Source organism: Triticum aestivum, chromosome 4A (genome assembly GCF_018294505.1).
Source record: "Triticum aestivum cultivar Chinese Spring chromosome 4A, IWGSC CS RefSeq v2.1, whole genome shotgun sequence".
Classification (NCBI taxonomy): Eukaryota; Viridiplantae; Streptophyta; class Magnoliopsida; order Poales; family Poaceae; genus Triticum; species Triticum aestivum.
This window is the reverse complement of record NC_057803.1, coordinates 172370617-172442705: the sequence shown is the minus strand read 5'-3', so window position 1 is coordinate 172442705 and position 72089 is coordinate 172370617. Positions and strand designations below refer to the sequence as shown.

Here is a 72089-nt window from a genome sequence, read left to right as displayed (position 1 = left end):
AAAAAAGGTTGATGCACAAGCAGTGAGTGTTGGATGTCCATCCAACGGCTGTCGTGCTTCTTCAATCTCTGCTCTTCCTGCTCCAGCCGCTCAAACAAGCGCCGGCGGGACTGCCTGCTCCCTCCTCCCCGTGGCCGGCTGTGCTGCCGCGCATGCCTCATCGCCCCACCGTACACCCATCGCTGGCCTAGCCATCCCTCTACTCACCGACACCTGTTGTTATTCTCCGGCGATGGCAGAAGAACCAGTAAACCCTCGTACAGTCGTACTCCCCTGTCACACCCTAGCTAGTTCATGCATTAGAGTGATTGCATCATGTTTAAATTTCCCAAAAAGATGAAATGGGCATGATAGAACCCCCAGCACCCCCCAGGAACAACTAGGGTTTACTAAAAACTTTTTCAATGAACCTGAAATGCCCTTCTAAAAAGTCCACCCTTTTTGTTTTGGGTTAAAACCTTTGACAAAAATGGTGCACATTTTTCTAGGACATCTTAAGGTCATTGGCTTAATCCATATAGTATTTGCATTTGGGCATTTAAATGCTATAAAATATTTTAAATGCTCAAATAATTCTGGAAATAAGTGTGGGCTATTGGAAATAATCTATACAGAGCCTATGATTATTTTCAGGATTTTTGTAAGTGCCTAACTATTTTTAATAAAGCCCTAAAGTTACAGAAATAATAGAAAATATATAAAAACAGTAAAACATGGAGAGATAGAAAAACACCTGGGCCTTCTTACCTGGCTGGCCCAGCTGGTCGCCTAACCCACGAGGGCCCATGCCAGTCATCCTCTACCTCTGCCAGTAGGCAGAGGAGGGAGACAGCGCACGCGCGCGCCGTGGCGACACGCCACCTCCCTGCCTGCCTGCGTCCCTCGCCATCGCGACGCCTGAACCGCCCTCCCCGTCCTCCCCTCGACCCCCTGGACACCACACTTTTTCCTCCCCAGCTCCTCTCCCTCGCTCTACTGCACCATGGCCGACGCCGCCGCAGCCGCACCGTCGTCGTAGTCGCGCTCTACGTCGTCCCCGTGCCGCGCCACTGTGTCCGTTCGCTCCGCCGTCATCGACTACGTCGAGCAGGCCGAGCCCCGAGTGCTCGCACGCCCTGCACCGCCTCCACCGATCCCGTCTTCGTCGACCACCGCCGGAGATCCCCTTCGCCGTCACCATCGCAACAGGTCGTCCCTGACCACGCCGTCAGCTCCGTTGCAACCACCGTGAGCCTGGCCACCTCCCTATCCTCTCCGTCCTCCCTCTCGAGCCCCGTAGCGACTACGTGCAGCTCACCCACACGCGCCGCCGCGGAGCTCGTCGCCGACGATGCTTCGGCCACCCACTGGCCACACCACTGTGTCCAACGTGCTCACCGCATCCCCTGGAGCCCAACACACCACCCCACATGCCTCGCCATGCCCCGTAGCCTCGGGTTCATCTTCACCCGACTCCGGCAGCCGCACAGCTCGTCGGCGACGTTTCCAGCAACCCCGAGCCCAACCACTGCCACCAAACGCTGCGGCTTGCTGTCAGCAACGCGTAGATGCTCTCCGCCGCCCACTTGGTTGCTGGAACGCGTAGATGCACTTCCACCGCCGCGTCTCGCCTCGCCGGCAGGTTTGACCCGTTGACTTTGACTAGGTGGACCCAGGTTGACTCCCCCTGAGTCTATGACAAGTGGGGCCCCCCTCTGCTAATTAACCTAGGGTTAGCACTAACTAATTTTAGTTAGTTTAGTTAATACTGACATGCAGGGCCCATAGGTCAGTTTGACCTGGACCAGCCCCGTTGACCGCTGACATCACAGTGACGCAGTGCTGACGCAGTTATTTATTTCCGGGATTTATTCTTATATAGGAAATTCCAGAAAATAGCCAAAACTTCTAAAAATCATAGAAAATCAACCATCGCTCCAAATCAAGCAAATTATATATGAAAAATGATCAGAAAAATTCCATCTTTCCATTTGTAATGGTTTCATGCATGACAAAACACTTTAACCTTGCTATTTAGGTGAAACAAGCTAATACACTTATAATGCATAAGAACTTGAGCTTCCATTTGAATCTATGATTCAAATGGACCCATTTCAACTTGTTTCACATTGCATTAGGCAGGACACCTCATTTTGCCATGTCATAGCATGGATCATATTGTTGCATATTGCCATGTATTGATTATATTCTGTGGTGTCTTTCATGGTAGGTTCTGCCTCCGAGGATATCTCCGAGTATCCAACTGAAGGGCAGTACCCTACTACCACTCCATCAGGCAAGCAGCCCCATTGATCATATCGATACAATCCCATGTTCTCGCCTTTGCTCTCACTTACTACATTAAGACAACAACGTTTCTAACTGCTGTGTGCTACGGTAGTTGAACCCTTGTCCACTGCATGACCTGTCATTGCCACAGTAACTATATGAAACCCACTAGCATGTGTAGGAGTTGATTGAGCCATGTATGTGTTTCCTACCTTGCTATGCCTGCTATGCTTAAAGTTGTGTCAGGTCTGGTTCATCTGGGCGATGGGCTAGAGTGAAATGATTATGTCGGTAATGTGAGAGATGTGTTGAACATGATTTGGTAAAGGTATTGATGAGAGGCCATGTAGGAGTACATGGTGGGTTGTTTCATTGAGGCCGTCCCTAAGCACTGAGATCTGTATGTGTGATTTAAGAATCAGCTACTACCATGCATTGGGATTCTTAATTGACCGTCTCAGCTTCTTAATCACCCTAGTACTCTGTCCAGGAGTTGCAATTAGTTTCTGGTGTTTGTAGGTTATGTGTTGGCGGCCGTGCGTAGCACTGACCCTAGGGGTGGGCTATGTTGCGGTAGATACACCGTGGCCGGGTATGCCGGGCGCCCGTTTGGCGTCTCGGGACCCTGTTCACATCGTTCGGGGCCGTATGTGGAAACCTCGGCCGGACTCCCTGCGGATGGAACCTGGATAGGCGATAAACCTGGACTAGAGACTTGAGTGTTTAGGTAGGCCGTGGCCGACACCCTCATTGGGATTCCCCTTGAAGGTTGCCGAGTACATGTCATGTAAACGACGGTAAGTGGTTAGAGCGTGTATGAAGAAGTACACCCCTACAGGGATAACATCATCTATTCGAATAGCCGCGTCCGCTGGAAAGGACTACTTGGTTGCCTATACAGTTCATAGACAAGTTAATGGTTACTACTAACAGACTCAAGATAAGTGTGAGTACCAAGGATGGCCCTCCCGTAGGATGACGAAGGAGGATCCCCGGTGGAGTATTGTGTTGATGATTAGTGAACTCGTGTGTGAAAACTATTTTACTAGTGGTGTCTCGTAGGATAGCTTAGCCAAGAGTCAAAGCTGGCTTGCTGCAATAACTCCACCACCTTCTTGAGAATGAGCATGTATAGTAGGTTCTGTTGTAAGACTTGCTGAGTACCTTTGTACTCATATTTTCTTTAATTACTGCTTCAGACGACAACACCGCCCCCTCCGATGGGTTTTATGTAGACCTCGACGTCGATGAGTAACTTGCCACCCAGGTGGTGATTCTGGCCATGGAGGGCCCTATGTAGATAGACAGGCTTCGACAAGCCTTCTTTCTTTCTAGTGTGTGTACTCAGACTATTTGCTTCCCCATGTGCTTGGATGCTTGTATGACTTGAGTGTCGGGTCATGTGACCCATACCTGTATGAACATGTTATGTATGGCTCTCTGGAGCCTTTAAATAAAGTACTTGAGTTGTAGAGTTTTGTTGTGATGCCATGTTGTATTTGCACATATCGAGCATATTGTCTATATGATTGAAATGCTTGGTATGTGTGGGATCCGACAATCTGGTTGTTTATCCTTGGCAGCCTCTCTTATGGGGAAATGTAGTCTAGTGCTCCTTGAGCCATAGTAGTCCGCTACAGCCCGGTTCACCGGAGTCCTGCTAGCCCAGCACTACTGCTTAGGACACTTGACTGGCCGGCATGTGTTTCACTTCGTTCCTATGTCTGTCCCTTCGGGGAAATGTCACGCGGTGACTTCCGGAGTCCTGCCTAGCCTGCTACAGCCTGGGTTCCCCAGATTCCTGATAGTCCAGTGCTATAGCCCGGATTCACTCGCTGATGACTGACATGTTCGATATGATTCATGTATGCCTGTCCCCATAGGTCTGTGCCGCTTTGGGTTCATGACTAGCAATGTCGGCCCGGGTTCTCTATCATATGGATGCTAGCGACACTATCATATACGTGAGCCAAAAGGCGCAAACGGTCCCGGGCCATTGTAAGGCGACACCCGTGGGGATACCGTGTGTGAGGCCGCAATGTGATATGAGGTGTTACCGGCTAGATCGATGTGACTTGGAATCGGGGTCCTGGCAGCGTTGGCATCAGAGCCGGACTGCCTGTAGGTTCGTTGAGCCAAACTAGTCGATGTCGAGTCTACAAATGCTTTAGTTATATGTAGGGGAATTGATTGTGGGAGGGAACGTAAGGCTCTTTTACCCCTTTACCCTATGCCCTCTGATATGAGTCATTCTCTTCTCATTCTACGTGGGTTAAGGACTAGGCTCTCTCCTTCTACCAGGTTCACATGTTACTAATCTGTAGTATCTTATAGGATTGTTGTTACCAGCTACAGTATAGTTTCTACTACTTTTAGTATGTTGTCAGTTGAATCGGAACCTTGATATGATGTTGTTCAGTGGTATTGCAAACTGTTGTTGATGTCTCAAATCTTTTTCTGAGCATTTACAGCCGTTATGTTGTCCGATTTCCCCTAGAAAATTCTAATGGCTTGCATTATTCTGTGCTTTCAGATGACCACCCGTTCCCAGAACCAAGTGGTTCGTCTGACCCGGTGCCTCGATGTGCCCGGCCACATGGCCATGTTGGTTCGAGTGATGGCCGAGTCAGGCTATCGGTGGTATCCCGAATATACCGTCGAGGAGCAGTTCCGAGACTTCAACCAAAGCCAGTACCTTTGTACCGTCAGGATATATCCCTCTTATCCTGGAGCCACTGAACCCCTTCACTGTTCCTATGGACTTGGGGTCACTATTGAGATGTCTGTGCAGGATGCAGCCTATTCAATGATGACTATCATTCGAGCCAGGACCGCCTTGCTTTAGAACACTGACTTCCGTTACATGCCAGCCTCACTTCCTGGAGCACAGGGGTACTATCAGGCTTTGTACTATGACTCTACACATGAGGAGTCACTACTCCGCACCACTGCCGAGATGCTCGAGGATAAGGACCACGGAAATCGGGCCTTGCATATGGAGCTTTTCAACTCTCGTGCTGATCACTGGGCCACTTTGACTCGGTTTGCACCTGCGGTACAGGCAGGATACATGGACCTGAGGGACCTATACCCTGTGCGGTCTGGATTGCCAGATTGTATGGAGTGGCGCAATGTAGGAGGCATGACCCCTCCTCGTGGTCCCCGTCTGCCACCGCCTATGGGACTAAGGCCACATCCGAGTCCCTATGGTCCGCAGGCTCTGCAGGACCGTCTGTTCCCAGATGATCATGTTCCATTTCCAGGCTTTGGTGGTGACTTTTATGAGGATCACTACGGAGCCGTCTGAGCTAGTAGTAGTTTCACTAGTATTGTAATAGTTGTATTCTCCAAAGTCCTGCGTGACCGTGGGATACGACTTGGTGTGTATCACGCTCCGGAGGTGTAGAAAAATAATGTATAGGAGCTTGGAATGCCTCCGATGAGATGTAATGTCTTTCACCGTAGTTGTACTCTAGCATGGGCTTGTACTAAACTATGTACGGTGTGTATGACCAATGGTATATATATGGCAGTTTCTATATTACCATGTCGTGCAATGAACATCTCAGCATTTCATGTTATCCATTACATTCTGCACTTCCTTGCTAAGTTTGTGCCATCCTTGTCTAAACCGTTGTCTTGTTTTTCCTAGGATGGTCAACACCCGCAGCAACCCTGCTGCCCCGGAGCAGGGGGAAGACAGTGCAGCTAGGGGTGACAATCTGCCTCACCCGCCTTCTCTGGCCGAAGTTATGCTAGAGGCGGAAAGAAACAAGCGTGAGACTAACCGCTTGCTGGAGCGGATTGAGGAGAACACTGCACGCCATCAGCAAAATGACTTGGTGTCAATCAATGACTTTATCAAGTTGTACCCACTAAAGTTTAATCATTCCATCGAGCCCCTCGACGCGGATGACTGGCTCCGCAGCATCACACACAAGCTATGTTCTGCCAACGTAGCCGAAGCTGATAAGGTTACCTATGCTCTGTATCACCTCGAAGGCCCTGCTAGCCTTTGGTGGTAAAACTTTGAGGCTATGCGCCCGGTCGGCCAAATCACTACTTGGGCTGAAATTAGTGAGGCTTTCTGTGAGCATCACATCCCGGAAGGTCTCATAGATCGCAAGAGGGAAGAGTTCTGCAATTTCACCCAAGGAAGACTAACTATGGATGCATATAGTCGTGAGTTTTGGAATCTGGCACCATATGCTCCTGAAGAGGTATCCACCGACCCTAAGAAGCAGGCAAGGTTCCACAAGGGACTTAGCCCCGAGCTTCAGCATGATCTTCGTCTGCACGAGTGCACCTCCTTTCAAAAGTTGGTCAATAAAGCCATCAGTGCTGAGATAGGCCAGTCTGACTATGACGCTTCACGCAAGCACTCTCGTGATTTTGGTTCTTCATCCGGGTCGGGATCTCAGAAGCGCCGGGTGTGGATTCCAAGCACGGCACTGCCCCCCATGTTCATTCCGAGGCCATCCTTTGAGGCGCCTCGCCCCAACCACCAGTTTGCACCATCTAAGACCTATGGTGGCCCCACTGCTAATGCTGATCCACGCGCCAATGTTGTGACATGTTTCAAGTGTGGAGAGCCAGGCCACTACAGTCGAGAGTGTCCCCAGAACAACAACCCCAATCAGTCTGGAAAGTCCGTTGGCCGTGGTAAGCCAGCGGGAAAGACATTCTACGCCAAGCCAGCCACCACTGCACGTGGCCATGTCAACTATGTCTCAGGTGAGGAGGCTCATGTGGATCCTAACGTCGTCGTTGGTACGCTCCTTGTTAATTGCCATCCGGCATCTGTTCTTTTCGATACTAGAGCATCTCATTCATTCATATCTGAGAGCTATGCTCGATTGCGTAACACGACATTCTATGACATGCCCACTACCATGGAAATTGAAACCCCTGGCTCTAGATGGCAAACCTCTAGAGTAAGCCATGGGAATGAAATTCTTGTCGATAGACTTGTCTTCCTTGCATCCTTAATAGCTCTCAAGTCCTCGGACATAAACATCATCTTGGGTATGGACTGGATGTCAGATCATTATGCTAAGATTGATTGTGCCACTATAACCGTTCAACTTACTCACCCATCGGGCAAGACAGTCAATGTCTTAACCCGAGTGGCCAAGCGCCAGCTTTACTCCCTAAATGCCAACCCCCTTCCAGACCTTGAAGATATTCCGGTAGTCCGGGACTTTCTGGATGTCTTTCCAGAAGAACTGCCAGGTGCTCCACCTGACAGGGACGTCGAGTTTGTGATCGACCTTGTTCCAGGAACCATTCCAATTTCTAGAAGACCCTATAAGATGGCACCCTTAGAACTAGCCGAGCTTAAGAACCAACTCGATGAGTCCTTGAAAAAGGGTTTCATCAGTCCTAGTTCCTCCCCTTGGGCTTGCCCCGTACTCTTCGTGAAGAAGAAGGATGGAACGGATCGGATGGTTGTAGATTACCGACCTGTCAACTTGGTCACTATCAAGAACAAGTATCCGCTTCCCAGGATCTATGATCTATATGATCAGCTCACTGGATCCTCAGTCTTTTCCAAGATGGATTTGAGGTTGGGCTACCATCAAATCAAAATCAAAAATGGGGACATTCCCAAAACGGCCTTTGTTACTCGTTATGGCCAATACGAGTACACCGTTATGTCCTTCGGTTTAACCAATGCCCCAGCCACATTCTCTTGGTTAATGAACTCGGTCTTCATGGAGTATTTGGATAAATTCGTCGTAGTATACCTCGATGATATACTCATCTACTCCAAGAATGAAGAGGAACATGCCGAACATCTATGGACGGTATTGACGAAACTTCGAGAGCATCGCCTTTATGCCAAATTCTCCAACTGTGAATTTTGGTTGCCAGAAGTGACCTATTTAGGCCATGTAATCTCTCGTAAGGGTATTGCTGTCAATCCCAAGCGAGTTCAAGCCGTCCTTGATTGGACTCCACCTGTAACGGTCAAGCAGGTTCGGAGGTTCCTTGGCTTAGCGAGCTATTGTTGTCGTTTCGTCGAGAATTTCTCCAAGGTTGCTAAACCTTTAACTGGACTTCTCAAGAAAGATAAAGAGTTCGAGTGGACCCCACAGTGCGAGTTCAGCTTTCAGGAACTGAAAAGACGCCTGACATCTGCTCCCGTACTGGTACCTCCAGATTTCTCCAAGGACTTTATTATCTATTGCGACGCCTCGCGACAAGGACTAGGTTGCATACTCATGCAAGATCGTTAGGTAATTGCCTACGCTTCACCGCAATTACACCCACGTGAGGAAAATTATCCCACACATGATCTAGAGCTTGCAGCTGTAGTCCGTGCACTCAAAACTTGGCGACATTACCTTCTCGGTAATCGTTGCGAGATCTTTACCGATCACCAAAGTTTGAAATATATCTTCACCCAACCGGATTTGAATCTCAGGCAAAGACGTTGGGTCGAGTTGATCTCGGATTATGACTTAGGAATAACTTACACCCCGGGCAAAGCCAATGTCATGGCTGATGCGCTAAGTCGTAAATCTTATTGTAACAACCTGATGTTACAACAAAGTCAACCACTTCTCCATGAGGAATTTCGTAAGCTTAACCTTCACATAGTTCCTCGAGGATTCCTATCCACCCTGGTGGCGAAGCCTAACCTTATGGATCAGATCATAACCTCCCAGCGGTATGATAATGGCATATCTCAGATCAAGGAAAACATCGCTAGAGGAGTTGCTAAATGTTTTTCCATGGATGATCGAGGTGTTGTATTCTTCGAGAACCCCTTGGTGGTTCCCAAGAAACAACATCTACGTAAGTTGATTCTTGAGGAAGCTCATGAATCCCCTCTCACCATTCATCCCGGTAGTACTAAAATGTATCAAGACCTATGCCAGAGGTTTTGGTGGACTAGGATGAAGAGAGAAATTGCTCAATACATTGCTAGTTGTGACGTCTATCATCGTGTTAAAGCAGAGCATCAATGGCCTGCTGGCACCCTTCAACCTTTGGCTATTCCTGAGTGGAAATGGGATAAAATCAGTATGGATTTCATTACTGGGTTTCCCAGGACCAAGAGAGGGAATAATGCCATCTTCGTCGTGATCGACCGTCTTTCCAAAGTAGCCCACCTGTTCGTGAGAGTATCACCGCTAGCCAGCTAGCTGACCTGTACATCTCCCGAATAGTGTCTCTTCATGGTGTCCCATTGGAAATTAACTCAGACCGTGGGCGTCTCTTCACCTCTTGATGTTGGGAAAGTTTCCAAAATGCTATGGGAACTCATCTCTCTTTTAGCACCGCCTTCCACCCCCAATCAAGTGGTTTAGTAGAGCGAGTAAATAAAATTCTGGAAGATATGCTCCGAGCTTTTGTCATCTCATTTGGAATGGATTGGGAGAAATGCCTTCGATTCGCGGAGTTTGCTTATATCAATAGTTATCAAGCTAGCTTGGGCAAAGCTCCTTTCGAAGTTCTCTACGAATGAAAATGTCCAACGCCTCTTAACTGGTCAGAAACCGGGGAAAGACAACTCTTTGGCCCGGATATGATTCAGGAAGCAGAAGAGGAGGTTCACGTTATTCGTGAGAAATTGAAAACAGCCCAATCTCGTCAAAAGAGCCAATATGATCGTAAACATAAGCTCATGACTTATGAAGTCGGCGAGAAGGCTTACCTTCGGGTTACTCCGTTAAAAGGAACCCATCGTTTCGGTATCAAAGGCAAATTGGCTCCTCGTTACATTGGACCCTTTCACATTCTTGCCAAACGAGGAGAAGTTGCCTACCAATTGGAACTACCTCCGCATCTTTCCAGAGTCCATGATGTCTTCCACGTTTCTCAACTCAGGCGTTGCTTCGCGGATCCTATCCGTGGAGTGGACCACGAAACGCTTGATCTACAAGATAATATCTCATATCGGGAATATCTCGTTCGTATCCTTGATCAAGCCGAGCGTACCACTCGACGCCATAACATCAAGTTTCTCAAGGTTCAATGGTCACACAATTCTGAAAAGGAAGCCACTTGGGAAAGGGAGGATCGTCTTCGACTCAAGTATCCCACCTTCTTCCCAACAGATCCTAAATCTCGGGACGAGATTCTTTTGAGTAGGGGTGAGTTGTCCCACCCTAGCTAGTTCATGCATTAGAGTGATTGCATCATGTTTAAATTTCCCAGAAAGATGAAATGGGGATGATAGAACCCCCAGCACCCCCCTTGAACAACTAGGGTTTACTAAAAACTTTTTCAATGAACCTGAAATGCCCTTCTAAAAAGTCCACCCTTTTTGTTTTGGGTTAAAACCTTTGACAAAAATGGTGCACATTTTTCTAGGACATCTTAAGGTCATTGGCTTAATCCATATAGTATTTGCATTTGGGCATTTAAATGCTATAAAATATTTTAAATTCTCAAATAATTCTGGAAATAATTTTGGGTTGCTGGAAATAATCTAAACAGAGCCTATGATTATTTTCAGGATTTTTGTAAGTGCCTAACTATTTTTAATAAAGCCGTAAAGTTACAGAAATAATAGAAAATATATAAAAGCAGTAAAACAGAGAGAGACAGAGAGAGAAACCCACCTGGGCCTTCTTACCTGGTTGGCCCAGCTGGTGGCCTAACCCACCAGGGCCCATGCCAGTCATCCTCTACCTCTGCCAGTAGGCAGAGGAGGGTGACACCGCACGCACGCGCCGTGGCGACACGCCACCTCCTTGCCTGCCTGCGTCCCTCGCCACCGTGACGCCTGAACCGCCCTCCCCGGCCTCCCCTCGACCCCCTAGACACCACACTTTTTCCTCCCTAGCTCCTCTCCCTCGCTCTCCCGCACCATGGCCGACACCGTCGCAGCCGCACCGCCGTCGTAGTCGTGCTCTACGTCGTCCCCGTGCCGCGCCACCGTGTCCGTTCGCTCCGCCGTTGTCGACTATGTCGAGCAGGCTGAGCCCCGAGCGCTCGCACGCCCTGGACCGCCTCCACCAACCCCGTCTTCATCGACCACCGCTGGAGATCCCCTTTGCTGTCACCGTCGCAACAGGCCGTCCCCGACCTCGCCGTCAGCTCCGTTGCAACCACCGTGAGCCTGGCCACCTCCCTATCCTCTCCGTCCTCCCTCTCGAGCCCCGTAGCGACTGCATGTAGCTCACCCACACGCACCGCCGCAGAGCTCGTTGCCGACGATGCTCCGGCCACCCACTGGCCACACCACTGTGTCAACCGTGCTCACCGCATCCCCAGGAGCCGAACACCCCACCCCACATGCCTCGCCGTGCCCCGTAGCCTCGGGTTCATCTTCACCCGACTCCGGCAGCCGCACAGTTCGTAGCCGGCGATGTTTCCGGCAACCCCGAGCCCAACCACTGCCACCAGATGCTGCGGCTTACTCCCAGCAATGCGTAGATGCTCTCCGCCGCCCATTTGGTCGCCGGAACACGTAGATGCACTTCCACTGCCGCATCTGGCCTCGCCGGTTGCTAAACGCCGGCGGGTTTGACCCGTTGACTTTGACTGGGTGGGCCCAGGTTGACTCCCCCTGAGTCTATGACAAGTGGGGCCCCCCTCTACTAATTAACCTAGGGTTAGCACTAACTAATATTAGTTAGTTTAGTTAATACTGACACGCAGGGCCCATGGGTCAGTTTGACCTGGACCATCCCCGTTGACCGCTGATGTCACAGTGACGCAATGCTGACGCAGTTATTTATTTACTGTATTTATTCTTATATAGGAAATTCTAGAAAATAGCCAAAATTTCTAAAAATCATAGAAAATCAACCATAGCTCCAAGTCAAGCAAATTATATATGAAAAATGATCAGAAAAATTCAATCTTTCCGTCTGTAATGGTTACATGCATGACAAAGCACTTTAACCTTGTTGTTTAGGTGAAACAAGCTAATACACTTATAATGTATAAGAACTTGAGCTTGCATTTGAATCTTTGATTCAAATGGACCCATTTCAACTTATTTCACAATGCATTAGGCAGGACACCTCATTTTGCCATGTCATAGCATGCATTATATTGTTGCATATTGCCATGTGCTGATTATATTCTGTGGTGTCTTTCGTGGTAGGTTCTGCCTCCAAGGATATCTCCGAGTATCCAACTGAAGGGCAGTACCCTACTACCACTCCATCAGGCAAGCAGCCCCATTGATCATATCGATACAATACCATGTTCTCGCCTCTGCTCTCATTTACCGCATTAAGACAACTACGTTTCAAACTGCTGTGTGCTATGGTAGTTGAACCCTTATCCACTACATGACCTGTCATTGCCACAGTAAGTAGATGAAACCCACTAGCATGTGTAGGAGTTGATTGAGCCATGTATGTGTTTCCTACCTTGCTATGCCTGCTGTGCTTAGAGTTGTGTCAGGTCTGGTTCATCTAGGCGATGGGCTAGAGTGAAATGATATGTCGGTAATGTGAGAGATGTGTTGAACATGATTTGGTAAAGGTATCGATGAGAGGCCATGTAGGAGTACATGGTGGGTTGTTTCATTGAGGCCGTCCCTAAGAACTGAGATCTGTATGTGTGGTTTAAGAATCAACTACTACCATGCAATGGGATTCTTAATTGACCCTCTCGGCTTCTTAATCACCCTAGTACTCTGTCCAGGAATTGCAATTAGTTTCTGGTGCTTGTAGGTTATGTGTTGGCGGCCGTGCATAGCGCTGACCCTAGGGGTGGGATATGTTGCGGTTGATACACCGTGGCCAGGTATGCCGGGCGCCCGTTTGGCATCTCGGGACCCTGTTCACATCGTTCGGGGCCGTATGTGGAAACCTTGGCCGGACTCCCTGCGGATGGAACCTGGATAGGCGATAAACCTGGACTAGAGACTTGAGTGTTTAGGTAGGTCGTGGCCGACACCCTCGTTGGGCTTTCGCTTGAAGGTTGCCGAGTACATGTCGTGTAAACGACGGTAAGTTGTTAGAGCGTGTATGAATAAGTACACCCCTACGGGGATAACATCATTTATTCGAATAGTCGCGTCTGTAGTAAAGGACTACTTGGTTGCCTATACAGTTCATAGACAAGTTAATGGTTACTACTAAAAGACTCAAGATAAGTGTGAGTACCAAGGATGGCCCTCTCTTAGGATGACGAGGGAGGATCCCCGGTGGAGTACTATGTTGGTTATTAGTGAACTCGTGTGCGAAAACTATTTTACTAGTGGTGTCTCGTAGGATAGCTTAGCCAAGAGTCTAAGCTGGCTTGCTGCAATAACTCCACCACCTTCTTGAGAATGAGCATGTATAGTGGGTTCTGTTGTAAGACTTGCTGAGTACCTTTGTACTCATGTTTGCTTTAAGTACTGTTTCAGACGACAACACCGCCCCCTCCGATGGGTTTTACGTAGACCTCGACGTCGATGAGTAACTTTCCACCCAGGTGGTGATTCTGGCCATGGAGGGCCCTATGTAGATGGACAGGCTTCGACAAGCCTTCTTTCTTTCTATTGTCTGTACTCAGACTATTTGCTTCCGCATGTGCTTGGATGCTTGTATGACTTGAGTGTCGGGTCATGTGACCCCTACCTGTATGAACATGTTATGTATGGCTCTCTGGAGCCTTTAAATAAAGTTCTTGAGTCGTAGAGTTTTGTTGTGATGCCATGTTGTATTTGCACATATCGAGCATATTGTGTGTCTGATTGAAATGCTTGGTATGTGTGGGATCCGACAATCTGGTTGTTTATCCTTGGCAGCCTCTCTTATGGGGAAATGTAGTCTAGTGCTCCTTGAGCCATAGTAGTCCGCTACAGCCCGGTTCACCGGAGTCCTGCTAGCCCAGCACTACTGCTCAGGACACTTGGCTGGCCGGCATGTGTTTCACTTCGTTCCTATGTCCGTCCCTTCGGTGAAATGTCACGCGGTGACTTCCGGAGTCCTGCCTAGCCTGCTACAGCCTGGGTTCCCCGGATTCCTGTTAGTCCAGTGCTACAGCCCGGATTCACTCGCTGATGACCGACATGCTCGATATGATTCATGTATGCCTGTCCCCATAGGTCTGTGCCGCTTTGGGTTCACGACTAGCCATGTCGGCCCGGGTTCTCTGTCATATGGATGCTAGCGACACTATCATATACGTGAGCCAAAAGGCGCAAACGGTCCCGGGCCATGGTAAGGCGACACCCGTGGGGATACCATGCGTGAGGCCGCAATGTGATATCAGGTGTTACCGGCTAGATCGATGTGACTTGGAATTGGGGTCCTGGCAGCGTTGGCATCAGAGCCGGACTGCCTGTAGGTTCATTGAGCCAAACTGGTCAATGTCGAGTCTACAAATGCTTTAGTTATATGTAGGGGAATTGATTGTGGGAGGGAACGTAAGGCTCTTTTACCCCTTTACCTTATGCCCTCTGATCTGAGTCATTCTCTTCTCATTCTACGTGGGTTAAGGACTAGGCTCTCTCCTTCTACCAGGTTCACATGTTACTAATCCGTAGTAGGTTATAGGATTGTTGTTACCAGCTACAGTACAGTTTCTACTTTTAGTATGTTGTCAGTTGAATCAGAACCTTTATATGATGTTGTTGAGTGGTATTGCAAACTATTGTGGATGTCTCAAATCTTTTTCTAAGCATTTACAGCCGTTATGCTGTCCGATTTCCCCTAGAAAATTCTAATGGCTTGCGTTATTCTGTGCTTTCAGATGGCCACCCGTTCCCAAAACCAAGTGGTTCGTCTGACCCGGTGCCTCGATGTGCCCGGCCACATGGCCATGTTGGTTCGAGTGATGGCCGAGTCAGGCTATCGGTGGTATCCCGAATATATCGTCGAGGAGCAGTTCCGAGACTTCAACCAGAGCCAGTACCTTTGTACCGTCAGGATATATCCCTCTTATCCTGGAGCCACTGAACCCCTACACTGTTCCTATGGACTTGGGGTCACTATTGAGATGTCTGTGCAGGATGCAGCCTATTCAATGATGACTATGATTCGAGCCAGGACCGCCTTGCTTCAGAACACCGACTTCCATTACATGCCAGCCTCACTTCCTGTAGCACAGGGGTACTATCAGGCTTTGTACTATGACTCTACACATGAGGAGTCACTACTCCGTACCACTGCCGGGATGCTCGAGGATAAGGACCACGAAAATCGGGCCTTGCGTATGGAGCATTTCAACTCTCGTGCTGATCACTGGGCCAGTTTGACTCGGTTTGCACCTGCGATACAGGAAGGATACATGGACCTGAGGGACCTGTACCCTGTGCGGTCTGGATTGCCAGATTGTATGGAGTGGCGCGATGTAGGAGGCATGACCCCTCCTTGTGGTCCCCGTCTGCCACCGCCTATGGGACCAAGGCCTCTGCAGGCTTCGCAGGACCGTCTGTTCCCAGATGATCATGTTCCACTTCCAGGCTTTCGTGGTGACTTTTATGAGGATCACTACGGAGCCGTCTGAGCTAGTAGTAGTTTCACTAGTATTGTAATAGGTGCATTCTGCACAGTCCTGCGTGACCGTGGGATATGACTTGGTGTGTATCACGCTCCGGAGGTGTAGAAAAATAATGTATAGGAGCTTGGAATGCCTCCGATGAGATGTAATGTCTTTCACCGTAGTTGTACTCTAGCATGGGCTTGTACTAAACTATGTACGGTGTGTATGACCAATGGTATATATATGGCAGTTTCTATATTACCATGTCGTGCAATGAACATCTCAGCATTCCATGTTATCCATTACATTCTGCACTTCCTTGCTAAGTTTATGCCATTCTTGTCTAAACCGTTGTCTTGTTTTTCCTAGGATGGTCAACACCCGCAGCAACCCTGCTGCCCCAGAGCAGGGGGGAGCCAGTGCAGCTAGGGGTGACAATCTGCCTCACCCGCCTTCTCTGGCCAAAGTTATGCTAGAGGCGTAAAGAAACAATTGTGAGACTAACCGCTTGCTGGAGCGGATTGAGGAGAACACTGCACGCCATCAGCGAAATGACTTGGTGTCAATCAATGACTTTATCAAGTTGTACCCACCAAAGTTTAATCATTCCATCGAGCACCTCGACGCGGATGACTGGCTCCGCAGCATCACACACAAGCTATGTTCTGCGAACGTAGCCGAAGCTGATAAGGTTACCTATGCTCCATATCACCACGAAGGCCCTGCTAGCCTTTGGTGGTAAAACTTTGAGGCTATGTGCCCGGTCGGCCAAATCACTACTTGGGCTGAAATTAGTGAGGCTTTCCGTGAGCATCACATCCCGGAAGGTCTCATAGATCTCAAGAGGGAAGAGTTCTGCAATTTCACCCAAGGAAAACTGACTATGGATGCATATAGTTGTGAGTTTGGGAATCTGGCACCATATGCTCCTGAAGAGGTATACACCGACGCTAAGAAGCAGGCAAGGTTCCGCAAGGGACTTAGCCCTGAGCTTCGCCGCGATCTTCGTCTGCACGAGTGCACCTCCTTTCAGAAGTTGGTCAATAAAGCCATTAGTGCTGAGACAGGCCAGTCTGACTATGATGCTTCACGCCAGCACTCTCGTGATTTTGGTTCTTCATCCGGCTCGGGATCTCAGAAGCGCCTGGTGTGGATTCCAAGAATGGCACTGCCACCCAGGTTCATTCTGAGGCCATCCTTTGAGGCGCCTCGCCCCAACCAGTAGTTTTCACCGTCTGAGCCCTATGGTGGCCCCACTGCTAATGCTGCTCCACGCGCCAATGTTGTGACATGTTTCAAGTGTGGAGAGCCAGGTCACTACAGTCGAGAGTGTCCCCAGAACAACAACCCCAATCAGTCTGGAAAGTCCGTTGGCCATGGTAAGCCAGCGGGAAAGACATTCTATGCCAAGCCAGCCACCACTACACGTGGCCATGTCAACTATGTCTCAGCTGAGGAGGCTCATGTGGATCCTAACGTCGTCGTTGGTATGCTCCTTGTTAATTGCCATCTGGCATCTGTTCTTTTCGATACTAGAGCATCTCATTCATTCATATCTGAGAGCTATGCTCGATTGTGTAACACGACATTCTATGACATGCCCACTACCATGGAAATTGAAACCCCTAGCTCTAGATGGCAAACCTCTCGAGTAAGCCATGGGAATGAAATTCTTGTCGATAGACTTGTCTTCCTTGCATCCTTAATAACTCTCAAGTCCTCGGACATAAACATCATCTTGGGTATGGACTGGATGTCATATCATTATGCTAAGATTGATTGTGCCACTATAACTGTTCAACTTACTCACCCATCGGGCAAGACAGTCAATGTCTTAACCCGAGTGGCCAAGCGCCAGCTTTACTCCCTAAATGGCAACCCCCTTCCAGACCTTGAAGATATTCCGGTAGTCCGGGACTTTCCGGATGTCTTTCCAGAAGAACTGCCAGGTGTTCCACCTGACAGGGATGTCGAGTTTGTGATCGACCTTGTTCCAGGAACCGTTCCAATTTCTAGAAGACCCTATAAGATGGCACCCTTAGAACTAGCCGAGATTAAGAACCAACTCGATGAGTTCTTGAAAAAGGGTTTCATCCGTCCTAGTTCCTCCGCTTGGGCTTGCCCCGTCCTCTTCGTGAAGAAGAAGGATGGAACGGATCGGATGGTTGTAGATTACCAACCTGTCAACTTGGTCACTATCAAGAACAAGTATCCGCTTCCCAGGATCAACGATCTGTATGATCAGCTCGCTGGATCCTCAGTCTTTTCCAAGATGGATTTGAGGTTGGGCTACCATCAAATCAAAATCAGAAATGGGGACATTCCCAAAACAGCCTTCGTTACTTGTTATGGTCAATACGAGTACACCGTTATGTCATTCGGTTTAACCAATACCCCAGCCACCTTCTCTCGGTTAATGAACTTGGTCTTCATGGAGTATTTGGATAAATTCGCCGTAGTATACCTCGATGATATACTCATCTACTCCAAGAATGAAGAGGAACATGCCGAACATCTAAGGCTAGTATTGACGAAACTTCGAGAGCATCGCCTTTATGCCAAATTCTCCAAGTGTGAATTTTGGTTGCCAGAAGTGACCTATCTAGGCCATGTAATCTCTGGTAAGGGTATTGCTGTCAATCCCGAGCGAGTTCAAGCCGTCCTTGATTGGACTCCACCTGTAACGGTCAAGCAAGTTCGGAGCTTCCTTGGCTTAGCGAGCTATTGCCGTCGCTTCGTCGACAATTTATCCAAGGTTGCTAAACCTCTAACTGAACTCCTCAAGAAAGATAAAAAGTTCGAGTGGACCCCACAATGCGAGTTCAGCTTTCAGGAACTGAAAAGACGCCTGACATCTGCTCCCGTACTGGTACCACCAGATTTCTCCAAGGACTTTATTATCTATTGCGACGCCTCGCGACAAGGACTAGGTTGCATACTCATGCAAGATCGTCAGGTAATTGCCTATGCTTCACCGCAATTACACCCACATGAGGAAAATTACCCCACACATGATCTAGAGCTTGCAGCTGTAGTCCATGAACTCAAAACTTGGCGACATTACCTTCTCGGTAATCGTTGCAGATCTTCACCAAAGTTTGAAATATATCTTCACCCAACCGGATTTGAATCTCAGGCAAAGACGTTGAGTCGAGTTGATCTCGGATTACGACTTAGGAATAACTTACACCCCGGGTAAAGCCAATGTCATGACTGATGCGCTAAGTCGTAAATCTTATTGTAACAACCTGATGTTACAACAAAGTCAACCACTTCTCCACGAGGAATTTCGTAAGCTTAACCTTCACATAGTTCCTCGAGGATTCCTATCCACCCTGGTGGCGAAGCCTAACCTTATGGATCAGATCATAACCGCCCAGCGGTATGATAAGGGCATATCTCGGATCAAGGAAAACATCGCTAGCGGAGTTGCTAAATGTTTTTCCATGGATGAGCGAGGTGTTGTATTCTTCGAGAACCGCTTGGTGGTTCCCAAGAAACAACATCTACATTGGTTGATTCTTAAGGAAGCTCATGAATCCCCTCTCACCATTCATCCCGGCAGTACTAAAATGTATCAAGACCTACGCCAGAGGATTTGGTGGAATAGGATGAAGAGAGAAATTGCTCAATACAATGCTAGTTGCGACGTCTGTCGTCGTGTTAAAGTAGAGCATCAATGGCCTGCTGGCACCCTTCAACCTTTGGCTATTCCTGAGTGGAAATGGGATAAAATCAGTCTGGATTTCATTACTGGGTTTCCCAGGACCAAGAGAGGGAATAATGCCATCTTCGTCGTGATCGACCGTCTTTCCAAAGTAGCCCATTTCCTACCTGTTCGTGAGAGTATCACCGCTAGCCAGCTAGCTGACCTATACATCTCCCGAATAGTGTCTCTTCATGGTGTCCCATTGGAAATTAACTCAGACCATGGGAGTCTCTTCACCTCTCGATTTTGGGAAAGTTTCCAAAATGCTATGGGAACTCATCTCTCTTTTAGAACAGCCTTCCACCCCCAATCAAGTGGTCAAGTAGAGCGAGTAAATCAAATTTTGGAAGATATGCTTCGAGCTTCTGTCATCTCATTCAGAATGGATTGGGAGAAATGCCTTCCACTCGCGGAGTTTGCTTATAACAATATTTATCAAGCTAGCTTGGGCAAAGCTCCTTTCGAAGTTCTCTACAGACAAAAATGTCGAACGCCTCTTAACTGGTCAGAAACCGGGGAAAGACAACTCTTTGGCTCGAATATGATTCAGGAAGCAGAAGAGCAGGTTTGCGTTATTCGTGAGAAATTGAAAACAGCCCAATCTCGTCAAAAGAGATAATATGATCGTAAACATAAGCTCATGACTTATGAAGTCGGCGAGAAGGCTTACCTTCGGGTTACTCCGTTAAAAGGAACCCATCGTTTCAGTATCAAAGGCAAATTGGCTCCTCGTTACATTGGACCCTTTCACATTCTTGCCAAACGAGGAGAAGTTGCCTACCAATTGGAACTACCTCCGCATCTTTCCAGAGTCCACGATGTCGTCCACGTTTCTCAACTCAGGCGTTGCTTCGCGGATCCTATCCGTGGAGTGGACCATGAAACGCTTGATCTCCAAGATGATCTCTCATATCGGGAATATCCCATTCGTATCCTTGATCAAGCCGAGCGTACCACTCGACGGCATAACATCATGTTTCTCAGGGTTCAATGGTCACGCCATTCCGAAAAGGAAGCCACTTGGGAAAGGGAGGATCATCTTTGACTCGAGTACCCCACCTTCTTCCCAATAGATCCTAAATCTCGGGACGAGATTCTTTTGAGTGGGGGTGAGTTGTCACACCCAAGCTAGTTCATGCATTAGAGTGATTGCATAAATTTCCCAGAAAGATGAAATGGGGATGATAGAACCCCCCGCACCCCCCTTGAACAACTAGGGTTTACTAAAAACTTTTTCAATGAACCTGAAATGCCCTTCTAAAAAGTCCACCCTTTTTGTTTTGCGTTAAAACCTTTGACAAAAGTGGTGCACATTTTTCTAGGACATCTTAAGGTCATTGGCTTAATCCATATAGTATTTGCATTTGGGCATTTAAATGCTCAATTAATTCTGGAAATAAGTGTGGGCTGTTGGAAATAATCTAAACAGAGCCTATGATTATTTTCAGGATTTTTGTAAGTGCCTAACTATTTTTCATAAAGTCCTTAAGTTACAGAAATAATAGAAAATATATAAAAATAGTAAGACAGAGAGAGAGAGAAACCGACCTGGGCCTTCTTACCTGGCTGGCCCAGCTAGTGGCCTAATCCACTAGGGCCAATGTCAGTCATCCTCTACCTCTGCCAGTAGGCAGAGGAGGGAGACAGCGCACGCGCGCGCCATGGCGACACACCACCTCCCTGCCTGCCTGTGTCCCTCGCCACTGCGACGCCTGAACCACCCTCCCCGGCCTCCCCTCGACCCCCTGGACACCGCACTTTTTCCTCCCTAGCTCCTCTCCCTCGCTCTCCCGCACCATGGCCGACGCCGCCACAGCCGCACCGCCGTTGTAGTCGCGCTCTACGTCGTCCCCGTGCCGCGCCACCATGTCGGTTCTCTCCGCCGTCGTCGACTACGTCGAGCAGGCTGAGCCCTGAGCGCTCGCACACCCTGCACTGCCTCCACCGACCCCGTCTTCATCGACCATAGCCGGAGATCCCCTTCGCCGTCACCGTCGCAACATGCCATCCCCGACCTCATCGTCAGCTCCGTTGCAACCACCGTGAGCCTGGCCACCTCCCTATCCTCTCCATCCTCCCTCTCGAGCCCCGTAGCGACTGCATGTAGCTCACCTGCATGCGCCGCCGCGGTGCTCGTCGCCGACGATGCTCCGGCCACCCACTGGCCACACCACTGTGTCCAACATGCTCACCGCATCCCCAGGAGCCCAACACACCACTCCACATGCCTCGCCGTGCCCCGTAGCCCCGGGTTCATCTTCACCCGACTCCAGCAGCCGCACAACTCATCGCCGGCGATGTTTCCGGCAACCCCGAACCCAACCACTACCACCAAATGCTGCGGCTTGCTCCCAGCAACGCGTAGATGCTCTCCGCCGCCCATTTGGTCGCCGGAACGCGTAGATGCACTTCCACCGCCGCGTTTGGCCTCGCTGGTGGCTAAACGCCAGCGGGTTTGACTCGTTGACTTTGACTAGGTGGGCCCAGGTTGACTCCCCCTGAGTATATGACAAGTGGGGCCCCCTCTGCTAATTAACCTAGGGTTAGCACTAACTAATTTTAGTTAGTTTAGTTAATACTAACACGCAGGGCCCACAGGTCAGTTTGACCTGGACCAGCCCGGTTGACCGCTGACATCACAGTGATGCAGTGCTGACGCAGTTATTTATTTTCTGGATTTATTCTTATATAGGAAATTCCAGAAAATAGCCAAAACTTCTAAAAATCATAGAAAATCAACCATAGCTCCAAATCAAGCAAATTATATATGAAAATTGATCAGAAAAATTCAATCTTTCCATCTGTAATGGTTTCATGCATGACAAAACACTTTAACCTTGCTGTTTAGGTGAAACAAGCTAATACACTTATAATGCATAAGAACTTGGACCCATTTCAAATTGTTTCACAATGCATTTGGCAGGACACCTCATTTTGCCATGTCATAGCATGCATCATATTGTTGCATATTGCCATGTGTTGATTATATTCTGTGGTGTCTTTCATGGTAGGTTCTGCCTCCGAGGATATCTCCGAGTATCCAACTGAAGGGCAGTACCCTACTACCACTCCATGAGGCAAGCAGCCCCATTGATCATATCGATACAATCCCATGTTCTCGCCTTTGCTCTCACTTACTGCATTAAGACAACAACGTTTCAAACTGCTGTGTGCTACGGTAGTTGAACCCTTGTCCACTGCATGACCTGTCATTGCCACAGTAACTATATGAAACCCACTAGAATGTGTAGGAGTTGGTTGAGCCATGTATGTGTTTCCTACCTTGCTATGCCTGCTATGCTTAAAGTTGTGTCAGGTCTGGTTCATCTGGGCGATGGGCTAGAGTGAAATGATTATGTCGGTAATGTGAGAGATGTGTTGAACATGATTTGGTAAAGGTATCGATGAGAGGCCATGTAGGAGTACATAGTGGGTTGTTTCATTGAGGCCGTCCCTAAGAACTGAGATCTGTATGTGTGATTTAAGAATCAGCTACTACCATGCATTGGGATCCTTAATTGACCCTCTTGGCTTCTTAATCACCCTAGTACTCTGTCCGTGAGTTGCAATTAGTTTCTGGTGTTTGTAAGTTATGTGTTGGCGGCTGTGCGTAGCGCTGACCCTAGGGGTGGGCTATGTTGCGGTAGATACACCGTGGCCGGGTATGTCGGGCACCCGTTTGGCGTCTCGGGACCCTGTTCACATTGTTCGGGGCCGTATGTGGAAACCTCGGCCGGACTCCCTGCGGATGGAACCTGGATAGGCGATAAACCTGGACTAGAGACTTGAGTGTTTAGGTAGGCCGTGGCCGACACCCTCGTTGGGTTTCCTCTTGAAGGTTGCCGAGTACATGTCGTGTAAACGACTGTAAGTGGTGAGAGCGTGTATGAAGAAGTACACCCCTGCAGGGATAACATCATCTATTCGAATAGCCGCGTCCGCGGTAAAGGACTACTTGGTTGCATATACAGTTCATAGACAAGTTAATGGTTACTACTAAAAGACTCAAGATAAGTGTGAGTACCGAGGATGGCCCTCTCGTAGGATGACGAGGGAGGATCCCCGGTGGAGTATTGTGTTGGTGATTAGTGGACTCGTGTGCGAAAACTATTTTACTAGTGGTGTCTCGTAGGATAGCTTAGCCAAGAGTCAAAGCTGGCTTGCTGCAATAACTCCACCACCTTCTTGAGAATGAGCATGTATAGTAGGTTCTGTTGTAAGACTTGCTGAGTACCTTTGTACTCATGTTTGCTTTAATTACTGTTTTCAGACGACAACACCGCCCCCTCCGATGGGTTTTATGTAGACCTCGACGTCGATGAGTAACTTGCCACCCAGGTGGTGATCCTGGCCATGGAGGGCCCTATGTAGATAGACAGGCTTCGACAAGCCTTCTTTCTTTCTAGTGTCTGTACTCAGACTATTTGCTTCCGCATGTGCTTGTATGCTTGTATGACTTGAGTGTCGGGTCATGTGACCCCTACCTGTATGAACATGTTATGTATGGCTCTCTGGAGCCTTTAAATAAAGTACTTGAGTTGTAGAGTTTTGTTGTGATGCCATGTTGTATTTGCACATATCGAGCATATTGTGTGTATGATTGAAATGCTTGGTATGTGTGGGATCCGACAATCTGGTTGTTTATCCTTGGCAGCCTCTCTTATGGGGAAATGTAGTCTAGTGCTCCTTGAGCCATAGTAGTCTACTACAGCCCGGTTCACCGGAGTCCTGCTAGCCCAGCACTACTGCTCAGGACACTTGACTGGCCGACATGTGTTTCACTTCGTTCCTATGTCTGTCCCTTCGGGGAAATGTCACGCGGTGACTTCCGGAGTCCTGCCTAGCCTGCTACAGCCCGGGTTCCCCGTAGTCCTGTTAGCCTCGTGCTACAGCCCGGATTCACTCGCTGATGACCGACATGCTCGATATGATTCATGTATGCCTGTCCCATAGGTATGTGCCGCTTTGGGTTCACGACTAGCCATGTCGGCCCGGGTTCTCTATCATATGGATGCTAGCGACACTATCATATACGTGAGCCAAAAGGCACAAATGGTCCCGGGCCATGGTAAGGCGACACCCGTGGGGATACCGTGCGTGAGGCCGCAATGTGATATGAGGTGTTACCGGCTAGATCGATGTGACTTGGAATCGGGGTCCTGACATCCCCTCCGCGTGGGAAACAACTGCCGAGTCTTCCCTGCCTCCGTGTCGTTCCCTTCCTAGGCCTCGCCGTCGTCCACCGCCCTGGTGCTCTCGGCGCGGCCTGGTCAACGTGGTCAACAACCGACATGCATCTGAAGTGGACTGTACGTGGAGAGGCCGACAGCTGGGTCCACGGCTGCACGCAAGGAAATGCCTCCTTATTACGCGCAAAATAATGATTCCTCCACCTGACATCAGGGACCCAACAAAAGGGCCTCTGTATTTCTTGAATAAAACGTTACCGCCGCTGACAGCTCGGACCCACCAGCTATATGTTCGCACGCAAGGGAAGTGCCTCCTTATTACGCACAAAAAAAATGAATACTCGCCCTGTTAGCTGGGACCCAGTATAGTGGCAGGCTGACTTGTGGGCCTACTAAGTTGACGGGGACGGAGGGCTTTGTCAACTTAGTCAATATGCACGATTCTAGCTCCAGTGACCATACGGTGTCCATCCAACGGCCGTAGTGCTTCTTAAACCTCTGGTCTTCTTGCTCCAGCCGCCCAAACCAGCGCCGGTCGTGCCTCATGCTCCTGCCTCCCGTGGCTGGCTGCGATGCGGCGGAGGCCTCACTACACCCTACTACTCCCACTGCTGGCCAGGCCATCCCTCTACTCACCCACACCCCCTGTTACTCTGCAGCGATGGCAGCCTCACACCGCAGCGAACCAGTGCCCTCGTACTCCTCTACGCATGGGCATCCACTGCCGCATCTTCCCCCGCTCTGCGTCATCCCCTTCCTAGGCCTCGCCGTCGTCCACCGCCCTGGTGCTCTCGGCGCGGCATGGTCAACGTGGTCAAGGAATGGCTTCCATCGAACGTGGATTGTACGTGGAGAGGCTGACAGCTGGGTCCACGGCCGCAGCAAGGAAGTGCCTCCTTATTACGTGCAAAATAATTATTCCTCCACCTTACAGCGGGGACCCACCAGACGGGCCACCGTACTTCACCCCCCTGACTACTGGGACCCACGAGCTACATCTTTGCACGCAAGGAAGTGCCTGACAGTCGGGACCCACCTGGTCGAATCGTACTAGCATTGTCATTTTGGTTGCGAACATGTACGTACATATATACTGGTGGATGTAGAGGCGCACACGTGTCGTAGTAGAGGCGGCCAGGGTGCAAGAAAGAAAATACGGCCATGTATGTGTACATACGGGTGGGGTCTCGAACGCCTACTCGCGCATACGTACGGTGAGGGCTCGTGGACATGGCTGGGTCAGAAAGGAGAAATAGCGTCGTCGTCGTGTTCATGGGGAGGCAACGGAATGTGTCGTGTTGATGGGGAGGCAACGGAACGCGTGGGAGCGAACCGGCTGGGTCGGAACGGAATGCGTGGTCGTGTTCATCAGGAGGTCTTGGACGGAACAGGCGATGGAAATGAGGCCTGGCGTACCACACAACGGAGGAAACGGACCTCCTACGTTAGGAACGGGGTCCTGTTGATCGGGAGGGGTCTGGCGTACCGCAAAATGGAGGAAACGGACCTCCTACGGTCGAAACAGGGGTCCTGTTGATCGGGAGGGGTGTGGCGTACCGCAAAACGGACAAAACGGACTTGTGTTGGAGCGCTACGGTCGAAACGGGGGTCCTGTTCATCGGGAGGGGTGTGGCGTACCGCAAAACGGGACTCCACGGGATACAGTTCATCTCCACCATCGACCCCCCTCCAGCCTCCACGAGCTACTGTTCATCCACCGTCGACCTCCTCCAGCCTCCACCTTAGACTGTTCATCCACGGGCTCCTGTTCATCCAGCCTCCACCGCGTGCTACTCCACCGGCTACTGTTCAACCAGCCCTCTCCACGGGCTCCTGTTCAACCACCCCTCCACGGGCTACTGTTCATCCTGCCCTCCACCGTCTACAGTTCATCTTGCCCTCCATGGGGTGGTCCTGTTCATCCAGCCCTCCACGGGGTCCTGTTCATCCAGCCCCAACCGGCTCGATCGATCGAGGTCCTGTTCATCCAGAGGCAACACCACGGGGTCCTGATCATCCACCCCCACTGGGAACTGTTCATCCAAACCCCACCCCACCCCCACCCCGCAATGCTCACTATTCATCCAGAGGCAGCATCGATCGGCTTCAGTTAGTAGCAATAGCGAAGGAATCGCTCGGTCGGGTTCAGTTAACAGCCATCCATCGATCGCTCAGGTTCAGTAACGCGTAGCCTGCAGTGCAATTGCTCGGGTTCAGTTAGAGCCCAACGCCTCGCTCGGGTTCAGTTAGAGCCAATGCCTCACACACACACGCGCGTACGTGTACAAGAGAAACGCGCATCGCTCGGCCCCCGACCTCCCACCGTAACCGGGAACTCCCCGAAATGTTCCTCCCCCTCGCTTCTACCACGGTTTTTCCGTCATGGATGGCCCAAAGAATGTCATGCAGCTCCATCTCCAGCCCGCCCAGGACGAAAAGCTCATTTTCTATCATGATTTTTTGTCATAGAATTAGGAGCCCACCACATCTATAATGATACCGGGTTTTGTCACAATTATCATCATAGAAAAAAAATTCGTTCAGCCCAAAATGCCACGGATGTGTCTTTTTTTGTAGTGCTATCTCTATCCTCTTCCTCATACATGCTCCATAGCTTTCCTAGGCACATCTTCAAAGACTATGGCCACTCTTGATCAACCCACTCTAGGTAAGAACACTTCCGTTCATCCCCGTAACATTTAAATATAAACCAGTAACAATTGTAGGGAAAATGGGTTCCTAGCAACATAGAAAATCACCACATACATATTTTGAAAAACTAAAGAAACACGTTAATTATGACATATCTTCTAAAAAATATCATTGTGCAAATGAATTAATAGCTACAGAGACAACAACCAAATTCAGAAACATCACAAGCTATAATTAACTGCAACAACAGTACAAGTTCTTAGTCATGTACTATAAATAACAAATTGAACATTTTATGAGGAAGGTAAATATAACTGCAACAATATAGTGACAGTGTTTGGATGACATCAAATTGATACTAATAGGTGTGTACATGCACAAATTTAGTAACACAGAACTAATAGCACTAAGGCCGTCCACTATGTATGCCAAAACCGGTGTAAAAACAACTGTCGCTACATTTGGCACCAATGCCCTGCACTGCTGAGCCGATGCCAGAGAAAAATTCAGGGAACTGGACTTCAGAGCACCTAGTTGCTCCGATGCCTAGGTCCTTTGTGCCATAAAGAGTTAATATTTTACTGCTTGGCTTCTCAGATGTGTGGAGCAAAGTTGGCTGCACAAACCAAATAATTTTCTCAGGGCACCACTGATGAGATGGCAACATTTATAGATACTAGGTAGAAACTGTGACACAGTCTTAATTACATCCAGAATAACATAGCACGGTGATAGCGTCTGAATCACATTTTACAAATGATTTGTCACAACGAAAGTGGGGCTAGCCTTCTCTACACATGCCAGAAACTTCCTCCCACTATCCACAGATTCAAACGCAACTAACTTCTACACATGGAGATTCATGGTCACAATGAGTAGGCAGATCTTCAACCACCTCGCTCCATTCGTTGTAAGTGATGGTCCTACGGAGTTATAAGAGGAAAAATGACTCAAATCGGTCAGCGGGTTAAAATTGTTTATTCCAAATAATAACCCAAGAGAGAGGAGAGAGGCATACCTGGCTGGTGAAAGAGTCATCGTCGTAGGACGAACCGTTGGAGAGGTCATTGAAGAAGATCATGGCGACTGCGGCGGTCAGATGTGAGATGGTGAGAGTGAGGAAGTGGCTATAGCTTGTGAAGGGAGGAGGAGGAAACATGGGAAATGTGACTTGTGGTCAAGGAGAAAAGGGGTTGGGAGGGGGAAGAGCTAGATATTTCGGCGGTAGGCCAAAAAATTGAAAGGTGGAGGGAAACATTGTACGTGGTGTCGCCATTCACTTTGATTAAATGTGTGCATTGCAAACGATTATTCTGCTTTACGTGCATGCAATGAGTTTGATCAATCAAATTTTGGTGGAAATTTCATTGGTTACTGTGCTCATCCACGTCATTGCATAATTTAACATCGCTTGCTAATTTGGGTACACAAAAGAGCCTACACACAGACCACACTAACTGAATCGAGCAATTTTAGTAATTAAACAGAGCCCGTTGACCCAAACATTGCTCTAACAAAATACCAGTGATATAAACAAAGGCTAAGAACGCATAATTTTAACAAAGCTGCTGATGCGCCAACCTATGCCTCGCCGGTGTAAGATGAGACGTCGACGACTTATCCTGGCGACATGCCACCGTTGGTGGACTCCATGTTCCCCAGGATGAATTTGACCTCATCGTCTTCCTCGTCCTCTTCCTCGGCGCCACCCTCAAGGTGGTAGTACTCGTAGTAGTAGCTGCACCAGAGCTCACGTTGTTACTCCACCGTCGATTCCTCAACGGAGGGGCTCTTCTCTACCTCCTCGCCAGCCATGCGTAACTCCTTCTCCTGATGCTCCTGAATCTCCGCCGCCTCCTGCATCTCCAGCTCTCGCTCGGTGATCTCATGAGGAAGCAGGTGCTCCATGGCCTCTGGCACATTTTCAGATGTGGGTTGCATGCTAGATTTTGAGGAGGCATAGAATATCTTGGTGTGGGCATCCTCGATCTTAGCGTGGATAGCCTCAACCCGAGCCAGGGCGACATCAGCGACATGGACGGATGCTCGAGCGCTCTCAGCATTTGCACCTGCTGTCACAGTAGTTGCTATCTCCATCTCAGCTAGCTGCTGCAGCTGCCGTAGAAGCCCTCTCGGCGGATGCGGCTGTGCTCTCGGTGTAGGTGGTCGCACTCTTGGCATAGGCGGTGGTGTTCTGGGAGGACGCGGCCATCATACGAGCCCTCACGAATGATACGTCTCCCTCATATGTAATTTTCCAAACACTTCTACTCTTGTTTTGGACTCAAATTTGCATGATTTGAATGAATCTAACCCGGACTGATGCTATTTTCAGTAGAACTACCATGGTGTTGTTTTTGTGCAGTAATACAAATTCTCGGAATTGGATGAAACATTTTGGAGAATTATTTCGGAATAAAATAAAAATACTGGAGCAAAGACCCAGTGGAGTGGGGGTACCCACTAGGCACCAGGGCGCGCCACCTCCTCTGGCATGACATAGTGAGTAGCGTGCCCCTTGAGGCTCCTCTGACCCTAATTTGGTACTATAAATTCCTATTTCCCGAGAAAACACGGGAGAGGAAGTTTCATCGTGTTTTACTATACGAAGCCACCGCCACCTCCTGTTCTTCATTGGGAGGCCAGATATGGAGTCTGTTCGGGGCTCCGAAGAGGGGGATCTTATGTCTTCGTCATCATCAACCATCCTCCATCACCAATTTCATGATGCTCACCGACGGGAGTGAGTAATTTCTTTGTAGGCTTGGTGGATGGTGGTGGGTTGGATGCGATTCATCATGTAATCAAGTTAGTTTTGTTAGGGCTTGATCGCTAGTATCCACTATGTTCTGAGATTGATGTTCCTATGACTTTGCTATGCTTAATGCTTTTCACTAGGGACCAAGTGCCATGATTTCATGAATATATTGGTGCTCTTGATCCGATATTGTAAGATATATGCACCTACTACGCGTTATGATCGGCTTACCCCAAGGTGAAAATAATTTGGATTCTTTCCGGTGATTACCATAGTTTGAGGAGTTCATGTATTCACATTGTGTTAATGCTTTGTTCTGGTTCTTGATACATACAATTAGCATCATGCTTTTATTTTGATATTTATTGCATTATGGGCTGTCATTACACATTATGGTACAATACTTATGCCTTTTCTCTTAGTTTACAAGATTTACATGAAGAGGTAGAATGCCGGCAACTAGAATTCTAGACCGGAAAGGAGCAAATTTGAGAGACCTATTCTGCACAACTCCAAAAGTCCTGAAAATTTAGGGAGACTTATTTTGGAATATATAAAAAATATTGGGCGAAGAAATACCAGAGGGGGACCCACTAGGTGGCCACAAGCCTGGGGGTGCGCCCTACCCCCAGGGCTTGTGGGCCCCCTGGTAGGTCTCTGATGCCCATCTTTTGCTATATGAAGTGTTTTGACCTAGAAAATATCATAGGAAGTTTTTTGTTGGCGTCCTGGGAACGGGGGTCCCCAGGCTTGCCTACCTGCGACCCGCGGCGTGGCTAAGCTAGCAGGCCGTACGGCCCACCTTCTTGAACAAGGCATCAAGACCCTCGCGAGGGGCCAAGCCTCACGAGGGGGATGACACAAGACCTCCTCTGGAGTGGCCTAGTCAGGCAGGCTCACGTGGAGCGGAGATATCAAGGCGAGACGAACCTCACGAGGCTATCGTGACGTGAGCCATGACGATCGGCACCAGGCGGGCGCCAACGTGCACAGCGTCCTTGTTTCCTCTTTGGTGCTAAGGGAACCAACGTTGGCGAGGAGTATCGAGGCATGAGGCAAAGGTTGCCATTTTGGTGCGACAAGACCAAGACCAGAAGGACGGCAAGACGGAGGTCATCATGGAGCCCAAGACGGCGTCACCACCGAGCCTTTGGCAGGCGAAGACCACTTTTGTCAGGATAGCTCGTACTAGTTGTCCCCCTTCAAATTGACCCGCCATTGTTGGCTCCCTTCCCGCTCAAGATTTGGGAGGAGGACCAGGGCCTCTATAAGTAGGACTAGCCACCACCATAGGCAAGGAGACGAGATCTGAGATCACTCTCAGCCACACAGGTTAGCCAAGCACAAGAACACCTCAACCTCAGGAGGCCATTCTTCCCATTGTATTATTCATCATCAGCCCAAGAGGCAATCCTCCACCACCACCACACTGGAGTAGGGTATTACACCACAACGGTGGCCCGAACCAGTATAAATCTTGTGTCTTTCCATGTTGCGAGTTCGTTGAGTTCGTCCACGAGATCTTACCGAGTTCGTCCACACTGGAGGAAAGACTTCGTGCGCACCCCAGTGTTCGAACCTTAAGGGTTTACCGGAACCCCACATCTGACATTTGGTGCTCCGGGTAGGGGTGCGCCATAGCTTCCCTTCTATCGATCCGCGCTTCTTCGCCACCATGTTTCGCCCACATGGCAGGCGCCCTACCGCCGACTCCGATGGCCAGCGTTGACAATGGGGCTAGGGGGCTCCAAGCCTTGGCCCCTGCCCTGCGGTAGGTGTAGTGTCCGCCCAAGTTCAGGCCGGAGATGCCGCCGCGCTACAACGGCGTGGCGGACCCGTCAGCTTTCCTGCTGGCGTACGAGGAGGCCGTCCTCAATGCCGGGGGTGATGGCAAGGTCATGGCCACCTGGCTTCCCATGGCCCTCGCCGGCGAGACACGCGCCTGGCTGCTCAACCTTCCCGGACCCATGGTGGCATCTTGGGAGGAGCTCCGTGACCTCTTCACTGCTCGCTACGCGGTGTCGGCGCACCACGCGGTCGCGGCCCTGCTGGGCGGCTCTCAAGCACCGCCATCAGACCGCCACGCCAAGCCATTCCTCCGTCAGATCAGGGCCGCCCACAGGCGCTCGGGCGCTTCACCGGGCTGGGCTGCACCAGAGGCCGACCTTACCTTCGCCTCAGAAGACCACCCCGACTCCACCGCCAGCTCCGGAATGCTCCCGATGCTCTGCACGCCCACCATCTGCAATGTGGCCGGCACCAAGACCATCATCGACGGTGGTACTGGCCTCAACTTGCTCTCCGTGGAAGCCTTCAGCATTCTCCATGTGCCACTCGAGCGGCTCGGCCTCAGTAAGCCCTTCTCGGGAGTGGGTGGTGGAGCTGCCCACTCCCTGGGACAGATCCTCCTCCCTGTCACCTTCGGCACACTCGACAACTACCACACCGAGCTGGTGGACTTCGACATCGCTCGCATCAGTCTCCCGTACAACGCCATCCTCGGGTACCCAGCTCTCGCTCAGTTCATGGCGGAGACTCACCCGGCTTACAACCTCATGAAGATGCCAGGGAGCAGGGGCGTCCTCACCATCAAGGGGGACACTAAGGATGCCGCGATGGTGCTCAGGCTCGCCTCCAAGACCATGGCAGCAGCACAACCCGCTGACGCCGGTACCCCCGCGGCCGGGGAGGCCGCACCCACCAAGAAGAAGCAGCTGTTCACCCAGGACAAGGCAGAAACCAAGCAGGTGTCGGCAGCGAGGACGGGTCTTCAGGAGCCACCTTTACCATAGGAGCCGGCCTTGACTTGGAACAAGAAGAAGCCCTGGTGAGGTTCTTGCACATGAACAAGGAGATATTCGCGTGGGAGCCCAATCAGCTGGTAGGGGTCCCGAGGGAGGTGATCCAGCATCATCTAAGGGTATGCCCCAACATCCTCCCCGTGAAGCAGCGAGTGAGGCGGCAGTCCACTGAGAAGCATGCCTTCATCGTCCAAGAGACACGCAAGCTGGAAGTGGCAGGTGCCATCTAAGAGGTCCCATACCCCGAACGGCTGGCAAACCCTGTCGTGGTGCCGAAAAAAGGCGGGAAGGAACAGATGTGCGTCGACTTCACTAATCTTAACAAAGCCTGCCCTCAAGACCCGTTCCCACTCCCGTGCATCAACCAGATCGTTGACTCCACCACCGAGTGTGACCTGCTGTGCTTCCTGGATGCGTTCTCAGGGTATCATCAAATCAAGATGGCGGTGGAAGATGTGGAGAAGACGGCCTTCCTGACACCATGTGGGGTGTACTGCTACACCTGCATGCCCTTCAGGCTGTGCAACGCGGGCGCGACCTTTCAGCGGTTGATGCACATAGCTCTGGGGTGGCAGCTCGGGAGGAACGCAGAGGCTTACGTCGATGACATTGTAGCCAAGTATCGCGAGGCAAGGACATTGATTCAAGACTTGGAGGAGACCTTCGAGAGCCTGCGCCAAGTGAACTTAAGGCTCAACCCGGAGAAGTGCGTGTTCGGTGTCCCCTCCAGCAAGCTGATGGGATTCCTCGTATCCCACAGGGGGATCGAGGCCCAGAGAAGGTCAAGGCTATCGAGGACATGAGCCCGCCGCAGACCCTCAAAGAGATGCAGAAGCTGACAGGGCGGGTGACCGCGTTAGGACGTTTCATCTCCAAACTGGGAGAGTGCGCCTCACCATTCTTCAAGCTCATGAAGAGGAAGGGCCCGTTCGAGTGGAACCTGGAGGCCGACCGGACCTTCCAAGACTTCAAGGAATACCTTACTAGCCCCAAGTGATGGTGGCACCACGGCCCCTCAAGCGCGGCATTGGTGGTGGTCTGGGAGGAGCGCCAAGCCAGGGGCGCACCCCGCCAGGCCAAGGCTGAAGTAGCATGGGGTCAGGAAGGCGCAACAAAGGCATCAGCAGTGGAAGGCCAAGCTCGGCAGGGTGGCGTTGCAGAAGCTCCAGAGGACAGTCGGGTCTTAGGGGCCCTTCTTCCTCAGGATATGCCCCGGTCTTCGCAGGACCCGAGCCTCGACAGCATGCCATCCCTCGCACCCGATGTACTTTGTCAGCACCGTACTATGGGACGCGAGAGCGCGCTACCCCATGCCCCAGAAACTCCTGCTCGCGCTCCTGATGGCCCCGCAAGCTGCGACACTACTTCCAGGGCCACCCCCTCAAGGTCGTCTCAGCCTACCCACTGGAAAGAATACTTAGGAGCCCTAACACAGCTGGAAGGGTCGCAGAGTGGAACATCGAGTTGCAAGCGTTCCAGTTTGAGTTCAGCACTACCAGGGTCATCAAGGGGGCTGCACTTGCTAACTTTGTGGCCGAATGGACGTATGCCCCGACACTTGAGGAAGGAGAAGACCGGTCCAACTCCCCAGGAAGTGAGGCTCCGGACGGTTGGATCATGTATTTCGATGGCGCCTTCGCACACCAGGGCGCGGGGGCTGGAGCAATGCTCATCTCGCCCACCTAGGACAAGGAACTACGTCGTGCAACTCTGCTTTCAGCACGGCAAGAAGGTCTCCAACAACATTGCGGAATATGAAGGCCTCATAGCTGGCCTAAAGGCTGCAGTGGCCCTAGGGGTGAAGCGCCTCACCGTTAGAGGAGACTCACAGCTCCTCGTCAACTTCTCCAACAAGGTGTATGAGCCAAAGGACGAGCATATGGAGGCCTACCTCGCGGAGGTGCGCAAGATGGAGAAACAGTTATCGGGCCTGGACCCGCAGCATGTGCCCCGGGGCACCAACAAGGAAGCCGACGACATCGCCAGGAGAGCATCCAAGCGGCAACCTCGGGAGCCAGACGTCTTTGAGGAGCGGCTCTTCAAGCCATCAGCTGCTCCACCTCTCTCAAGCACGACTCAGCCTCGGGAGGAGCTCCCCCAGCCTCTGGCCGTGGGAGACCCGACCTGTGGACCGACCTCCGGAGCTCGGCTGCTCTTGGCGCTCGAGCACCAGGAGGAATGCTGGACCAAGGAATTCAAGGAGTACTTAACGCACGGGACGTTTCCGGAGAAGGAAGAGGAGGCGGAGCGCGTGGCCCGGCAAGCCACAGCATATTGTATCCAAGACAACGAGTTATATAGGAAGCGACCTAACGATGTCACACTGCGCTGCACATCTAGCGACCAAGAAAGGGAGTTGTTAATTGACATACACGGTGGGGACTATGGGACACCACTCATCGTCACGGGCCCTCATCGGCAAGGTGTTCCGTAGTGGATTCTACTGGCCTACAACACTCAACAACGCAGCCGAGATGGTGAAGTCTTGCGAAGCTTGCCAATTCCACGCCAAGCAAATCCATCAACCAGCTCAAGGCCTTCAAACTATCCCGCTCACATGGCCGTTCGTGGTCTAGGGGTTGGATATCCTAGGCCCGTTCCCTCAGGCGCTAGGGGCTACCATTACCTCTACGTCGCCATCGACAAGTTCACCAAGTGGGCGGAAGTGGAAGTCGTCCGTACCATCCCAGTCGGCTCTGCTGTCAAGTTCATCAAGGGCCACGTGAGCCGCTTCGGGGTTCCCAACCGCATCATCATAGATAATGGTTCGCAGTTTACTAACAACCTCTTCAAAACCTACTGTGCTAACCTTGAAACGCAGATCTGGTACGCTTCGGTGGCCCACCCCAGGAGCAATGGTCAGGCCGAACGTGCTAACACGGACGTCCTGAGGGGCCTCAAGACCAGGACCTTCAACAAGAAGCTGGAGGTCTGCGGCAGGGGTTGGCACGACGAGCTCCAGTCGGTACTGTGGTCCATCCGGACCACTGCCACCAAGCCAACGGGAGAGACTCCATTCTTCCTCGTCTACGGAGCCAAAGCGGTCCTCCCTCATGAGGTCAAGCATCGCTCCGCATGGGTCCTGGCATTTGACAAAACTCAGCAGGATGCCACTCGGGGGATGGACCTCGTGTTAGTGGAGGTACATCGCCACAAAGCTCCGCCGCGGGCGGCGAGGTACCAGCAAGCACTGCGGCGATACCACTGCCCCAACATCCGCTCCAGGACACTCGAGACGGGAGACCTAGTCCTGAGGCGGGTCCTCTCTAGGGAAGGGATGCATAAGCTTTCACCAATGTGGGAGGGCCCGTTCAAGGTCGTCCACATCTCCAGGCCTGGCGCCGTGCGCCTGGAGACACAAGACGGAGTACCAGTCCAAAACGCCTAGAACATCCAGCACATCCGGAAGTTTTACCCATAAAGCAAGGTCCAGAGCCTATGAAGCAAGGCCCAGAGCCTATGAAGAAAGGCCTAGAGCCTGTGAAGCAAGGCCCAGAGCCTGTGAAGAAAGGCCCAGAGCCTGTGAAGAAGGCCCGGTGCCTATGAAGAATCGCCGCCTGTGACATTCTCATGTAATAATGAGTTGGGCCTGTACACGCCCCGGACTCTCAGGGGTGCCGGCCTCAGGCCCTGGGGCTCCCGCCAACACCTAGTGGCAGCACTTAGCTCCGTGCTGGTGAGAAGACTTGAAGAGTAGATTAGGTGCCGGACGCGGCTTTTCATTTGCTTTCCGTATTTGGCTTCCTTTTCCTTAATCGAAATTTGCTTTTGGCATTCCTTGCTGAGTTGACTCCCTCGCCTCTCGCTGCGTTTTTCCGGCTCGGGTTAGCTCGTGTTCTCTCTCTCGCATGCCTCGTGAGGGGGTTGGGCAGGTGCCCTCGCGAGCATTTTCTCCCTTCTCTGCCTTGTCGCGAGCCACCATCGTTCAAGCCCAAAAGCTGGCATGCCCCTCCTAGTCCGTGCCCCTCGGGTACCGCGATACAAGGCGCTAGGTCGGGGCCAGGGCGAACTGGCAAATCTTTTAATGCACTTCCTAATGAGCTTTTGCAGTTCCCGAGCAAATGTAGGCCACCAAGGCAAGATGGACGCGAGGAAATGAGCGCCTCATGAGGAAGAGGGTGTCCCGGATATACCAGGTTAAGTTATCTTTGCACGAAACAACGACATAACACGCACGGTGCCACAACCGAGGAACCATAGTTCAATACATGCCCCCTTGGGCCACTGGTTACATTCTTGATGCAGGAAAAAGAGTAAAACAAAAGCAGTGTTGCGGCAATCTGCGGAGGCAGACCCCTAGCGGCACCCCGAGCCTAGCCAGATCCTTCTTCGCGCTTCACGGAGGCGCGGCGACAAGATGACCCATTGTCGCCTTCAAAGCGAGCGCGGCTGCTGGTCGTGGCCACTTCTGCTGGAGCTGTCACCGGTGGAAGAGCCGCCGTAGTTGGACAAGACACAGCCGCCCCAAGGGCAGGCTCGCTCTCATCCTCGTCGCGACCGTCCCCGAGACCAAGCACCTCCTCACCATCGTTCGCCTCGAGGCAGCACCAGGTGCGGCGACCATCTTCCCCAAACACCCTCACATAGAGGGTTGATTCACCGTCGTACTTGAAGTGGAGGGCACACCACCGGCCCAAGCCGCGCGCGCGGGCGAACGTCAGCCAACCGTGGGCCAGGGCTATGTTGCCCGCAGCGGAAGTTTCGACTACAACCCAAGAAGCCTTGCTGCAGCAACCATCCGCCTGCAGCCAGACTCCGCCGGGACCAGAGGCCGGCAGCTCGTCGGCGAAGAAGCACGGAAGTTGGAGCCAGTTTCCAGCCGGATTCTCTGACCACACGACAAACTCTGGCGACACCTCCACCGTGTGGAAACATGGACAGGGGGGCGCCACCAAAGCACGCCTCCCCTCGTCAACTAGATCACCATGGCTGGGGCGACCCCCTCCGCGTGCTGTGGCGCCGCTCCGACAATGGGCCGCGCCAGGGGACGTGGCATGCTTGTGCGGACGGCCACGTCCGCGCTTGGGCGCCGGTGAGCCGGGCCCCTCGCGAGGGGCCTTTCCCTTCTCAGCAGAGGAGAACTTCCTTTTTGGCGCCATTGGTGGCACAGCGAGCAATGGAGCGAGGAAGAATACGGGGGCAAGGCAGGAAGAGATGGGCAACGGGGGCTCCGCCCCCTCCCCATTTATAGCAAGAGAAGGCCAACCGGCACTTCCCACAATCGCAGGTAATGATGGTTTTCCTTGCATATCGCAGGGACTCATCAAGTCATGCAGTTGCCAAGGCAGCATGGGGAAGTGGAGACGCCGCGTCCAATCAACAGTCACGTGTCAACCGAGGCCGCGGGCTTTTGGGGCCCGCGGTGCTCCGTACTTGACCCTTGGCTTCGCCACGAAGCCAAGCCTGATAACCCACATGTATAGGGTATCGCAACAGTCTTCGAGGGTAAAGTATTCAACCCAAATTTATTGATTCGACACAAGGGGAGCCAAAGAATACTCTCAAGTATTAGCAGCTGAGTTGTCAATTCAACCACACCTAGAAACTTAAATCTGCAGCAAAGTATTAAGTAGCAAAGTAATATGATAGTAGTGATAACGGTAACAAAAGGTAACGGTAGTAAAAGCAATGTTTTTGGTATTTTGTAGTGATGATAGCAATAGCAACGGGAAAGTAAATAAGCGAAGAACAATATGTGGAAAGCTCGTAGGCAATGGATCGGTGATGGAGAATTATGTCGGATGTGGTTCATCATGTAACAGTCATAACCTAGGGTGACACAGAACTAGCTCCAGTTCGTCAATATAATGTAGGCATGTATTCCGAATATAGTCATACGTGCTTATGGAAAAGAACTTGCATGACAACTTTTGTCCTACCCTCCCATGGCAGCGGGGTACTTACAAAAACTAAGGGATATTAAGGCCTCCTTTTAATAGAGAACCGGAACAAAGCATTAACACATAGTGAATACATGAACTCGTCAAACTACGGTCATCACCGGTAAGTATCCCGATTATTGTCACTTCGGGGTTAACGGATCATAACACATAATAGGTGACTATAGACTTGCAAGATAGGATCAAGAACATTCATATATTGATAAAAACATAATAGGTTTAGATCTGAAATCATGGCACTCGGGCCCTAGTTGTGACGCCCCGAGACCGTTGCGCCAGGTGTCTTCCAGTTATTCGTTGTCGTTGTTATGTCATTTGCTTGCTTGTTGCATCTTGTCATGTCATCCTGTACATTGCATCATCATGTTTTCAAAACTTGCATTCGCCCGGGTTCCCCCAGTTCCATCCATTGTCCGTTCTGCCCCCAGACACACTTGCACGCGCCTGCGGTATGCCCGAAATATTATTTTATAAGTGGCCGGAAAATGTTCTCATAATGGGTTGAAAGTTGGAATGCGGTGTTGTTATGTTGTAGGTAGGCCACCTGCCAAGTTTCATCGCATTCGGAGTTCGTTTGATAGCCCAATGGATAACTATAGCGACATTATAGTCGGTCAAATGTCGGACGTTTTCGGTCTCCAGAAACAGTCTCCGGGTCTCTCTCTCTTCTCTTCTCTCAGCCCAAAGCTTTCTGCGCAGTCCGCTGTCAACCGCCAGACCCCGAAACCCTCTCTGCACAGTACATCGAACACCTCACGTGCACGTCCGAACTTCCCCGGACCCGACCCGGGCTGTCGTCACCGTTGGGTCCGGATCATCCCCAAACATCTACAAAACGTCTCCGTTTTGTTAATTGGACTTCCTAACCTAGTTTTATTGAACCGTCCGATTTTGATCGGATGATCCAAAATACTCCCTCCTATCTCCATTCTAGTATATATATCAGTCTAACCCAAAATTTAAGGTAGATGTCTCATCCATCCCTTTCCTTCTGCCGCCACCCGACCGATTCCTTTTCTCTCTCGGGATACCCTCACCCGATCTCATTCGATCCCCTCGCCCAGCCCACCACCGAAGCCTACGACCTCCTCCTCCCACCTTGGGATCCTATCCCACCAACCAGACCTCCACCTGGAGCCTAGCGCCGCCTCCCGATCAAGCTGCTCGATCTGCTGCTCCTGAGCGCGCCCGCCTCCTCCTGCTGGCCTACCTCGTCACCGGAGCAGCTCATCCTCGAGCTTGACCTCGCCCCTGCCTCGACCAGCGACAACCCCGGCAAGCCATGCCGCCTCCCGTCACTCCAGCCCCGCCAAGCCCCCTGCAAGCCGTCGCCGACCACTGCCGCCGGCGCCCGGAGGAGCTCGCCGCAGAAGATGAGGACCGTCACGCCCGTTCCCCTCTTTCTCTTCTCTCTCTCACGCGTCTCTCTTTCTCTCTGTTCCGCTGCAACAGGGAGGACGCCTAGTGCCATGGCCGCCCAGGGCCTTCCCTCGCCTCGTCGCCGTCGACCTGCGAAGGGACCCGCCATGGCCATCCCCGGCTTCAAGATGCATTGCCCGCGCCCAGTTTCGGCGCTCTCAGCATGCCCACGCCCCGGATCTGGAGGCCCATCGCCGGAGGCCGCCGTCCCGCGCCTGGAGACGCGCCCCTCCATCCCTTGCGCCTCTGTCTCTTCCTCGCCGCCGAACTCCTGCTTCAAGACGCAGCCGGCGCCCACTTGTTCCGCTCAGGAACAAGCACGCCCCACCTCTGCTTCGAACCAGGGGGCCGACGCCTCCAGTGCCTGCGTTAACCCCGTGCATGGGCCGCGCAAAGGCCCAGTCCGCCCAGCCTAGCCTCTGCTCCAGAGGCCCATGGCCAAAGTGAGCAGCCCCTCCAGCAACCCCTTTCCTGTGCACTTCTGGGCCTGCCGGTTTTGGCCCATGGTATTTTTTCCATTCGAACGATTTTCCATATTATCCTGAGACTTCAGTTTTACAGAAAACCCTCCTTATTCATGCATTGAATATCTCACAAACCGTGCATCGGATTAAAATAGGTTATATATGAAACTTGCTTAGAATTTTGTGTAGATTAATAATTTGCCATTTTCATCTATGTTTAAAATGCTTAAAATGTTGTTTGTTTAAATTTGCTCTTGTGTCAGGTTAAAATGCTTTAATGCGTAACTATTTAACCGTAGCTCCGAACTTAACAAACTTTGTATGTAATTGGGGTAGAAAAATGCATAGTTTAACATGGTGGCATCTCTTTGCATGTTTAACAACTATAAAATTGGGTTTAGGACAGAACAGCACCAAATCTAAAATATGCATATGGGGTTTTACCGAAATTGTTGTTTGGCGTTCCGGCCTCTTTTAAACTTGCCTGAATAGATAATTTCTTTATGCTTCTCCTCTTGCTATGTTCAGCAACATTTAATATTGTTGAGTACCTTAACGAGATCGAACTAAATAACTTGAATGTGGTGTTGCATCAATATGCAACTCGTTGCATATTGAGCTCCACTTAATTTGTAGTTTTGATTTTGCACTTTGCCATGCCATTGCTTCATTAAACCGGACATGCATCATACTTGGTTGTGCATCATGCCATGTTTATGTGATGGTTGTTTACTATGTTGTGTGCTTCTTTCCGGTGTTGCTTCTTCGGGTTGGTTCTGATAACGTCGCGTTTGTGAGGATCCGTTCGACTTCGTCCGTTTGTCTTCTTCATCGACCCGTTCTTCTTCCTTGCGGGATCTCAGGCAAGATGGCTATACCCTCAAAATCACTTCTATCTTTGCTTGCTTAGTTGCTCGCTCTTTTGCTATGCCTATGCTGCGATACCTACCACTTGCTTATCATGCCTCCCATATTGTTAAGCCAAGCCTCTAACCCACCTTGTCCTGGCAAACCATTGTTTGGCTATGTTACCGCTTTGCTCAGCCCCTCTTATAGCGTTGTTAGTTGCAGGTGAAGATTGGAGTTTGTTCCATGTTGGAACATGGATATGTTGGGATATCACAATATCTCTTATTTAATTAATGCATCTATATACTTGGTAAAGGGTGGAAGGCTCGGCCTTATGCCTGGTGTTTTGTTCCACTCTTGCCGCCCTAGTTTCCGTAATATCGGTGTTATGTTCCGGGATTTTGCGTTCCTTACACGGTTGGGTTATAATGGGATCCCCTTGACAGTTCGCCTTGAATAAAACTCCTCCAGCAAGGCCCAACCTTGGTTTTACCATTTGCACTAACAACCTACCACCTTCCCTTGGGTTCTGCAGACTCAAGGGTCATCTTTATTTAACCCCTCGGGCCAGTGCTTCTCTAAGTGTTGCTCCGAAACGGGCAGCCTGCGGGGCCACCTCGGGGAAACTCGATGGCTAGTTTTACTCGTAGCTTGACCTATCCGGTGTGCCCTGAGAACGAGATATGTGCAGCTCCTATCGGGATTTGTCGGCACATCTGGGTGGCTTTGCTAGACTTTTTTTACCATTGTCGAGGATGTCTTGTAACCGGGATGCCGAGTCTGATCGGATTGTCTTGGGAGAAGGAATATCCTTCGTTGACCATGACAGCTTGTGATGGGCTAAGTTGGGACACCCCTACAGGGATTTGAACTTTCGAAAGCCGTGCCCGCGGATATGGGCAGATGGGAATTTGTTAATGTTCGGTTGTAGAAAACCTGAAGTTGAACTTAATTTAAAATGCACCAACTGCATGTGTTACCGTGATGGTCTCTTCTCGGCAGAGTCTGGGAAGTGAACACGGTGTTGGGGTTATGCTTGACGTAGGTTGTTCTAGGATCACTTATTGATCATAGTTTCTCGACCGTGCATTGCCTTCTCTTCTCGCTCTCATTTGCGTATGTTAGCCACCATACATGCTAGTGCTTGCTGCAGCTCCACTTCATACCCTTTTACCTACCTATAAGCTTAAATAGTCTTGATCACGAGGGTGTGAGATTGCTGAGTCTCCGTGACTCACAGATTCCTTCCAAAACCAGTTTGCGGGTGCCGATGAAACCGTGTAGGTGACGCAACCGAGCTCAAGGAGGAGCTCGATGAAGATCGTGTTTGTTATGTTGTTCCGTTTCTAGTTGATTAGTAGTGGAGCCCAGTTAGGACGATCGGGGATCTGTTTAGCATTTGGGGTAGTCTTCTTTTATTCTAGGTTCCGTAATTGGCCCTTGTGTGTATCTGGATGATGTAATGTTATATTCATGTCTTGTGTGAAGTGGCGATTGTAAGCCAACTATGTATCTCCTTCCCTTATGTATTACATGGGTTGTGTGAAGATTACCTCACTTGCGACATTGCTTTCAATGCGATTATGCCTCTAAGTCGTGCTTCAACACGTGGGAGATATAGCCGCATCGAGGGCGTTACAAGTTGGTAATCAGAGCCTTCCCCGACTTAGGAGCCCCTGCTTGATCGAATCGCTGGCGTTGTTGAGTCTAGAAAAAATGTTTTGAGTCTTATAGGATTATATATATCGGAGAGTAGGATTCTTTTTACTCCTCAGTCCCTTCGTCGCTCTGGTGAGGCATCCTAACGTAGAGTTTTGACTCTTCTCTTCTCAAATTTCACTAAACAAATTTTAGGATCACGCGGGTATCTTGGAATTGTTCTGATGGTTTTTTAACGAGAACATTGTTCTTGGTGCCTCCTGACATTTAGGGGTGGTGACAGTGTCCCGGGGAGTTGAGCTCCGAGGTGTTGTCATCACAATTTTATCATTGCAGTTCTGGAATACCTGAGTTTCGCCGACATTGAAAATCTCTTTTATGAAGTTGTTGGTGAGATAACCTCGACGCCACCCAGTACTGGCGCGGGAGTTTGGGAGTATTGGCATAACTCGTATAACGGATGCTTTTCGAAGGTTGAGGTAAATGATTTCCGAAGGTTTCTTGGTTATGTGTTGAAGGATGGATACAGCTGGATGTAGGATTTGTTAGTTTTGGGTGAGATATTATGCTTCCCATGTATCCCCAACACCTGATTGCATAACCAGAAAGTTTCGGGAGTTTATAAGTGGGAATTCTAGTAGTTCTTAGGATATCTTTCCGACAGATGTATGATATGAAATTGGGGTTCGACGTCTAGTGGTCCGCCTATTCACAGTTGGTTTTATAGTGGTCTCGTTGTGTCTTAAAGAGTCCTTGGCTATGCTGACTCGGGGACGCTTCGTATGTCATGTGCACTGCCTTGTACATGATGGTGTTGTACGATCGAGCCCGTGTAGGCCCCACCATGAAAACTTCGGACGAAATCTCTATCATATGTTTGTTCCGTCTTATTTTGCAAGCCAATCCTTGTTTTGTTTTTTTAGTTGTGGTATTCGAGTTGCTTCGAAGTCAAATGTGGATTCCATACCTTTCCTAAGTGGTGTTCTCACACTCCTATGTGAATACCAATCCTTCTTCATCATTGAGATTGTCATGTCAATTCTTTTCAACTGGTGTGCTTCTCTTCTAGTGGATCCAATCTTGTCAACATCCGCAAGATCAAGTATCAGTTCTTCTCAGTGTTTGTTTCATCCATCTCCAAGTTGCCTTTGTTTTCCCGCCCACCCACCCCTTTTCTTCGAGGACTCAGATATCTTAATCAAGTATCCTTTTATTCATGTGAAGTCTCTCCATTCTTTTCCTTCATGTTCTTACCCGGTGATTCTCATGAAAATTCTAACGGAGCTTCAGGTTCGTCAATCTTCACTCGTTTTCTTCTCCGGTGGATTCAAGTCAAGCTTTGTTGATCATATCCCTTAACTCGTTTCAAATACCTTCTCATACCGATGCACCTCATAATCATTCCCCACCTGATATTCAATTGTTCCGGAGTGCTGAAGATATCTCGAAGATTCGTGTTTTCACTTTGCATCCGTTCAAGATATTTCGAGGTCTTACCTTATTCAAGCGAGTTATTCTACCGGTGCTATCTCTCTTTTAAATCGTTCTATGGTGTTTCTTTTGAGTGGGCCCTAACCCACAGGTCTTTTCCCAGGATCTTACCTGACTCTTCTAATTTTCCCGGAGCTATCCTAAATTCGCTTCAAAGTTTGACGTAAGAATGAATTGTCATCAGTCAAATGCCTTTCTCCAAGATCTTTCATTTCTTTTCATCGTGGGCTCAACCTTTCCATTCTTCATTCCGGAGTGCCTCAATAATTCTTGGTGGTGTTTCTCGTCGTCATTCTCATATTTGAATACCGAAGAAGAGTTTCTCTCATTCTTGCTCCATTCTCTTCAAGATTCGTGATTCTAGCTTGTTGCCATCCTCTCATAATTGCTTTCGATTTTGAGAATTCTTTTCACCCATCTGGAGCAATTCAGGACTCTTTTCAGTTTGATTCTACGAAGGCCATCATATCAGAATTATTCATTCCAGCTTTCAGCTATTGTTCTCCAAATCTTACCGGTGCATCATTCAAGTATTCTCTAATCAGTTTGTATTTTATTCGTTCTTTTGTATCTAAATTCCCTCAAGTATCTTCATTTGTTCTCTAATTCTTCCTGGTGCTTCTTTATCTTTTCTTCAATCGTTTTCAATTCTTACGGTGGTTCTTCAAAGATTTTTTTCTTCCTTCGTTTATCATATCAATTTATTCACTGTTTCAATCCTACCGGTGGTTCGTTGAAGATATTCTCAAATTTATGATTATATCTCTCTTAATCCTTTTCTACGAGAATAAGTAGTGTGCCAAATCCATTGGTTGCCATCAATTTAATTGGTGAAGGACAAGCATAATATAATTCTTATTCTTGTTTCATCGAGTAAATTCAATTCTTTATTCTGGAGGTTCATCGAAAAATTCTTGATTTCTTTTGTCCATCTTTCTTTTCCGGAGTTCCAAGTTTTTCCACTTTATCTCGTCGCAAAGCTTCATCCAATCATTGCAAGGATTCACCTTGTGTTTTCAACTTCTCTTTCCTCTCGTTTAATCATTCTTTTATTACCGGAGTTCTTCATGGAGGCTCTACATGATGGGTCATCAAGAATTTAATTCCTTCTTGAAGTTTTCATTGATATTCTTTTCAAAGGAGCTCAAGTATTCTCCATCTTGCAATCCGGAGTGCAATGCTTTCTTCCGTATCCTTGGAGGTGGTATTATGTCATTCTTGATAATTTGAGCTCATGTGTCATGATTCACATGTTGTTAAGAATGAGGTATTTTAAATCCATCAATCTCGTCATTGGAGTTATCTTGGGTTATATTTCACCTCAAGCCTTCCCTAAGGATTGTTACTATTTATGGTGCTCATAAATGACCCAAGTTCTTCATCTATCCTCCCGGTGAAATAGCTTTTCTCATCTCCTTGTCATATCAATCCGATCTATTGTTTTTCGTTAGTGGCTAAAATTTCACCTCAAGATTTTGACATGCTTTCTATAAGCCCACAACAAGCTTACTCTTTTAGTTGTTGGGTTTCCAACAATTCCGTTCGACCCTTCTCCTAAAGATGATTTTCAAGCTCTTTTGAGATAGAAGATGTTGTTTTCTCCTCCGGTCATTCCATTCCATTCTATCATGTCTTCCGGAGGCTTTGTGATGTTGCTATTTTAAATCATCATCTCGAAATGATGAGGATCGTGTTCTTTTCGTGCCTATCCATTCTACCGGAGTATCGTGTTCTTCATTCAAGTTCTCTTATCTTATCAAGTTTTGCCTCTTTTCTAACGGAGTGTTGTGGTATTTGATTTTATTGTTCCTTGTACATTTCGTTCTACCAGAGTGCTTGCATGTACTTCTTACCCATCGCAACCCTTTTTCTCATGTCTTTCAACCGACAGGGTTCTCATGATGTTCCTTGTTCCTCTTTTCTAACGGAGTGTTTTCAACTTTGTTCATCTTCATTGCATTCTTTCTTTCAAGTTGTTCAACCTCTCAAGGCTCTTTGGTTTCACTCGTTTGTCAAAGAAGCAACTTAGTTTTACCTCTTCTATTCCTCTTTCATTTTCCTCCGGTGCCGTCCTAGATCTCGGGACGAGATCCTCTCGTAGTGGTGGAGTGTTGTGATGCCCCGAGACCATTGCGCCAGGTTTCTTCCAGTTATTCGCTGTCGTTGCCATGTCATTTGCTTGCGTGTTGCATCTTGTCATGTCATCATGTGCATTGCATCATCATGTTTTCGAAACTTGCATTCGCCCGGGTTCCCCCAGTTTCGTCCGTTGTCCGTTCTGCCCCCAGACACACTTGCACGCGCTCGCGGCATGCCTGAAATATTATTTTATAAGTGGCCGGAAAATGTTCTCGGAATGGGTTGAAAGTTGTCATGCGGTGTTGTTATGTTGTAGGTAGGCCGCCTGCCAAGTTTCATCGCATTCGGGGTTCGTTTGATAGCCTAACGGATAACTATAGCGACATTATAGTCGGTCAAACGTCGGACGTTTTCGGTCTCTGGAAACAGTCTCCGGGTCTCTCTCTCTCTTCTCTTCTCTCAGGCCAAAGCTTTCTGCACAGTACGCTTTCAACCGCCAGACCCCGAAACCCTCTCTGCACAGTATATCGAACCCCTCACGTGCGCGTCCGAAACTTCCCCGGACCCGACCCGGGCAGTCGTCACCGTTGGGTCCGGATCATCCCCAAACATCTACAAAACGTCTCCATTTTGTTAATTGGACTTTCTAACCTAGTTTTCTTGAACCGCCCGATTTTGATTAGATGATCCAAAATACTCCCTCTTATCTCCATTCTAGTATATATATCAGTCTAACCCTAAATTTTAGGTAGATGTCCCATCCATCCCTTTCCTTCCGCCGCCACCCGACCTATTCCTTGTCTCTCTCGGGATTCCCTCACCCGATCTTCCTCGATCCCCTCGCCCAGCCAACCATCGAAGCCTACGGCCTCCTCCTCCCACCTTGGAATCCTATCCCACCAACCAGACCTCCACGTGAAGCCTAGCGCCGCCTCCCGATCGAGCTGCTCGATCTGCTGCTCCCGAACGCGCCCGCCTCCTCCTGCTGGCCTACCTCGTCACCGGAGCAGCTCGTCCCTGAGCTTGACCTCGCCCCTGCTTCGATCGGCGACCACCCCGGCAAGCCCTGCCGCCTCCCGTCACTCCAGCCCCGCATGGCCCCCTGGAAGCCGTCGCCGACCGCTGCCGCCGGCGCCCGCAGGAGCTCGCCGCCGAAGTTGAGCACCGCCATGCCGGTTCCCCTGTTTCTCTTCTCTCTCTCATGCATCTCTCTTTCTCTCTGTTCCGCTGCAACAGGGAGCACGCCAAGCGCCATGGCCGCCCAGGGTCTTCTCTTGCCTCGACCCGTCAAGTTGCCACCGGGAACGACCTCCACCGCCCAGGGCCTTCCCTAGCCTCGTCGCCGTCGACCTGCGAAGGGACCCGCCATGGCCATCCTCGTCTTCAAGACGCGTTGCCCGCGCACGGTTTCGGCGCTCTCAGCATGCCCACGCCCCGGATCTGGACGCCCATCGCCGGAGGCCGCCGTCCCGCGCCTGGAGATGTGCCCCTCCATCCCCCGCGGCTCTGTCTCTTCCTCGCCGCCGAACTCCTGCTTCAAGACGCAGCCGGCGCCCACTCGTTCTGCTCGGGAACGAGCACACCCTGCCTCTGCTTCAAACCATGGGGCCGATGCCTCCAGTGCCTGCGTTGACCCCGCGCGTGGGCCGCGCAAAGGCCGAGTCCGCCCGGCCTAGCCACTGCTCCAGAGGCCCATGGCCAAAGTGAGCAGCCCCTCCAGCGCCCCCTTTCCTTTGCACTTCTGGGCCTGCCGGTTTTGGCCCATGGTATTTTTTTTCCTGTCCAACGATTTTCCATATTATCCTGAGACTTTAGTTTTACAGAAAAATCCTCCTTGTTCACGCATTTAATATCTCACAAACCGTGTATCGGATTAAAATAAGTTATATATGAAACTTGCTTAGAATTTTTTGTAGATTAATAACTTGCCATTTTCATCTATGTTTAAAATGCTTAAAATGTTGTTTGTTTAAATTTGCTCCTATGTCATGTTAAAATGCTTTAATGCATAACTATATAACCGTAGCTCCGAACTTAACAAACTTTATATGTAATTCGGGTAGAAAAATGCATAGTTTAACATGGTGGCATCTCGTTGCATGTTTAACAACTATAAAATTGTGTTTAGGTCAGAATGGCACCAAATCTAAAATATGCATATGGGGTTCAACTGGAATTGTTATTTGGCGTTCCGGCCTCTTTTAAATAGATAATTTCTTTATGCTTCTCCTCTTGCCATGTTTAGCAACATCTAATATTGTTGAGTACCTAAACGAGATCGAACTAAATAACTTGAATGTGGTGTTGCGTCAATATGCAACTCGTTGCATATTGAGCTCCACTTAATTTGTAGTTTTGCTTGTGCACTTTGCCATGCCATTGCTTCATTAAACTGGATATGCATCATACTTGGTTATGCATCATGCCATGTTTATGTGATGGTTGTTTACTATGTTGTGTGCTTCTTTCCGGTGTTGCTTCTTCGGGTTGGTTCCGATAATGTCGCGTTTGTGAGGATCCGTTCGACTTCGTCTGTTTGTCTTCTTCATGGACCCATTCTTCTTCCTTGCGGGATCTCAAGCAAGATGACCATACCCTCGAAATCACTTCTATCTTTGCTTGCTTAGTTGCTCGCTCTTTTGCTATGCCTATGCTGCGATACCTACCACTTGCTTATCATGCCTCCCATATTGTTAAGCCAAGCCTCTAACCCACCTTGTCCTAGCAAACCATTGTTTGGCTATGTTACCGCTTTGCTCAGCCCCTCTTATAGCGTTGTTAGTTGCAGGTGAAGATTGGAGTTTGTTCCATGTTGGAACATGGATATGTTGGGATATCACAATATCTCTTATTTAATTAATGCATCTATATACTTGGTAAAGGGTGGAAGGCTCGGCCTTATGCCTGGTGTTTTGTTCCACTCTTGCCGCCCTAGTTTCTGTCATATCGGTGTTATGTTCCCGGATTTTGCGTTCCTTACACGGCTGGGTTATAGTGGGAACCCCTTGACAGTTCGCCTTGAATAAAACTCCTCCAGCAAGGCCCAACCTTGGTTTTACCATTTGCACTAACAACCTACCTCCTTCCCTTGGGTTCTGCATACTCAAGGGTCATCTTTATTTAACCCCCCCCCCGGGCCAGTGCTTCCCTAAGTGTTGGTCCGAAACGGGCAGCCTGCGGGGCCACCTCGGGGAAACTCGAGGGTTGGTTTTACTTGTAGCTTGACCAATCTGGTGTGCCCTGAGAACGAGATATGTGCAGCTCCTATCGGGATTTGTCGGCACATCTGTGTGGCTTTGCTGGACTTATTTTACCATTGTCAAGGATGTCTTGTAACCGGGATGCCGAGTCTGATCGGAATGTCTTGGGAGAAGAAATGTCCTTCGTTGACCATGAGAGCTTGTGATGGGCTAAGTTGGGACACCCCTGCAGGGATTTGAACTTTCGAAAGCCGTGCCCGCGGTTATGGGCAGATGGGAATTTGTTAATGTCCGGTTGTAGAAAACATGAAGTTTCACTTAATTTAAAATGCACCAACCACGTGTGTTACCGTGATGGTCTCTTCTCGGCGGAGTCCGGGAAGTGAACATGGTGTTGGGGTTATGCTTGACGTAGGTTGTTCTAGGATCACTTCTTGATCATAGTTTCTCAACCGTGCCTTGCCTTCTATTCTCGCTCTCATTTGTGTATGTTAGCCACCATACATGCTAGTGCTTGCTGCAGCTCCACCTCATACCCTTTTACCTACCTATAACCTTAATTAGTCTTGATCGCGAGGGTGTGAGATTGCTGAGTCCCTGTGACTCACAGATTCCTTCCAAAACCAGTTTGCAGGTGCCGATGAAACCGTGCAGGTGACACAACCGAGCTCAAGGAGGAGCTCGATGAAGATCATGTTCGTTATGTTGTTTTGTTTCCAGTTGATCAGTAGTGGAGCCCAGTTGGGACGATCGGGGATCTATGTAGCATTTGGGGTTGTCTTCTTTTATTTTGGGTTCCGTAGTCGGACCTTGTGTGTATCTGGATGATGTAATGTTATATTCATGTCTTGTGTGAAGTGGCAATTGTAAGCCAACTATGTATCTCTTTCCCTTATGTATTACATGGGTTGTGTGAAGATTACCTCACTTGCGACATTGCTTTCAATGCGGTTATGCCTCTAAGTCGTGCTTCGACACGTGGGAGATATAGCTGCATCGAGGGCGTTTCACTAGTGACAAGCATTAAGCATAGCAAAGTCATAGCAACATCAATCTCAGAACATAGTGGACACTAGGGATCAAACCCTAACAAAACTAACTCGATTACATGATAGATCCCATCCAACCCATCACCGTCCAGCAAGCCTACGATGTAATTACTCACGCACGGCGGTGAGCATCATGAAATTGGTGATGGAGGATTGTTGATGATGACGATGGCGATGGATTCCCCTCTCCGGAGCCCCGAACGGACTCCAGATCAGCCCTCCTGAGAGGTTTTAGGGCTTGGCGGCGGCTCCGTATCGTAAAACACGATGATTTCTTCTCTCTGAATTTTTTCTCCCCGAAACTCAATATATGGAGTTGGGGGCGCGCCCTAAGGGGGCAGGGGGCACGCCCTAGGGGGGCAGGCGCGCCCCACCCTCGTGGGCAGGTGGTTGGCCCCCTGGCCTTCATCTTTTGCAGGTATTTTTCTTATTTTCTGAAAAGTGGCTCCGTGAAGTTTGCTCCTGCACATAAATAACACCATGGTAATTCTGCTGAAAACAGCATCAGTCCGGGTTAGTTCCATTCATATCATGCAAGTTAGAGTCCAAAACAAGGGAAAAAGTGTTTGGAAAAGTAGATACATTGGAGACGTATCAACTCTCCCAGGCTTAAACCTTTGCTTGTCCTCAAGCAATTCAGTTGACAAACTGAAAGTGATAAAGAAAAACTTTTACAAACTCGGTTTGCTCTTGTTGTTGTAAATATGTAAAGCCAACATTCAAGTTTTTAGCAAAGATTATAACTAACCACATTCACAATAATGCTTAGGTCTCAAGTTTACTCATACCAATAGCATAATAAACTAGCGAGCAATAATAATAAATCTCGGATGACAACACTTTCTCAAAACAATCATAATATGATATAACAAGATGGTATCTCGCTAGCCCTTTCTGAGACCGCAAAACATAAATGCAGAGCACCTTTAAAGACCAAGGACCGACTAGACATTGTAATTCATGGTAAAAGAGATCCAGTCAAGTCATACTCAATGTAAATTAACAGTAATGAATGCAAATGACAGCGGTGCTCTCCAACTGATGCTTCTTAATAAGAAGATGATGACTCAACATAAAAGTAAATAGATAGGCCCTTCGTAGACGGAAGCAGGGATTTGTAGAGGTGCCAGAGCTCGGTTTTGAAATAGAGGTGAATAATATTTTGAGCGGTATACTTTCATTGTCAACATAACAACCAAGAGATGGCGATATCTTCCATGCTACACACATTATAGGCAGTTCCCAAACAGAATGGTAAAGTTTATACTCCCCCTTCCACCAACAAGCATCAATCCATGGCTTGCTCGAAACAACAAGTGCCTCCAACTAACAAGAGTCCCAGGGGGGTTTGTTTGCAATTATTTTGATTTAGTTTGCACAAAGCATGGGACTGGGCATCCCGGTGACCAGCCATTTATCTCATGAGTGAGGAGCAGAGTCCACTCCTCTTGAGAATAACCCGCCTAACATGGAAGATACAGACAACCCTAGTTGATACATGAGCTATTCGAGCATACAAAACATGATATTTATTTGAAGGTTTAGAGTTTGGCACATACAAATTTACTTGGAACGGCAGGTAGATACCGTATGTAGGTAGGTATAGTGGACTCATGTGGAATAACTTTGGGGTTTAAGGGATTGGATGCACAAGCAGTATTCCCGCTTAGTACAGGTGAAGGCTAGCAAAAGACTGGGAAGCAACCACCTAGAGAGCGACAACAGTCATGAACATGAATTAAAATTAATCAACACCGAATGCAAGCATGAGTAGGATATAATCCACCATGTACATAAATATCGTGAAGGCTATGTTGATTTTGTTTCAACTACATGCATGAACATGCGCCATGTCAAGTCACTTAAATCATTCAGAGGAGGTTACCACCCTATCTTACCACATCATAACTATCTCACTAGCATGTTGGCACGCAAGGTAAACCATTATAACTCATGGCTAATCAAGCATGGCACACGAAACTATGATCTCTAAGTGTCATTGCAAACATGTTTATTCATAATAGGCTGAATCAGGAACGATGAACTAATCATATTTACAAAAACAAAAGAGGTCGAGTTCATAGCAGCCTTTATCATCTCAGCCAGTCCATCATGTATCATCATAATTGCCTTTCACTTGCATGACTGAACAATGTGAATAATAATAATAGTGCACGTGCATTGGACTAAGCCGGAATCTGCAGACATTCAATAAACAGGAGAAGACAAGACAATATGGGCTCTTTCGTTAGATAAACAATAATGCATATAAGAGCCACTTCAACAATTTAATTATGGTCTTCTCCTATCGACCCCCAAAGAAAAGAAAAGAAATAAAACTATTTACATGGGAAAGCTCCCAACAAGCAAAAAGAAGAACATGAAATCTTTTTGGGTTTTCTTTTTAATTACTACTACAAGCATGGAAATTAAACTGATTAAAAGCTACAACTAATTTTTTGGTTTTTTCTTAAGGTTTATTAAACACACAAGAAGAAAGCATAAAAGGGTAAATAAACTAGCATGGATGATACAATGAAAAAGTATGAGCACCGACATCTAGCAATGAGTGTGTAACATAAATGTAATGTCGGTGAGAAATACGTACTCCCCCAAGCTTAGGCTTTTGGCCTAAGTTGGTCTATGGCCACGGCTGGCCTGGCGGATATCCATAATAGTAGCTAGGGTCATACTGCGACGCAGCGACTATCGCCTGCTGAGCTGCAGCGTGGCGACGAGCGGCCTCCTCTCTCCTCTCGTACTCATCTGCCTCTTCTCTGGTAATAGTATATCCTCCTCTTGCCTGATAATCAAAGAAGGCAGGGGCAGGGAGAGTAATACAGACAGCACGGCATCTATCAAAGATTAGTCAATACTGGAGAGGTGATTCGTTCCTCTCGACAAACTGGTGGTGAACCATAGCATTAAAATCTAGATAAGCAGGAGGTAATTCAATATCATCTTCGCGTATGGCTATACCAAGAAAATTATCTATGCGGGTTGCATAAATTCCACCAAAGAAATCTCCATTAAGTCTATTAAGATGCAACTTACGTGCAACAATGGCTCCCAAATTATATGATTTGTCTCCTAACACAGCACTCCTAAGAATACTGAGATCGAGGACACACATGTGACATGCCTCATCTTTACCATTAATACATCTACCTATAAAGAGAGCAAAATAATGTATAGCAGGAAAGTGAATGCTCCCTATGGAAGCTTGTGTAATATCTTTAGATTCTCCCACAGTTATGCTAGCAAGAAAATCTCTAAATTCAGATTTGCAAGGATCCCTTATACTACCCCATTGTGGAAGTTTGCAAGCAGTGGTAAAATCCTCTAAGTCCATAGTGTAATATTTATCATAAATATCAAACAGGACAGTTGGAGAATTACGTGAAATTGAAAATTCAAACCTCCTCACAAAGGTACTGGTGAGATTGTGATAATGGCTGCACTTCTCTTCCTCAAAGCTCATGAGATCAGCGCTACGCAAATATGCGTTGAATTCTTCCTTAATTCCCGCTCGATCCATAAAGTTCTCAGAAGGCCATTCACAAGGACGCACTAGAGCGTCTCTTGGTGGCTCTTCATCAGCATCACGCATTGCAAGCCTGGGTCCTTGCTTCCTTGAGGAACCACCTTGGAACATTTTACTAAGCATATTTCTTCCTCTAAAAAATTCTGAATTTTTTTAGTAACTTCAAAATAAAGGTAAACCAAACTCAATAATATTGATAGCAACTACTCCTACAAGTGCCTAGGGCCTATATCATGCATCAAAACTACTTTTGACCATATAAATTTGACATGCAAGCTCAAGAACAGGGTCACCTAAGCAGCAAAAAATTTCAATGAATAAAGCACTAGAACAAAAACTAATTGGACCAATGGAGGAGTCACATACCAAGGAACAATCTCCCCAAGCAGTTTTGTTAGAGGTGCTTTGAGCAAGGAGATCGAAAATGGCAGCAAAACGAGCTTGGACTCGGGTTTGAGATGGATATTCGTGTTTGGGGGAGGAAGAAGGAGTGTATGGGTGAAAGGATAAGTGGAGGAGGGCCACCGTAGGCCCATGAGGCAGGGGGCGCGCCCAGGGGGTAGGGCGCGCCCTCCACCCTCGTGGGCAGGTGGTTGGCCCCCTGCTGTGTTCTTAGTGCCAAATATTCTCAAATATTCTGGAAAAAATCATATTTAAATTTCAGGGCATTTGGAGAACTTCTATTTTCGAGGTATTTTTATATTGCATGGATAATCAGATAACAGACAGAAAAACATTTATTTTTAGTTTATTTAATATAAATAATAGAAAGTAAAAGTGGGGTACAGAAGGTTGTGCCTTCTAGTTTCATCCATCTCATGATCATCAAAAGGAATCCACTAACAAGGCTGCTCAAGTCTTGTTAACGAACTCATTCCGAATAACATGGAACCGAAGAAATTTCTAATAACACTATGTTACCTCAACGGGGATATGCACATCCCCAATAATAAGAATATCATATTTCTTCTTGACAGTAGGAAGAGGAAATTCGAAACCTTGAAATATAATCGATGGAATTTTTCCAATAGATTTGATACTATGAACTTGAGGTTGTTTCCTCGGAAAGTGTACCGTATGCTCGTTACCATTAACATGAAAAGTGACATTGCCTTTAGTGCAATCAATAACAGCCCCTGCAGTATTCAAAAAGGGTCTTCCAAGAATAATAGACATACTATCGCCCTCGGGAATATCAAGAATAACAAAGTCCGTTAAAATTGTAACATTTGCAACTACAACAGGCACATCCTCACAAATACCGACAGGTATAGCAGTTGATTTATCAGCCAATTGCAAAGATATTTCAGTAGGTGTCAACTTATTTCAAATCAAATCTATGATAGAAAGAGAGAGGCATAACACTAACACCGGCTCCAAGATCACATAAAGCAGTTTTAACATAGTTTCTTTTAATGGAGCATGGTATAGTTGGTACACCGGGATCTCCAAGTTTCTTTGGTATTCCACCCTTAAAAGTATAATTAGCAAGCATGGTGGAAATTTCAGCTTCCATTATCTTTCTTTTATTTGTAATAGTATCTTTCATGTACTTAGCATAAGGATTGGTTTTGAGCATATCAGTTAATCGCATACGCAAAAAGATAGGTCTAATCATTTCAACAAAGCGCTCAAAATCCTCATCATCCTTTTTCTTGGTTGGTTTGCTAGGAAAAGGCATGGGTTCTGAACCCATGGCTCTCTTTCTTTACCATGTTTCCTAGCAACAAAGTCTTTCTTATCATAATGTTGATTCTTTGATTGTGGGTTATCAAGATCAATAGTAGGTTCAATTTCTATGTCATTATCATTACTAGGTTGAGCATCATTATGAACATTATCATTAACATTATTATTAGATTCAGGTTCATTACCAGATTGTGTTTCAGCATCAGAAATAGAAATATCATTTGGATTCTCAAGTGTTTCAACAATAGGATCACTAGAAGCATGAAGTCCAATCATTTTTCTTTTTCTTCTTTTTAGAAGAACTAGGTACATCTATATTATTTATCTGAGAATCTTGCTCAATTCTCTTAGGGTGGCCTTCAGGATACAAAGGTTCCTGAGTCATCTTACCAGTTCTAGTAGCCACTCTAACAGCATTATCATTATTCTTGCTATTCAATTCATTGAGAAAATCATTTTGAGCTTTAAGTACTTGTTCTACTTGAGTGGTAACCATAGAAGCATGTTTACTAATAAGTTTAAGTTCACCTTTGACATTAGCCATATAATCACACAAGTGTTCAAGCATATTTGAATTGTATCTCAATTGTGTACCAAAATAAGCATTAAAGTCTTCATGCTTGGCCATAAATTTATCAAACTCATCTAAGCATGGGCTAGCAAACTTAGTAAATGGGGTTTTAGCTTTATCATATCTATAGAGAGAATTTACCTTTACTACTTGTGTCGGGTTATCAAGACCATGAGTTTCTTCAATAGGTAATGGATTAAGATTATATGTTTCTTCAACATGAGGTAAATTAAGACCATGTATTTCTTCAATAGGAGGTAAATTCTTAACATATTCAGCTTTAATACCTTTTTCTTTCATAGATTTCTTTGCCTCTTGCATATCTTCAGGACTGAGAAATAGAATACCCCTCTTCTTCGGAGTTGGTTTAGGAATAGGCTCAGGAATTGGCTCCGGAGGTGTCCAATTATTTTCATTTGTCAACATATTATTCAATAGAATTTCAGCTCCATCCGGTGTTCTTTCCCTGAAAACAGAACCAGCACAACTATCCAGGTAATCTCTGGAGGCATTGGTTAGTCCATTATAAAAGATATCAAGTATTTCATTTTTCTTAAGAGGATGATCAGGCAAAGCATTAAGTAATTGGAGAAGCCTCCCCAAGCTTGTGGGAGACACTCTTCTTCAATTTGCACAAAATTATATATATCCCTTAAAGCAGCTTGTTTCTTATGAGCAGGGAAATATTTAGCAGAGAAGTAATAAATCATATCCTGGGGACTACGCACACAACCAGGATCAAGAGAATTAAACCATGTCTTAGCATCACCCTTTAATGAGAACGGAAATATTTTAAGGATGTAAAAGTAGCGAGTTCTCTCATCTTTAGTAAACAGGGTAGTTATATCATTCAATTTAGTAAGATGTGCCACAACAGTTTCAGATTCATAACCATGAAAAGGATCAGATTCAACCAAAGTAATTATATCAGGATCAACAGAGAATTCATAATCCTTATCAGTAACAAAGATAGGTGAAGTAGCAAAAGCAGGGTCAGGTTTCATTCTAGCATTTAGAGATTGCTTACTCCATTTAGCTAATAACCTTTTGAGTTCATTTCTATTTTTGCAAGCTAAAATAGCTAAAGAAGCTTCTTGATCAAAAACATAACCCTTAGGAATAACAAGTGATTCTTCATCATCACTTTCATTCGTATCATCATATTCAATATTTTCAATTTCTCTAGCTCTAGCAAGTTGTTCCTCAAGAAAATCACTAAGTGGCATAGTAGTATCAGGCATAGAGGTAGTTTCATCATAAGTATCATGCACAGCAGAAGTGACATCATCAATAACATGCGACATATCAGAACGAATAGCAGAAGCAGGTGTAGGTGTCACAAGCTTACTCAAAACAGAAGGTGAATCAAGTGCAGAGCTAGATGGCAGTTCCTTACCTCCCCTCGTAGTTGAGGGATAAATCTTAGTTCTTGGATCTTTCAAGTTCTTCATAATGATAAGCAGATATAAATCCCAAGTGACTCAAAGAATAGAGCTATGCTCCGTGGCAACGGTGCCAGAAAATCGTCTTGATAACCCACAAGTATAGGGGATCGCAACCGTTTTCGAGGGTAAAGTATTTAACCCAAATTTATTGATTCGACACAAGGGGAGCCAAAGAATACTCTCAAGTATTAGCAGCTGAGTTGTCAATTCAACCACACCTAGAAACTTAATATCTGCCGCAAAGTATTTAGTAGCAAAGTAATATGATAGTAGTGATAACGGTAACAAAAGGTAATAGTAGTAAAAGCAATGTTTTTGGTATTTTGTAGTGATGATAGCAATAGCAACGGGAAAGTAAATAAGCGAAGAACAATAAGTGGAAAGCTCGTAGGCAATAGATCGGTGATGGAGGATTATGCGGGATGCGGTTCATCATGTAACAGTCATAACCTAGGGTGACACAGAACTAGCTCCAGTTCGTCAATATAATGTAGGCATGTATTCCGAATATAGTCATACGTGCTTATGGAAAAGAACTTAAATGACATCTTTTGTCCTACCCTCCCGTGGCAGCGGGGTCCTTACGGAAACTAAGGGATATTAAGGCCTCCTTTTAATAGAGAACCAGAACAAAGAATTAACACATAGTGAATACATGAACTCCTCAAACTACGGTCATCACCGGTAAGTATCCCGATTATTGTCACTTCGGGGTTAACGGATCATAACACATAATAGGTGACTATAGACTTGCAAGATAGGATCAAGAACACTCATATATTGATGAAAACATCATAGGTTCAGATATGAAATCATGGCACTCGGGCCCTAGTGACAAGCATTAAGCATAGCAAAGTCATAGCAACATCAATCTCAGAACATAGTGGACACTACGGATCAAACCCTAACAAAACTAACTCGATTACATGATAGATCCCATCCAACCCATCACCATCCAGCAAGCCTATGATGGAATTACTCACGCACAGCAGTGAGCATCATGAAATTGGTGATGGAGGATGGTTGATGATGATGATGGCGACAAATTCCCCTCTCCGGAGCCCCGAACAGACTCCAGATTAGCCCTCTCGAGAGGTTTTAGGGCTTGGCGGCGGCTCCGTATCGTAAAACGTGATGATTTCTTCTCTCTGATTTTTTTCTCCCCGAAACTCAATATATGGAGTTGGAGTTGGAGTCGGAGAGGCAACAGGGGGCCCACGAGGTAGGGGGGCGCGCCCTAGGGGGGCAAGCGCGCCCCCACCCTCGTGGGCAGGTGGTGGGCCCCCTGGCCTTCATCTTTTGCAGGTATTTTTTTATTTTCTGAAAAGTGGCTCCGTGAAGTTTCAGGTCATTCCGAGAATGTTTGCTCCTACACATAAATAACACCATGGTAATTCTGCTGAAAACATCGTTAGTCCGGGTTAGTTCTATTCAAATCATGCAAGTTAGAGACCAAAACAAGGGCGAAAGTGTTTGGAAAAGTAGATACGTTGGAGACATATCAAAGCCCGAGCGCACCTTCGGGCCAGGGGCTACTGCCGGCGTCCTGGGAACCGGGGTCCCCAGGCTTGCCTGCGTGCGGCCCGTGGCCTGGCTAAGCTAGCAGGCTGTACGGCCCACCTTCAACAGCAAGGCATCCAAGACCCTTGCGAGTGGCCAAGCCTCACGAGGGGGACGACACAAGACCTCCTCTGGAGTGGCCTAGTCAGACAGGCTCACGCGGAGAGGAGATATCAAAGCGAGGCGAACCTCACATGGCTCTTGTGACGTGAGCCATGACGATCGACACCAGGCGGGTGCCAGCGCGCACAGCGTCCTTGTTTCCTCTTTGGTGCTAAGGGAACCAGCGCAGGAGAGGAGTACCGAGGCATAAGGCAAAGGTTGCCATTTTGGTGCAACAAGACCAAGACCAGAAGGACGGCAAGATGGAGGTCATCATGGAGCCCAAGACGGCGTCACCACCAGAGCCTTTGGCAGGCGAAGACCACTTTTGTCAGGATAGCTCGTACTAGATGTCCCCCTTCAAATTGGCCCACCATTGTTGGCTCCCTTCCCGCTGAAGATTTGGGAGGAGGACCAGGGCCTCTATAAGTAGGACTAGCCACCACCATAGGCAAGGTGACAAGATCTGAGATCACTCTCACCCACACAAGTTAGCCAAGCACAAGAACACCTCAACCTCAGGAGGTTGTTATTCCCATTGTACTATTCATCATCAGTGCAAGAGGCAATCCACCACCACCACACTGTAGTAGGGTATTACACCACAACGGTGGTCCGAACCAGTATAAATCTTATGTCTTTCCGTGTTGCGATTTTGTTGAGTTCGTCCGCGAGATCTTAGCGAGTTAGGGCATAGATCGGTGGGAGGAAAAGAATTCGCGCGCACCCAAGTGTTTGAACCTTAAGGGTTTGCCGGAACCCCACATCCGACAATTTTGCAGACAAAGCGCCGCCGTCTCAAGGTGGAACTTGGGCAGAAGCAATCTTGGGCTCCGGTAGAGCTGTTATGCAAGGAAAACTGCCCTCCTGGAGGGGAAATCGAAGCCATCATCATCACCAACAATCCTCTCATTGAGGGAAGTTCAATCTCCATTAACATCTTCACCAACACCATCTCCTCTCAAACCCTAGTTCTACCCTTGTATTCAGTCTTTGCCTTAGAACCTCAAATTGGTACATGTGGGTTGCTAGTAGTGTTGATTGAGGGAGTCTTGGACTAAGGGGTCCTCGGGCGTTCGACCTGTTATCCATGGGCCGGACTGATGGGTTGTGAAGACATGAAAGCCGAATACTGTACCCATGTCCGGATTGGACTCTCCTTGGCGTGGAAGGCAGGCTTGGTGACCGACTATGAAGATTCCTTCTTACGTAACCGACTCTATGTAACCCTGGATTCGCCCCCCGGTGTCTATATAAACCGGAGGGGTTAGTCCGGAAAGGATATACTCATTACCATAGTCATACAGGCTAGGCTTCTAGGGTTTAGCCATTACGATCTCGTGGTAGATCAACTCTTGTAACACTCATATTCATCAAGATCAATCAAGCAGGATGTAGGGTATTACCTCCATAGAGAGGGCCCGAACCTGGGTAAACATCGTGTCCCCCGTCTCCTGTTACCATCGATCCTAGACGCACAGTTCGGGACCCCCTACCCGAGATCCGCCGGTTTTGACACCGACATTGGTGCTTTCATTGAGAGTTCCATTGTGTTGTAGATGAAAGGCTCGATGGCTTGCCTTGTCCTTAAAGACAACCTCACCTCCGGGGGAGCTCTGGCCCCAGGCCAAACCCTCCAGCTGGGCGGCTTTACTATGATTGCCCGTTCGGCCGTTGAGCCGACGATGACCTCTTGGGCCATCAAAAACCCCTTCGCATTAACTCCGAGCACTCCAAGCAGATGGATCCGAGAGAGTTTTCATCTTTGAACGAAGTCCTAGATCACATCGCCGCTTTGGAAATCGCCACAGACTACGATCGGATCAGGCCTAAAACCGATGAAGGAGAAATCAAGGCCCCACCAGTCACCCACCAGATTGCAGTGGTCGTGCAGAAGGACGGCGAGTCTTCTTCTATATCGAAGACGGACTATGCTTGGATCGCCGTTCAGGAACAACCGTATACTCGCCCGCAAAAGGATGCGACCAGCCCTCCGAACATAGCAATGGATGGCAGTCCTAAACAATAAGAAGATATTCCGGAATCTGGACTTTTAAGCCCAGAAGGTCGTCAGACTCCGGATAATCGGTCAGGTCGGTGTTCGGATTTAATTCCACCCACCCACCCGGACATAGACGCTCTCATGAGCACAAAACAGCAGTCTCAGGAAACGGTCCACCACTTCTGGGCTAGATTCCTCCTTGTCAAGGACAAGGTAAAAGATTGCCGTGATGAGGACGCAATATCAGCATTCTGCAACAATTGCGCAGATGAAGGAACCCTAAACGCCATCATTCGCCGCCGCATACAAAAGTATAGTGCGATGGAGAGCGCCTGGAAAACTTAGGCAGTTCGCTGGGAACCGTCGGTCCCAACTCAACTCCCCCTACAGGCGAAAAGGGCGCACCCTCGTGGCACGCCCATTCCAACAGTCAAGAAACACAAAACCTCTATGCAGCTCGGCACCGTTCTGGAGGGATGGCTCGATGGCCCATGCAAAATACATACAACACCAGATACCGTGGCAACCCATAGCCTTAGAGCATGTTGGATACTACGACATGTAGCCAAGAGCGGCGAGGACATCCTTATCAAGGACGACCCAGAACGGCATCCCCCAGAAGACGATAACTCAAGAGTTTTGACGGTCTTTGAGACATTCGCTTCAAACAACAAGCGCAAAAGAGCCCTTCGCCAGCTTGCCGAAGTCTGCCAAGTTGCTACAATAAACACCTAGAACGACACGGCTATAACATTCAACGCCAGTGACGAACCAAAGTACAAAATAGTATGAGCGCCAGCCGCGTTAGTCCTTAGTCCCATCGTGGACGGGTTTCGACTTACCAAGGTCCTCATGGATGACAACAGCGAACTAAACCTCATTTATGAGGACACACTCCATAAAATGGAAATAGACAGGAGCCGCATCAAGCAAAGTAACACAACCTTCTGAGAAATTATTCCCAACCAGGAGGCGTCGGTGCACGGGCAAAATCACACTTGACGTAGTATTCGGCACACCGGAAAACTATCGGTCCGAAGAAATAACTTTCCAGGTGGCCCCTTTCAGCAGCGGATATCACGCCCCTTTGGGGCGGGATGCTTTTACACACTTCCAGGCCATACCCCATTACAGGTATATGAAGCTCAAAATGCTCGGACCAAATGGTATAATCACTCTCGTCAGTGATCCGGACATAGCACTTCGCGTTGAAAACAAAACCGCATCCCTGGCACTGGAGGCGCTATCCAAAGCCCTCGCGGCTGAAGAATTAACCGCACTACGCTCCACGGTGGACAGGGACGACGTGATCCTCGACAAACACCCTAAATCCACCTCCTTCAAACTAGTAGAAGAAATAGTCAAATTTCAGGTCCACCCAACGGACCCCAAGAAGACAACATCTATCGAAGCTCAACTGCACCAATAGTTGACACCACACTACGAGAATTCCTGCGCGAAAACTGGGACATATTCGCCTGGCACCCTTTAGATATACCATGGATCCCACGCGAGCTGGCCGAACATAGCCTCAATATATTAAAGGGGTTTAAACCGGTTAAGCAAACACTGCGGCGCTTTTTCGAACCCAAGCGACAAGCCATGGGGGAGGAGCTGGCCAAACTCATCGAGGCCAGATTCATTAGAGAAATCAAACATCCGGACTAGCTAGCAAACCTGGTGATGGTGCCAAAGAAGGACAAATTTTGGCGCCTGTGCGTCAATTTCAAAGACCTCAACAAGGCTTGCCCTAAGGATCCCTTCCTCCTCCCCCGCATTGATCAAATCATCGACGCCACCGCAGGACACGACTCACTGTGTTTCATCGATGCATATTCTGGATCAAATCAAAATGAAGGAGTCCGATCAAGCCGCAACAGCATTCATCACCCCATATGGGCCATTCTGCTTCAACACCATGCCCTTTGGGCTCTAGAACGTCGGCACCACATACCAATGCATGATTCATACTTGCCTGGAGAAATAGATCGGCAAAACAATAGAAGCTTACGTCGATGACATGGTCATCAAAACCAGGCACGTCAAAACACTAATAGACGACTTACGTCTTACATTCGACAACCTCCGGGCGTATGACATTAAGCTCAACCCGAAAAAGTGTGTCTTTGGTGTCCCCGTTGGAAAACTGCTGGGCTTCATCATTTCCAATAGAGGAATCGAAGCAAACCCAGCCAAAATCCGAGCTTTGTCACAATTAGCTAAGCCAACAGACCTTAAACAAGTTCAAAAGCTTGCGGGTTGCGTAGCAGCTCTAAGCCGCTTTATCTCCAGATTTGGAGAAAAGGCACTGCCACTCTATCGCCTTCTACGGTGAACCGACCACTTCAAGTGGACGGATGCGGCAATAGACGGACTAGAGGAAATAAAAACCCTTATCGCGAGCAATCCAATCCTGGCCGCACCAAACGCCGGCAAACCGATGTTATTATACATATCGGCAACACAGGTGGTGAGCGTCGTACTCATCATTGAACAAGAACAGGACGGACATAAATTCCCGCTCCAGAAGCCAGTATACTACGTATCTATTGTCCTTACACCATGCAAATCCCGGTACCCTCATTATCAAAAAAATAGCATACGCGGTCTTCATTGCATCCCGAAAACACCATCACTACTTCCAGGAGTGTTCGATCACGATGGCCTCTAAAGTACCACTCAATGACATTATAAACAACCGCGATGCTACGGGCCGGATTGCCAAATGGGCCATTGAGCTCCTCTCATTTGACATTACATATAAACCACGTCAAGCTATCAAATCCCAAGTACTGGCGGACTTCGTCACCAAATGGACAGAGGCCGAACTCCCTAAAGATTACGTCACATACTCCAATTGGGTCATGTACTTCGACGGCTCCAAAATGCTGGCAGGGTTAGGAGCGGGCCTCGTTTTAACGTCCCCTACTGGAGACGTCGTCCAGTAAGTTCTCCAAATACTATACACAGACTCCAATAACGCTGCCGAATACGAGGCTTTGTTGCATGGTCTCCGGATGGCTGTCTCCATGGGCATACAACGCCTAGAAGTTCGCGGGGATTCAAACCTTGCAATATCTCAAATAAATGGAGATTTCGAGGCTAAAGATCCGAAGATGGTAGCGTATCGTAACGCAGTCATAAAAATGTCGGCTCAGTTCGAGGGGCTTGAGTTCATGTGGCTCGAGAAAGTAATCAAGCGGCGGATGTTCTTGCTCGTATTGGCGCTAAGCACGACCCCGTCCCACCTAATATCTTCCTGGAAAGGCTCTTTAAGCCATCCGTGGTGTGGCAGGGGGAAAATGGCAATACTAGTCCGGATCCAAACATAACACCAGATCCCGGAAACACCGACACCGTCGGGGGATCAGCCACCGAAATAACACCGTCGGCGCATCTCATCATGGCAGTCATTGCCCCATGGACCGAACCCTTCCTGGCCTACCTTAATAGGAAAGAGCTTCCTGAGGACCAAAATGAGGCCCGCTGCATAGTCCGGCGTCAAAGGCCTACAAGGTTCATGATGGAGAGCTTTACAAAAAAAACTCCACCGGAGTCCTTCAACGATGTATATCCGAGGAACAGGGGCGGCAACTCTTGGCTGAAATTCATGCCGAACTTGGCGGCCACCACGCGCATCTCGGGCCCTTGTTAGAAAGGCCTTCCATATAGGGTTTTATTGGCCAACGGCCCGAGCAGATGCATAGGACCTTGTCCAACGTTGCGTCGGATGCCAACTCTTTGCCAATCAAAGCCATATGCCCCCCACCGCCTTACAAACATTCCCCATCACTTGGCCTTTTGCGGTCTAGGGACTCGATATGGTTGGACCCCTTAAAGGGGGAAGCCATAAGAAAAAATATCTACTGGTTATGGTGCACAAATTCACTAAGTGCATAGAGGCTAAGCCGGTCAAAACGGCTGAGTTCGGCCCAGTGATAGACTTCATATCCGGCATTGTGCACCGTTATGGTGTCCCACACAGTATCATCACTGAAAACGGCTCCAATTTCACAACCACGAGGTAAAAACCTAGTGTACTAATCTGGGTATTAAACTCGATTACGCCTCCGTCTACCACCCACAAACCAATGGTCAAGTTGAACAAGCCAACGGTCTTATTATGAGCGGCATTAAGCCCATACTAGTGCGGTCTTTGAAAGAATCACACAAGCACTGGGTTGAGGAGCTCGACTCCGTACTCTGGGGGCTGCGGACCATGCCCAACCGTACTATCGGATACACACCTTTCTTCATGGTGTATGGCGCAGAGGCCCTATTGCCCTGCGATATTATTCACGACTCACCTCGAGTGCGTATGTACGAAGAGAGAGAAGCCGAGCCTGTCGGCTAGACGGCCTAGATGCCCTGGAGGAGGAACGCGATGTCGCAAAAGCCCGTTCAGCATTTTACCAACAGCAGGCTCGAAGACATCAAAGCAGAGAAGTATGGGCCAAGACATACAACATTGGCGAACTCGTTCTACGCCTGCCGGAGAAGAAAAAGGACAAACTCAAGCCCAAATGGGAGGGTCCCTTCATAATTGCCGAAGTTCTCACCGGAGGAGCGTACCATCTTCGCGATGCATCAAACAATCGCCTCGAGCCGAACCCCTGGAACGTGGCCAGGCTCCAAAGATTCTATGCCTAGCGCCAAACCCCTTGTTCGTCTCCTCCTCCCCTGTAGTTTCCATTATTTTTTCTCTCTTTTCCGATTATTTTCTTCTTTCTTGGTTTAAATCTTTGGTACTGCTAGATCGCACACCATTGACACATACATCTTTAAATATGTACGCCACTTGTACCTAGGGGCTTCTTGGACAGAAGTTCTTGTCATTCCTTGAGCATCAAGCTCCTCACATATGAGTTTTTCCATATGTACCTTTTCTTTGCCAATATATGCATCAATATGACTTAAGTTTTGGCCAAGCTAGGTTGCCTGGCTCCTGTTCTTATGCCCTACGTTCCCGTTAGTTCGGCTAGGGCATAAAGGGAGCACCTCTGTGATTGTTACTGCCGGGTCATCCGGATGTGTACCTCAGACTGGGTGAAGCCGAAACTAGCGTTCTTAAGGGAATATTCGGTTGGCGAATTAAAGATGTTTTAAAAAAACTCACTCCATTGTGCACCCCCCAGAAGTTATACAAACTGTGATGTTCACATCGCAATTCAGACATGCACATTAAATGCATGCACACCCAGGGAAAGGAACCCTTAATGGAACTATTCTCTCTGGAAGATGTCTCTTACGATATCAATGTAATATAACATAGCTAGCCGAACACAACTTGTCTGTTCAAGCAACTATGGCCCCTACGCCTAGTTTTCCAGGCATACCCCGGCCTACTCGGCCGCGACGGTATTCGGAAACACTCCGCACCTTAGGGTCCAAAGGTTGAAGCGAAAAGGTCTGCCATGACAAATGATATACAATTCAGCTAGACGAGGAAAGTACACAGTCCCTTGGACTCGAATACCTCTTCCTCTACACCTTCCAATAGGCAGTCTAACTTACAATCCTATTGGGAATATCTCGCGGCCACCTCTACTTGGTCATATACTAAACTAACGGGAATTTCTTCCCCATTTGACCCTAGCGGTCCGAGTCGGGCCATGTGATTTGGATCCAGCTTGCTATACTGCGTTTTTACCATGGCCCAGGCCTCTCGCGCACCTCTCGGCGGGCCGGTATCTTCCATAGTCGGATACGCCGCCGCGCTCCCTTGAACAGCTCTACAAGCTTCTCCATACCCCTGGAGGGGAGGCGGATGGCCATAAGGCCTTGGCTACACTCCGCATTGCCTGTCGAGCTTGCTCGTGTAACTGCGACAGCCCTTGCAGAAGATCACTTAATGATCCGGACACCTCCTCTTCAGGACAGCCCGTCAACATACCTGCAATCACAGCTATATCAGCAAAGTTTACCCCCAAACTGTTATAAGATAAATTTGGCCACATACTAAAATATGCCGCCTCGCAGCTTTTTGTTCTCCTTCACGGAGTCGGCTAGCTGCGCTCGCACATCTTTCAGTTCCTCGCCCAGTTTGGTGTTCGAATCCTGGAGTTTCTTTCTCTTGAACGACTTTTGTCAATACATGCTCGCCCGCTGCTAGTAGCTTTTTGGCTCCGTGTTCTCTGCTTTGAGCGGTGTCCAGCTACTCTCGTACTTGGTCTAATGACTCAACACAAAGATTAGAACCCAGATTCACACTATCGGTGTATCAATATGAATTTTCGATAGAGGAAAATATTACCGGGAGATGCCTTTTATTTCTCTAGTTCGGCATTGGCAGCAAGCAGCTGGCGCTGACACTTTTCTAGTTCCTGAGCTAGCCGGGTATTCTTCTCCGTAAGCACCTGGTCATACATTGATCCTTAAATCAATTGTTTCAACTCCTTTAAGTCTCGGGGGCTACTGGCATATGGTTATCATAGTCAGACAAAGCGAATTTACCTACACATCTTTCAAATGTTGCTTTGTGGCCCTGTTAATCCCATCTCGAGCAGCCCAGATGTATGCATCGACTGAGTTGAAGGCGTTAAATGACTCTTCTGAAAAGCCAGGTTCTTGTAAAATGGCCCGGCGGCACCGATGATTCATATCACCCTCCACTTCCGAGTTGGTGACGGATACATCATCCGAGTCCTCGGCTAGAGGACAGTCCGGTGTCGCCCCTGCACCAGCCCCCGTCTTCACGGCAGGATTTGAATCCTGGCTGTGGGAAGTACGGCCGCTCGAACCTCCGGATATAGTCCGGCGCACCTTCCTCCTAACACATGGAAAACGGGAAGGTCACGGTTGGACGTGACTGCTCAGGTGCAGGTTGGCGAATTCATACCTCTTCGATGAAGGCACAGCCGTGTCTTCGTTTTCTTTCCTCTTGGAAGGCTTGCCCGGCAAGGGAGCCGATCTCTTCAAAATCGCCGAATGTCTCCCCTGTGAAGCACGATACAGTGCGGTGGGTGAGGCGTAATAAGAGCACTCTTTTAGAGAAGGTGTTTCTTAATTATTTACATGTGAAGCAGGAAGAAGGCCAGGGTAGTCGGCGGTGATGGCCACTTCCGTGCCGTCATAGCTCATCTGGTAGAACACTCCCCTCGCAAGCACCACAGATATATCCGGATCCTCTTCAAACCCAGGATCTAGCTCCCGGTTGTGGATCTCTCACTGTGGGGCGGAACTATGAAGTCCTTCGGTGACCTTCCGCCAGTGCTGTCATAACAAACAGACTTGAAATTTATCAAAAGTAATCCGGAAGGGGGAATGAGTGGAATAGAGGGGTCGAAGCTTAACCAACTGGGAGGAGCATACATAGAATACTCATCTCTGCACTTAATGCGAAGAAACTCCTCTTCCTCCCCTTTAAATAGCTTGGCCAATATTTTGGCCAGAGCGATGGGGGTATTCGGACCCTTCCGGCCATAGCGGTAGGCGTCACCTCTCCATTGTAGTGCCACATGGGAAACCCTCTGTATTGTAGCGGCTGAGCCCCTCACACTATGGAGGTTGCTATTACCTCCATTATTGTGAGTCCAGACTGAGCGAGCGTCTTTATCTTGCTCATAAGCTAGATAACTTTTGCGATGTCATCCTCTTCAAGACTCCGGGGACGCAAACTGTGGCATTTCTTCAGCGGAGCGCTCGCAAATTCAGGAAGACCCCTTTGAACTGGGTCAGGAAGCGCAACATCCTCAATATAGAACCATTCAGAAGGCCATTCTTCGGATGCCTTCCTTGGTGTGCCGGACAGATATCCAGTATCAGTGATACGCCATACTTCGGCTCCGCCCACTTCAAATATTGACCCCTCGTGACTACGCGGGAAAAGACAGAACAACTTCCTCCACAGCTTGAAATGAGCCTCGATACCCAGGAATAGTTCGCATAAAGTGACGTAACCCGCAACATGCAGAATGGAGGCAGGGGTGAACTTGTGCAGCTGGAGGCCATTGTAGTCCAAAAGCCCTCGAAGGAACGGATGAATGGGAAACCCAACACCCCTTTGCAGGTAGGGGACAAAACATACTCGCTCTCCCCCGGATGGATTGGGGAAGTCCTCCGCCTGAATCTCACCGTTGAAGGAATCTAGCCTCGCTCGAACGGAAACTAGATCTGCGGGGGGAAGAAATCCCTGCGTCTGCAGCTTTGTCAATTGATTGTGGGACACTAAACACCTCTCCCACTGGCCTTTATCTGGGCCGGAATGGGTGGAGGAGCTGGGGGCACTAGCCATGCTGGAATGGTTTCTCCTAAGCAGTTTCCGGGGATTTCCTCTGCGTGGTGCCGAATGGATCTAGGATCCAATCTCTTTAATAGGTGCTCTTCCTTGCATGGACGGGGTGTTATCTGCAAAAATACCCTGACCTTCCACCTTCACTTGACACGTGGGAGGCGAAGTTATTTAACGCGCAAAAGCCGAGGGGAGCAACATTGAACTGATGGCCGAATACATCACTTGGAGATCATTAAAGGAGGAACCCACCTTGCAATGTCGAAGAAAATTTGTGTGCCGAACACCTCGCTATTGAAGACTGGTTCAGGGGCTACTGAGGGAGTCCTGGACTAAGGGGTCCTCGGGCATCCGGCCTATTATCCATGGGCCGGATTGATGGGCTGTGAAGACATGAAGGCCGAAGACTGTAAGTGTCCAGATTGGACTCTCCTTGGCGTGGAAGGCAAGCTTGGCGACCGACTATGAAGATTCCTTCTATGTAACCGACTCTATGTAACCCTAGATTTCCCCCGGTGTCTATATAAACCAGAGGGGTTAGTTCGGAAAGGATATACTCATTACCATAGTCATACAGGCTAGGCTTCTAGGGTTTAGCCATTACAATCTTGTGGTAGATCAACTCTTGTAACACTCATATTCATCAAGATCAATCAAGCATGACGTAGGGTATTACCTCCATAGAGAGGGCCCGAACCTGGGTAAACATCGTGTCCCCCGTCTCCTATTACCTTCGATCCTAGACGCACAGTTCGGGACCCCCTACCCGAGATCCGCCGGTTTTGACACCGACATTGATTACTCCTTGTAGTTGATGCTAGTTGGTTTATTTGGTGGAAGATCATATGTTCAGATCCTTAATGATATTCAATACCCCTCTGATCTTGAACATGAACATGCTTTCTGAGTAGTTATGTTTGTTCCTGAGAACATGGGAGAAGTCTTGTTATAAGTAATCATGTGAATTTGGTATTCGTTCGATATTTTGATGAGATGTATGTTGTCTATCCTCTAGTGGTGTTATGTGAACATCGACTAGATGACACTTCACCATGATTTGAGAAAAAGGGTTTCCCCCCGCTTTGTATTCCAAAGCAACCATCCGATACAACCAACGATAGGTGCTGGGGCGGAAACACCACAAGCACGCCCAAAAGAAAGAAAGAGAAAAAGAAAAGAAACAAATACCGATAACGGTGGATCGACAAAAACGACGAAGCCTCGCGACCGCTGCGTCCACCAGAGATCGCCCACCAAGCTCCGAGAGTCCTAAGCGCCGGTACCAATCAACACCTCCAAGAAGGGACGTGACGATGGTGATGCTGCTGCTAAGGGTTTCCCCCGGTACACGGCGAGGAGAGAGGAAGGGTAGCGTCGACGCCCTCCAGGAAGGTCCGATGGGACCCTTAGGCGCCACCGCGTCGGTGTCGGCCAAGCCAGCAGAGATTTCTCCCGATCCCATCCTCCACCTCAGGCACTCCGGAGCTCGCCACCAAACCGAACACCACCATGCGCCAACACGGACACGAAGCTTCCCGCGCTGTCTCACCACGGCACTGCGAAGATGGACTGCACAACAAAGAAGAGGAGCCCGGATTAGGGCAGCAGCACCGTCAGCATACGGGAGGCCCCCACCTCCACCGTCCATGACGGTAGCCAACCGGACGCCAAAGGAGGAGCCTACTGGGCCCGTGGCCCCACAGGCCCGGCAGGGCCCTCAGAGGCCCGGACATCTCCCGCATCCGCGTAGCAGCTGGCACACCATCGACGTTGCTGCCCCAATCCAAGCCGCTCCCCACCTCCCCATACAGATAGCATTGCAGTCGCGCCAGAGCCGACCCGCAAGGACCCAGATGGGGCCCTACGGGCCCAGATCTGGGCCGGGGATGCGCCATCGGCCATCCAGCACCACCGGAGCACCCCGCCGCCAAGAGGCGGCACCACCGCGGCAAGCACCGCTGGCCTCCGCCACCAGGACACTGGGCCACCACCAGCTGAGCACCACAGCCGCCTCCCCCCACCCCAGGAAGGAGGAGAGCGTGCGGGTAAGGGACGACCCGCCGCTGCCGACAC

At 48.7% G+C, this 72089-nt stretch overlaps 1 long non-coding RNA gene across 1 annotated transcript; it reads left to right on the top strand.

Moving 5' to 3' along the window:
- The first annotated feature begins 46974 nt into the window (after positions 1–46974).
- Positions 46975–48545, top strand: LOC123081909 (uncharacterized). The gene is made up of 2 exons (XR_006438838.1): positions 46975–47780; positions 47861–48545. It is a non-coding gene; the product is annotated as an uncharacterized lncRNA (long non-coding RNA).
- Positions 48546–72089: the final 23544 nt, after the last annotated feature.